This window comes from Gobius niger (genome assembly GCF_951799975.1).
Source record: "Gobius niger genome assembly, chromosome: 22".
In the NCBI taxonomy this organism is placed as follows: domain Eukaryota; kingdom Metazoa; phylum Chordata; class Actinopteri; order Gobiiformes; family Gobiidae; genus Gobius; species Gobius niger.
The window spans coordinates 12,458,867-12,517,641 of record NC_136873.1 but is presented as its reverse complement, the minus strand read 5'-3'; the positions used below and the strand labels follow the sequence as shown (position 1 = coordinate 12,517,641).

At 37.1% G+C, this 58,775-nt stretch overlaps 2 protein-coding genes across 2 annotated transcripts; both read left to right on the top strand.

The window, feature by feature from the left end:
* The first annotated feature begins 1,798 nt into the window (after positions 1-1,798).
* On the top strand, positions 1,799-12,463 carry tafazzin (tafazzin, phospholipid-lysophospholipid transacylase). Its single transcript, XM_079581051.1, has 11 exons — positions 1,799-1,889; positions 4,936-5,086; positions 5,162-5,290; positions 6,294-6,339; positions 8,412-8,497; positions 8,581-8,661; positions 8,738-8,779; positions 8,851-8,913; positions 10,914-10,966; positions 11,030-11,107; positions 12,313-12,463. The coding sequence occupies exons 2-11, from the start codon at positions 4,978-4,980 to the stop codon at positions 12,412-12,414; spliced, it is 789 nt and encodes a 262-aa protein (XP_079437177.1). The 5' UTR covers positions 1,799-1,889; positions 4,936-4,977; the 3' UTR covers positions 12,415-12,463.
* A 4,808-nt stretch (positions 12,464-17,271) lies between these two features.
* On the top strand, positions 17,272-27,321 carry atp6ap1a (ATPase H+ transporting accessory protein 1a). Its single transcript, XM_079580903.1, has 11 exons — positions 17,272-17,431; positions 18,875-19,001; positions 19,086-19,160; positions 20,458-20,651; positions 22,242-22,282; positions 23,098-23,183; positions 23,264-23,413; positions 24,739-24,896; positions 24,981-25,031; positions 25,093-25,330; positions 27,042-27,321. Exons 1-11 carry the CDS (start codon positions 17,301-17,303, stop codon positions 27,249-27,251), a joined length of 1,461 nt encoding a protein of 486 aa, XP_079437029.1. The 5' UTR covers positions 17,272-17,300; the 3' UTR covers positions 27,252-27,321.
* The last annotated feature ends 31,454 nt before the right edge of the window (positions 27,322-58,775 follow it).

Sequence of the window (58,775 nt, the reverse complement as noted above, 5' to 3'; positions counted from 1 at the left end):
ATAAAAAGTTGTATAATGCACCTTTAACCCCTTAACTCCCAACTGAACCAAGCACATTTTCTCCAGTTTGGCTTTGCCCCAGTCCAAAAGCTTCTGGAAAAAAAGCTGTGAAAATAGCAACAAAACTGAGGCGAAAACAATGATATAAATGTGACAAAAAAAGTGAGAAAACATTGACAAAAAAGTGAGGAAAATTGATGAAAAAGTGGCCAAAATGTCACAAAAATGTAACAAGAAATTGACGAAAAAATGACAAAAATATGACAAAAAAGTGATAAAAATTTGACCAAAGAAATGACCAAAATGTAACAAAAAATGACACAAATTTGATAAAATATTGACGAAAAAAATGTGACAAAAAATGACCAAAAAAATGTCAATGTGATATAAAATTTGCCAAAAAAATTGACAAGAAATGACAAAAAATATGACAAAATGTGATGAAAAATGGCAAAAAAATGACAAGAAAGTTACAAGTCACTTTTTCTCCAGCTTTACCCCAATCTAAAAGCTTCTGGAAAAAAGGTGTGAAAATAGCAACAAAACTGAGACGAAAACAAAGATGAAAATGTGAAAAAAAGTGAGAAAAAACTGACAAAAAATGGACAAAAATTTGACAAAAAAAGTGAGAAAATTTTGACGAAAAATTGAGGAAAAAATGGACAAAAAAGTGAAAAGAATTTGACGAGAAAAAGTGACCAAAAAAATGGACAAAAAAAAAAAAATGAAAAATTTCACAAAAAAGTGACAAAAAAGTCACGAAAATTTGACAAAAATGAGATGACTGCCCAACAAAAAAAGTGATGAAAAAAAATCTGATAATGTGAGGAAAAAGATCAATTTAGTTTTGTAGATCTTAGCTTTCAAATGAGTCGTTACACTGGCCTACAGGATTTGGGTAAAGCTGCACTGGAGAAAATGCTCTCGGTTCAGGCGGGAGTTAAGAGGTTAAACTCTTAGTATAAAAGTCAAAGCTATTTTTTTTTCTTGAAAAAAGAAAATTCTGACATAATAGAAAGGTACAGACAGCAGCGTACAGTGGGATGTACTGTTGGCTACACAACACATAAGCCTAATACAGGAGGGGAAAAAACAAAAACAGAAAAAGCCCACTCAATGCTAATTTTTTTGGGATCCGGGCAGGTTCACCTCTTAACTCCCACCTGAACCGAGAGGATCTTTTTCCTCACGTCATCAGATTTTTTTTTTTCCATTTTTTTGGGGGTATTCAACTCATTTTTGTAACTTTTTTGTCATTTTTTGTCAATTTTTTGTCAAATTTTTTCATCCCATTTTTGTCACATTTTGTCACATTTTTGCCATTTTTTTTGTCATTTTTTGTCACATTTTTGTCATTTTTTTGTCATTTTTTAAATCAAATTTTTGTCACATTTTTGTCACATTTTGTTATTTTTTTGTCTCAATTTTGTCATTTTTCTGTCAAATTTTTATCACATTTTTGTAATTTTTTGTCACATTTTTGTCATTTTTTTGTCACATTTTTGTCATTTTTTTGTCACATTTTTGTTATTATTTTTATTTATTTTTTATTATTATTACACTCAATGCTAAATATAAATGCTTTTTTTTTTTTTTTTTTTTACTTCCGGCACCCGGCAAATGACCGGAAGTGGGGGGGACTGATGAGCTCGGGGCCTATTCCACCAATAAATCATAAAATAATGCAGCTCAAATATCTACATGTTGTCAGTGTAACGCTAATTATACTAATATAAAAAAAAGTATCACGATAAAGACGAAGAAATGACTAAAAGTAGCAACCGAAAACCACGAAAATAATTTTGCAGCTGGAAACGACACTACCCACAATCCATTGCGCTCCCTGTTGCGGAAGTCGCCCCGGTGAAGCCTGGCGAAAAGTGAATGAGGTAAATATCACATTACTTTTCAGTTGTTTAGCGTTGAAAGTTACCCCTTTCTTTAAGATGTCGACCCTGGATTCATGTATTGTCTCTTCAGGCGGGTTTTATGTTTTGAATTCGTGGTTTTGTAGTTTGCTTTAAGAACATTACTTGATGAACTGTCAGTGCAATGTAGTTTTTGTTTGTTTGTGTCTTGTTTCACGCGGGATAAACTCTCCGCAGATGTTAAATGTTACGAGTCGGAGTGTTGTTGTTCTTTGCTTCATTTTCCGTAGTGTCACCTTTAGTTAAACACAGGCTACGAGCTAACAGCGGCTAGCATCAGCAAGCATGTTCCCTTTGACCTCAGAAACTTTGACACGTCACGTACGTACGTAAGGTCACGCCGTTTTACACGAAAGGAACTAAAGTGTGGCTGAAAAAACACAGTCCCGGGATTTTACTGGTGTATCTTTTACAGACTTGCATGGTTTAGGCGTTCAGGGTTCATAGTTTTGAATGCAAACAGATAAAAAAATAAGGCCCATAATCAATGGAGAAGTGTTAAACCCTTAACTCCCACCTGAACCGAGCACATTTTCTCCAGTTTGGCTTTACCCCAGTCCTAAAGCTTCTGGAAAAAAGCTGTGAAAATAGAAACAAAACTGAGACGAAAACAATGATGGAAATGTGACAAAAATGTGAGAAAACCTTGACAAAAAGTGACGAAAAATTGATGAAAAAGTGGCAAAAATGTCACAAAAAATGACAAAAATGTGATGAAAATTTGACAAAAACATTACAAAAAATGACAAAAATGTGGCAAAAAATGTGACAAAAAATGACCAAAAAAATGACCAAAAAAATGACAAAAATGTGACAAAATGTGATGAAAAATTTACGAAAAAAAAGGACAAAAATTTGATAAAAATTTTACCAAAAAATTGCTAAAATTTGACAAAAATTACAAAAACATGACAAAAATGTGATAAAAATTTGACACAAAAAAGACAAAAAAAAAGTCAAAAAATGACCAAAAAATGTAACAAAATGTGTCAAAAATGTGATAAAAAATTGACAAAAATTTGATAAAAAATTTACAGAAAAATTACAAAAAATTGACAAAAAAATGACAAAAACATGACAAAGATGTGATAAAAAATTGACAAAAAAGTGATAAAAAATTGACTAAAAAATTACAAAAATGTGACAAAAAATGTCACATTTTTCCATCATTTTTTTACCCAACAAAAAAATTATGGAAGAAAAAAATCTGATGACGTGAGGAAAAAGATTCTCTCGGTTCAGGCGGGAGTTAAGAGGTGCACCTGCCTGGATCCAAGTTAAGCTCTAAATGTTCTAACGCATTTCACAGGCAAGCTAAGTTTGTAGAGCACAATTCGTACAAATAATTCACAGAGAAGGATTAAAAGTGAATAAGCGACATTAATGCACTTAGAAGGCAAATGAATCCCAAAAACAAATCGAAGAGTGCAGATGTAATACTTTCAGAGTCACATCAGGGTTTCCGCAGGGCGTTTCAAGTTTGCTTTTTAGTGATAATTTGAGCAGAATTCACTTGAATTCTGCTCAAATTATCACTAAAAAGCAAACTTTTTTTTTTTCAACACTCGAGTGTTGCTTGATCGCAAGGCAATTCTTCTTTCAGTACCAATTTTATTAAAGGTTTTTTTTAGTGTTTCTGGATGGAATGTATACGTAACCATGGGGACAGTCCCATCAGCAGTTAAAGCAGTGGTTCTGGACCGTCCTGGAGGCCACCACAATGGACAGTCAGGGCGTCATGCTGACCTCCCATACGCCCGCGGTGTCACTCAAAGGTCAAATACGCATTGAAATGAACTTTTTCCCTGTAAAAAGTTGCATAATGTTTATGTCCTGGTTTGTGTGAGGCACTGGATGTACATTTTATGGCGGTACCTTTGTTCTTTGTTTTGTCGTAAAAGGATAAGATTTAGTTAATGAGTGCTGTGTTCGTGTTGCAATGGAGAAAAACCTGTTTGCTTTTTAATGATATCTAAGGCCTTAATTTGAGCAGAATTCACTTAATGACTTGAAACGCCCTACGGAAACCCTGATGTGACTCTGGAAGTATTACATCTGCACTCTTCGATTTGTTTTTAGGATTCATTTGCCTTCTAAGTGCATTAATGTCACTTTTAATCCTTCTCTGTGACTTATTTGTACGAATTGTGCTCTACAAACTTAGCTTGCCTGTGAAATGTATTAGAACATTTAGAGCTTAACTTGGATCCAGGCAGGTTCACCTCTTAACTCCCGCCTGAACCGAGAGGATCTTTTTCCTCACGTCATCAGAATTTTTTTTTTTCCATCATTTTTGTGTTGGGTTTTCAACTAATTTTTGTAACTTTTTTGTCATTTTTTGTCATTTTTTTAGTCAATTTTTATCACATTTATGTCATGTTTTTTGTCATTTTTTGGTCAAATTTTTGAATTTTTTCTGTCCAATTTTTATCACATTTTTCTCATTTTTTGGTCAATTTTTTTATCACATTTTGACACATTTTGTCAATTTTTTTTTGTCATTTTTTGGTCTTTTTTGTCACATTTTTGTCATTTTTTTTGTCATTTTTTGTCACATTTTTTGCCACATTTTTGTCACTTTTTGTCACAATTTTGTCATTTTTTGAATCACATTTTTGTCATTTTTTATCATTTTTTCGTCCATTTTTTGTCAATTTCTTGTGACATTTTTGCCACTTTTTCATCGATTTTCCGTCACTTTTTTGTCAATGTTTTCTCACTTTTTTGTCACATTTCCATCATTGTTTCCGTCTCAGTTTTGTTGCTATTTTCACAGCTTTTTTCCAGAAGCTTTTGGGGTAAAGCCAAACTGGAGAAAATATGCTCGGTTCAGGTGGGAGTTAAGGGGTTAAATGTCCAGCAGCAGCATTAACATCTGAGAATATCCCAAAGCATGACCTGTTGATTTTGATATTTGCTCATTGTGACCGTTCAAGGTCTTGTTCAGATGTTCTGTCGTCGTCTCCTGTTGTGAATCGTGTTGAATGATGTTTTTGTTTCGACGCAGGTGGTTCCAGGTCCATGTATGTAGACCTCGCGTAGAGCCGTCATGCCCCTGGAGGTGAAATGGCCGTTCCCGCAGGGCCCCCCGCTGTCCTGGAGGATCTCTGCCTCGGTGGTGATCGGGATGGTCGGGTCCTACTCCTATTTCTGGACCAGTGAGTAACGAAGGTCATTGTTTTCTCCGTCGGCGTGATTGAACTAAGGCAGCTGTTCTCCCTGTGTCTCCTCAGAGTACATGAACCAGCTGACGGTCCATAACCAGGAGACGCTGCTGGAGGCGGTGGACAGACGACCCTCAGACACTCCCCTCATCACTCTGTCCAACCACCAGTCCTGCATGGACGACCCGCACCTGTTCGGTAAAGACAGTACTTTGATTTAAGTACTCGCCGATGCCGAGTACCGATACGAGTACAAGGCATTTTCTTCATTCTTACTTTTTTCACAGCAGATTGGTTTGTAATTTTTTTTTATGTCACAGATATCAATGAAACCAATCTGTAGGTCCTATTTTCTGCAGGTGCAGGAGTCATCGTCACAATGTGAGGAAAATGGTTGTTAAAGTTACACTTTAACCTCTTACCACCCGCCAAAACCAAATGCATTCTCTCCTCTTTGCCATTGTCGTCACTTTTTATTTCCCTTATGTGTTTTTGTCACTTTTTGTCACTTTTTTGCTGGATTTTTGTCACTTTTTTGCTGGATTTTTGTCATTTTTTGGTGGATTTTTGTCACTTTTGTTGCTGGATTTTTGTCACTTTTTTGCTGGATTTTTGTCATTTTTTTTGCTGGATTTTTGTCACTTTTTTTCACTTTTTTGCTGGATTTTTGTCACTTTTTTGCTGGATTTTTGTCATTTTTTGCTGGATTTTTGTCACTTTTGTTGCTGGATTTTTGTCACTTTTTTGCTGGATTTTTGTCATTTTTTTTGCTGGATTTTTGTCACTTTTTTGCTGGATTTTTGTCACTTTTTTGCTGGATTTTTGTCACTTTTTTGCTGGATTTTTGTCATTTTTTTGCTGGTTTTTTGTCTTTTTTTTTGCTGGATTTTTGTCACTTTTTTGCTGGATTTTTGTCACTTTTTTGCAGGATTTTTGTCACTTTTTTGCTGGATTTTTGTCAATTTTCATCCTCATTTTCTTCTCGTTTTTTGTCGCTATTTTGAAGAACAGGAGAAAACATGTTCAGGTGGGAGTTAAGAGGTTAACAAATTAGTGGAGAAACAACAACCCATTACAATAGTTAAACATATTTTTGTGAAGCTTAGTGATTTGTTTCCAGGTAAAAGACATGATAATTTGCCCGTAGCATCTCCTCAAAAAGGAAACGCTGTCATCTAACATTGCTCTCTTTTCTCCTCAGGGGTTTTAAAGCTCAGACATTTGTGGAATATCAACAAGATGCGCTGGTGAGTCCCTCGTAAATGTCTCGTTACATTTCATTATTGTTACCGTATGTTCTGGACTATACGTCACGCAATAGTCAAATATTGCCTAATGAAGAAATAACAACAGGCTGAATAGGCCTTTAAACTTCGAATAGTCCCTTTAAATGAAACACAATTTTTCACTCTTTTTTTGCCATTTTCTGGTGGAACATAAACTTATTTATCACATAAATAAAGTCAAGTCTAAATCAGGTCCATATGGTTATTTTCCCACAGCAGATTGTTCAGTAGAAGTGAAAAAACGGCAGTTGTAGCTAGCCGTTAGCATTAGCGCGATGCTAGCATGAAGCTTCAAGTTAGCATTCTCCGTTATTTATGTATTTATGGGCTGTTGAACCACTTTGCTCCTCCCCATGTCTCTGTATCTTTATTTAGTAGAAAACTATACTCAGAATTGAGAATTTGTTAACCTCTTAACTCCCGCCTGAACCGAGAGGATCTTTTTCCTCACGTCATCAGATTTTTTTTCCATCATTTTTTTGTTGGGTATTCAACTCATTTTTGTAACTTTTTTGGCATTTTTTTGTCACATTTTTGTAATTTTTTTGTCAAATTTTTATCAAATTTTTGTAATTTTCATGTCACATTTTTTCACATTTTTTGTCATTTTTTTGTCAAATTTTTGTCATTTTTTGTCACATTTAGTCACATTTTTGCCATTTTTTGGTCAAATTTTTATCATATTTTTGTCATATTTTTGTCACATTTTATCACATTTTTTGTAGTTTTTTGTCATTTTTTTGTCTGTTTTTTGTCCATTTTTTGTCACATTTTTGTCACATTTTTGTCAATTTTTTATCACATTTTTGTAATTTTTTGTCACATTTTTTGTCATTTTTTGTCACATTTTTGTCATATTTTTGTCACATTTTTTGTCATTTTTTGTTATTTTTTTGTCATTTTTTGTCACATATTTGTCATTTTTTCGTCAATTTTTCATCAATTTTTTGTCATTATTTGTCACATTTAGTCACATTTTTGCAATTTCTTTTGCCATTTTTTGGTCAAATTTTTATCAAATTTTTGTCACATTTTAGTAATTTTTTGGTCACATTTTTGTCATTTTTTTGTCCATTTTTTTGTCAATGTCTTGTGATATTTTTGCCACTTTTTCATCCATTTTTCGTCCCTTTTTTGTCAACGTTTTCTCACTTTTTTGTCACATTTCCATCATTGTTTTCGTCTCAGTTCTGTCGCTATTTTCACAGCTTTTTTCCAGAAGCTTTTGGACTGGGGTAAAGCACAAACTGGAGAAAATGTGCTCGGTTCAGGTGGGAGTTAAGGGGTTGAAAGCAGTTTTTTTTTGTCACATTTTTGTAATTTTTTGTCATTTTTTTATCGAATTTTTGTCAATTTTTTGTCATTTTTTTATCAAATTTTTGACATTTTTTTGGTCATTTTTTGCCACATTTTTGTCAATTTTCTTGTCACATTTTTTCACATTTTTTGTCATTTTTTGTCACATTGTTGTAATTTTTTCGTCAATTTTTCATCAATTTTTTGTCATTTTTTTCACATTTAGTCAAATTTTTGCCATTTTTTTGTCAATTTTGTATCACATTTTTGTCAAATTTTTTGGGCATTTTTTGTCACATTTTTGTCATTTTTTCATCAATTTCTTTGTCAATTTCTTGTGACATTTTTGCCACTTTTTCATCAATTTTCCATCCCTTTTTTGTCAATGTTTTCGTCACTTTTTTGTCACATTTCCATCATTGTTTTCATCTCAGTTCTGTCGCTATTTTCACAGCTTTTTCCCAGAAGCTTTTGGACTTGGGGTAAAGCACAAACTGGAGAAAATGTGCTCGGTTCAGCTGGGAGTCAAGGGGTTGAAAGCAGTTTTTTAATAATTGGGAGAAAGTTTAGATTTTTCTCCAAATCGTTTCCCCCCTTAACTGTTTTCAAACATGACCACATATGGGAGATTCCAGAGATGCCGTCTGTATCTATATCATGAAGAACATACCAAACTCTCCGAATCAATCGCCTTGGGAACTACCAGGGTACGATGTTTTATCTCTCATTTCCCTCAGGACGCCGACGGCCGCGGACATCTGCTTCACCAAAGAGCTCTACTCCAAGTTTTTCAGTCGCGGCAAGTGCGTCCCGGTCGTCAGAGGTAAAAAACGCTCCACTTTCCGATTCACCGTTACCCGCTTTCCCCCCTGCACACGATCCCTTCATCTCGCTGTTGTTTTGTAGGCGACGGAGTTTACCAGAAAGGCATGGACTTCGTGCTGGAGGCGCTGAACAGAGGAGAATGGGTGCACATGTTTCCCGAAGGTTTGCAAACGCCGACTAGTATTTCAGTTTTGTAAAGGATTCCCTCTAAGTTGCTTCACTTTTGAACTTTTAACAGGGAAGGTTAACATGACAGACGAGTTCATACGGTTAAAATGGGGTAAGCGGCTGCTGAAATACGGATTAGTAGGATTGTATGTAGTGTTAAACGACTCCCCTGTTGTGTTTCAGGCGTCGGTCGGCTTCTCGCAGAGTGTTCGCTGAATCCGATAATCGTACCGCTCTGGCACGTGGGTGAGTGAAGCTGCAGCATTTTTAGCTTCATCTTTTATTCATTTCGTAGCAAAGAAATAAACATTCAACAGAATAGACCCTTTAACTGTGTTGTAAGATTTGTATTGTAAGATTTTATTTTTACCATAAACAAAACATAAAAACACAAACTCATTTTAAATTAGGCTGTCCGAAAAGGAGTGGGGGGGAAGTAAACTCTTATTTAGTCCCACCCCTTTTAAGTACTGTCAGTCTCTTGTTTTGTTTACTTTTTAGGCTTCTTTAACCTCTTAACTCCCGCCTGAACCGAGAGGATCTTTTTCCTCACGTCATCAAATTTTTTTTTCCATCATTTTTTTGTTGGGGATTCAACTCATTTTTGTAACTTTTTTGTCTTTTTGTCGTCAATTTTCTATCACATTTTTGTCCTTTTTTTGTCACATTTTTGTAATTTTTTGTCAATTTTTTGTCAATTTTTTGTCACGTTTTTGTCAATTTTTTGTCATTTTTTGTCAAATTTTTATATTTTTGTATTTTTTTGTAACATTTTTGTCACATTTTTGTCATTTGTTTTGTCATTTTGTATCACATTTTTGTCATATTTTTTTTGTCACATTTTTTGTCACATTTTTGTCATTTTTTCTTCAATTTTTTTGTCACATTTTTTCGTCAACTTTTTTCGTCCATTTTTTATCAATTGTCATTTGTTTGTCACATTTTTGTCATTTTTTCGTCAATTTCTTGTGACATTTTTGCCACTTTTTCATAAATTTTTCGTCACATTTTTGTCACATTTTTGTTAAATTTTTGTAATTTTTTGGTATTTTTTTGTCACATTTTTGTCATTTATTTGTCACATTTTTGTCATTTTTTTGTCATTTTTTGTTACATTTTTGTCATTTTTTTGGTCATTTTTTTGTCACATTTTTGTCATTTTTTTGTCACATTTTTGTCATTTTATTGTCATTTTCTTGTGACATTTTTGCCACTTTTTCATAAATTTTTCGTCACTTTTTTGTCACATTTCCATCATTGTTCTCAGTTTTGTTGCTTTTTTCACAGCTTTTTTTCCCAGAAGCTTTTTGGACTGGGGTAAAGCCAAACTGGAGAAAATGTGCTCGGTTCAGGTGGGAGTTACGGGGTTAAAACAATAATTTGAGCACTGTGATCTAAATCAAGTTGTCATATACAGTGTGAAAACTACCTACCAATCAACATCAGGTTTACAACACAACAGCTGAACATGAAAAGTCAGAGATTTTCTTCCGATACTTAGAGAAAATCCATCCTTTGTATTGATATTTAAACTGTGTGATATTTGGACATGGTTTGAGGTCTACGTGTAATTTATTCCATATTTTAGGACCACAAACGGACACACAGAAACTTTTTCTGGATGTCCGGGCATGGGCAATTTTAAAGTGATCCAAGCCCCTTAAATTATACTTTCCTTCTCTTTCAGAAATCAACTGCTGATTTTTTAGAGGTAGTTGCTTATTTTTAGCTTTGTACATTAACTGAGCAGTTTAAAAAGTTATCATGTCTTGAAGTTTTAGAATCTTGGCTTTAATAAACAGTGGATTGCCAGCGTTATAAATTGCTCTTATTGCTCTTTTTTGAAGGATGAATATTGGTTATAAAGTCGTTTTGTAATTATTCCCCCAAATTTCAGCACAATATGTCAAGTAAGGCGAGAGAAGAGAAAAATAAGGCGTTTGTAAAGCCACTCAAAGACAGCCACTTTTAAGAAAGTCTCTTGGCATCGGTAAATATCGGTGGATCCTCAAACCCCGGTATCGATAACGCAGTATCGGTAGCAAAACAGCTGGATCGGCACAGTATGCTCCAATAAATCAATCAGGTTTAGTGAAAAAAAAAAAAAAAAAGGCAAGGGGTACTTGAGAGACCGATATTGATGTCAAATGAATGAAATAAAGAAATAAGATTGATTACAATAATCCTGAGCAAAACTGAGCACTGATTCCACTGTTCTAATATTGTTCTACCATGTTTTATTTTAGGTCTGAGTGACGTTCTGCCAAATGAGACGCCTTACATTCCTCGGACTGGAAAGGTAACAGCTTCGATCTGAATAAACATGTTCCAAACGTCCTGTATTTAACGTTCTCTCTTCCAGAGGATCACTGTCCTTGTGGGGAAACCGTTCAGCGTGAAAGAGCTCGTCGAATCTCTACGAGCGGAAAACAAGTCGCAGGTACGTTTTTGTCTTGGAGTCACATTAATACATGTGGCTCTTATTGTTAGTGGACATGTTATTTATGGTTTTATCTAATTGGCGAAAATCCCTTGAACGTTTGGAGTCTGTAGGAGCTAAAGTGGCTATGTCGTTGCATGAGTGGAGCAAAAATCTCATTTGGTGAAAACCAGCCCTAAAGTTTTGTACCGAGTGCGCAGCACATTTCTCCGCTCTTCTGTACCGAGCGGGTGCTAGTGAATGAGCTTATAATCAGGTCAGTTCGGTAAAGCTCTAACCCACAGCCTGAAGTAAAGCTGCCTTAGGAGGAACACTGCTGTGGGAAGTACGGTCCACTGAGCGCTATCCTCTTCTTCTTACTGCAGACTTTGTCTTGTTATGATACAATATTTAATTTATCTGTAATCTGTTCATCACTATTCACATGGTGTCTCCTGTCCCACTCCCCCTCGGGAGTGCCTGACTAGATCGAACGGAGGAACCCGGGTGAACGAAAAAGTGGAAAAAATGTCACAAAAATGTCGCAAGAAACAAATGACAAAAAAATGACAAAAAATGACAATTAATGGATAAAAAAAATTGATTTTTCATCTATTTTTTTACCACAAAAATGTCGCAAGAAACAAATGACAAAAATATCACAAAAAATGTCTAAAATGTGACAAAATGTGACAAAATAATCACAAAAATGTGACAAAAAATGACAAAAATCATGACAAAAATCATGACAAAAATAATGACAAAAAATGACAATAAAATTACAAAAAATGACAAAAAATTTACGAAGAAATGACAAAAATCATGACAAAAAATGACAAAAATCATGACAAAAATCATGACAAAAATATAACAAAAAATGACAAAAATCATGACAAAAAATGACAAAAATCATGAAAAAAATGTGACAAAATAATTACAAAAATGTGACAAAATAATTACAAAAATGTGACAAAATAATTACAAAAATGTGACAAAAAATGACAAAAAAACATAACAAAAATGTGACAAAAAAATGACAAAAAATTGATGTAAACATGACCAAAAAATGACAAAAATGTGACAAAATCATTACAAAAATGTGACAAAAAATGACAAAAAAATGACAAAAAAGTTTTTAAAAAAAATTGTTGAAGCGCATTACATTTGACTTTCTGTAGAAACCCTGTGATGACACCATTGCGTTAAATTGCATAATTTCTTTGCAGCTGGAGATGAGGAAGACTTTGACCGACTTCATCCAGGTGGAGCTTCGCAGTCTGAAACCACAGGCCGAAGCTCTGCACCGACAGAACGAGCCCAAGTCCTGATCCTCGCCCACTTTATGGACCTAAACGATGGGCGGGTTTGTGCCGGACTCGACTGAAAACGCTCTTGGTTTTCAACAATCAAGGAGGAGGAACATGACCACTTGAAGAATTTTATAATCTGTTTTTATCAAATGGGTAGTGCTTATTATTTATTATATGATCTGGCGATGTAGTTGCTCACCCTTCACCCACTAACCAGAGGATTTCTAGTATGGCTGGACTTCTGCCTGGTTTATGGCTATAATCACTTTCATTTCTGGGCCTATCATGAAAAAAACAAACCATTATTCACACATTTCACTAAACGCACACAAAATCACCTAGAAGTGGTGACGTTATTCAAGCATATGGGCAAAAATTAATCAGGTTCCACGTGGGTTTTGTGTTTTGCTCCCACAGATCACGCGCACGCTGGAATACACACGACTGAAACATTTTGTAAGCCGCGATGAGAACAATGTGTACAAATGAATAGAATTGTTCAGAGGTGCCAAGGCAAATACTAGAGGAAAGAAGCAGCTAAAAGACAACTATGAAGGTAAGCAACAGGCTAGTGTTATTCTAACAGCAGCCTAAGTTGTGCTAACAGCGGCTAAATGCTATCAGCAAAATCACCTTTGTCAACAGTGATATGATGTGAAGTATAAAATCCGTATGACCTGAGTGTTCATAGTGAGGGCTTTCCTCGTGTTCACGTCACGTTGGTCTTGGTTCACGCTTTAGCCACGGCCAGAGGTCGGTCCCAAAACTTGTGCCTGGTCATAACGGTTATTGCAGTATTCAATTTGATCCGTCCGTTTGGGGAACGTATTCCCCCATCTCTCAGTTTTTCAGAGTAAAGGATCCGGGAACTATTTTAGTGGATGATAGAGATGATGTAATGGTAGCTGATATCGGAGCCGATACTGGAAAATATAATATATCAGGTATCGGGTACAAATATTGGATATTTGTAGCCGCTTTAAAGCAGTACTAAGTAACGTGTTTACCTTAATAAATCCTCCCCGTAGTCCCTGTGGGGGTGATATAAGTGTTTATGGGATGATTGGAGGGTCTTTCATCTCCCCCTGGTGTCTCTGGACAGAAAACCATGTTTGCAACTTCACTGCCACCGGGCCGGAGAAAGCAATACACACTAATGGAATCACGAAGAAGCTAACATGCTAACGGGCAAAGCTAACTGCAGGCTAACGTCACTTTAAACAGTATTTACAGCAAAGTTTGAGTGAAAAAAAATATTTCCATTGTATAATTGGATGCACAGTAACCCTCTCTCCCTTCGCCTTTCCTGTCAGCGTAGCATTTACTCTCCAAGACAATTAATACGTTAAAAAATCGTAACTTGCTACTACACCTGCAGTTGCGCTTATGGCCTCTAGGGGGGAGAGTTACTTAGTACTGCTTTAAAAACACAACTTTCACCGACTAAATCTAAGTGAATATGGACATGCCTTATTTTGCAGGGCAGAACCTGAGAATTCAGTCGCTGAGTTGTTTTAACCTCCACAAACGCATTTTTGTTCACTGTGCAAAATGCCACAGCTAGCAACAGCATAGATACAGACGGCATCTCGTCATAGAAGGGGGCGTGGCTTCGCCGAGGGGGAAAATAGAATCTTTAGAGAAACACAATTTTTCACGCTTTTTACCCATTTTCTGGTGGAATATCAACTTATTTATCACACACAAATAAAGTCAAGTGTAAATCGGGCCCATATGGATATTTAAACGGCAGTTGTAGCAAGCGCTAGCTAACCGTTAGCATTAATAAAGGATAATGCCAATAAAGGTTTATCTTATCTTATTAGCCCGATGCTAACATGTAGCATCAAGTTAGCATTCTCCGTTATTCATGTATTTATGGGCTGTTGAACCACTTTGCTCCTCCTCATGTCTTTGTATCTTTATTTAGTAGAAACTATATTCATATTTCAGCATTTGTTACAGTAGTTTTTGAATAATTAGAGAAAATTTACATTTTTATCAAAATTGTTTCCCCCTTAACTGTTTTCAAAAATGACCATATATGGGCGATTCCAGAGACGCCGTCTGTATCTATGCTAATGCTAACAGGAACCTGCTGTTGCCATCGGTAACTAATCAAAGCTGGGACAGAAACTAGGTTAGTGCTAGATCGTCTGCTCCGGAGGGACGGTCTGCTGTGAGTTTGTATAGATCTATGAGTTGGTTTGTCTAAAAATACAAATAATCCTAACCCTAGTCCTTAAAGTTAACCCCTTAACTCCCACCTGAACCGAGCACATTTTCTCCAGTTTGGCTTTACCCCAATCCAAAAGCTTCTGGAAAAAAGCTGTGAAAATAGCAATAAAACAATGATGGAAATGTGACAAAAAAGTGAGAAAACATTGACAAAAAAGTGGCGAAAAATTTATGAAAAAGTTGCAAAAATGTCACAAAAATGTCACAAGAAATTGACACATAAATGACGAAAAAATGACAAAAATGTGACAAAAAAATTACAAATAAATGATAAAAAATTGACAAAAAAATGTGACAAAAAATTGATTAAACATTGACAAAAAATTTAGGAAAAAATGATATCTCACGTTTTCACAGCAGACTGTCCCTCCGGAGCAGACGATCTAGCACTAACCCAGAAACTATGATTGGATCACCTTATTACCGTCATTTCCGGACTATTGCGCGCACCTGAATATAAGCCGCACCAGCTAAAATCAGAAAGAAAAAAGAAAAAGTACAAATAACGGCCGCAGGTGTCTGTCCATGTTGTAGCATGAGCACAGACACTGTCCCAGGGCTGAGAGGTGCAGGTGCGGGACAGGTTACCCACATGTTAAAGACTGAATGCTTTCTTCAAAGATGAATCTAACGGCTGTTTTTTAACTGATGGTTTTTCAATGCTCTTGTACACAAAGCATGTTTGTACTGTCTTAGGGAATACAAAGTACCTTTTGTATAAAGACACAATCAGGGGTGTTCTGGATTATTTGCATTATATGATTTGTAGATTATATTTCTACGGTGATTTATCGCTCTACAATGTATAAGAGCAAACCTATAGACTGTACATGATTATATTAGGCTATAGAGGGGAAAATTATACTGTTTTTATGAACATGGTTTACGTTACTGCCAAATGTTCTCATGTGAATGCCAATAAATGCTGTACTATTTTTTAACTCTGATCATTTGTTGACATTTGTTTAAAGTCAAAAGAGTAGCAGCCATTTACTGAACTTATTATTGTGACTATCCCACTTCATCATTTCTTTTCTTTGGATTTCGAATCAAAATGGAGGGTTCCAGGAGATACTAAGGGATCAAGGGTAAACGTTCTTACTGTATTCATACATACTGGATTATTTTTTCGTTATTTTAGTAGGTGTACTTGAAATACGATCATATTAGTCCAGTGCTCCGGTCTCTGCACTGGCTTCCTGTCGCTCAGAGAATAGGATTTTTCATGGTTTTGGAAAGTCCACCTCTGACATGTTACAGCCGTATGAACCATCTCGGGCCCTGAGAACTTCAGGGAGGGGTCTCCTGGTGGTTCCCAGAGTCAGGACTAAACATGCTGACAAAACACTCTTGCTTTTTACTGTAGCTAATTCATCTTAACCTCTTACCACCCGCCTAAACCAAATGCATTCTGTCCTCTTTGGCCATTATATAGGCCTGTGTCACACCTCATTTGAAAGCTAAGACCCACAGAACGGATCTTTTTCCTCGCATTGTTGCTGTGTTGTGTCACCTTTTGTATGTTTTTTTTTTCTTTTCTTTTTTTTTCATTTTTGTGACATTTTTGTCATGTTATTGTCATGTTTTTGTCATGTTTTTGTTGAATTTTTGTCATTTTTGTGTTTAATTTTTGTCACATTTTTGTCTCGTTTACATCCTTGTTTTCTTCTAATTTTTTTGTGGCTGTTTTGGTGCTTTTTTCCCAACAAAGATGTAAACGCAACATAAATGTGACAAAATTCCATAAAAATGTGACAAAAACTCAACCAAAAAGTGACAAAAATTCAACAAAAATGTGACAGAAACTCAACAAAAATGTGACAAACGCAACAAAAAAAATGACAAAAATTCAACAAAAATGTGACAAAAGCTCAACCAAAAAGTGACAAAATTCAACAAAAATGTGACAAAAATTCAACCAAAAAGTGACAAAAATTCTACAATAATTCAACAAAAATTTAACAAAAATTCAACAAAAACGCACTAAAAAAATGACCAAAACTCAACAAAAATGTGACAAAAATTCAACAAAAAAGTGACAAAAATTCAACCAAAAAGTGACAAAAGCTCAACCAAAAATGTGACAAAAACTCAACCAAAAAGTGACAAAAATTCAACAAAAATGTCACAAAAACTCAACCAAAAAGTGACAAAATTCAACAAAAATGTGACAAAAATTCAACAAAAATGTGACAAAAATTCAACCAAAAAGTGACAAAAATTCTACAATAATTCAACAAAAATTTAACAAAAATTCAACAAAAACGCACTAAAAAAATGACCAAAACTCAACAAAAATGTGACAAAAATTCAACAAAAAAGTGACAAAAATTCAACAAAAATGTGACAAAAATGGAAAAAAAGAAAAGTGGTCTTGTGGGTCTTAGCTTTCAAATGAGGCGTTACACAGGCCTATATAATAGCCAACGAGGACAGAATGCATTTGGTTTAGACGGGTGGTAAGAGGTTAATGGATGAGTCCACACCTTTTCCCATAAAATATTCCCTACAAATTGGGTCTAATATGATGCAACATGAGGATAAAGTTAAGGCCATCAAACCGAGAGAATAAATTCATTTTTCCGCTCACGCTCTGGCGAACTGCCCTTGGTCACGTGACGCAGGGACCCACGCTCGCGCTCGTCTCCTTCATCCTTCTGTCAAAGATGGCGCCCGCACGGACTCCGCATCTCCGCCGCATCCCTCCGCGTTTCTCCCTTTTCCTGGCTTTATTCCACGTTTTCCACCTCTGTCATGGCGAGGAGCAGGTGCCGCTCATCCTCTGGACCAGCGAAGGGTGAGAAACGCCATTTTTTTATCGTTTATCCCTCCCGCTTTTATCACGTATCTAACGTTACTGTAAAAAATGGTGTCGTGAGGTAACGGTTCTGGATGGCTGTATTAACGTTACGAGGAGAGCAAGGTTAAAACGTCGTCACGAATGAAAATGGCGTTACACTAATTATTCTCTGCAATATCTTCAGTTAAATGTCGACGTGAAAAGTAATTTGTTCTTATCGCATTTTTGTGTTTTTTTGCTGAGCGCATATCGAATGACAGGTGCTGCGTCTTATGTCGAGTACTACTACTGGCCACTAGGGGGCAGCTCCCCTCAAGACATTTGTAAGGCTTAGATGCCGTTCCATAGCCCTTTTTATTTTATATACATGATTACATGATTAGCAGGATAATATTAACCTCTTAACTCCCACCTGAACGGATCCCATTTTCTCCAGTTTGACTTTAGCCAAAAAAAAAGCACAAAAACAGCTACAAAAAATGAGATAACAAGGATGTAAACGCAACAAAGATGTGACAAAAATTCAACAAAAATGTGACAAAAATTCAACAAAAATGTGACAAAAATTCAACCAAAAATGTGACAAAAATTCAACAAAAATGTGACAAAAATTCAACAAAAATGTGACAAAGACTCAACCAAAAAGTGACAAAAATTCAACAAAAAAGTGACAAAAATTCAACATAAATGTGACAAAAATTCAACCAAAAAGTGACAAAAATGTGACAAAAATTCAACAAAAATTCAACAAAAATTCAACAAAAAAGTGACAAAAATTCAACAAAAATTCAACAAAAATTCAACAAAAATGTGACAAAATTCAACCAAAAAGTGACAAAATTCAACAAAAAAGTGACAAAAATTTAGCATTTTCTCCAGTTCAGCTTTACCCAAATCCGGTAGGCCAGCCTCATTTGAAAGCTAAGATCTACGAAACTCATCTTGAATGGATCTTTTTCCTCACGTCATCAGATTTTTTTCGAACTCATTTTTGTAACTTTTTTGTACATTTTTTGTCAAATTGTTTGTAGTTTTTTGTCATTTTTGCCACATTTTTCATCATTTTTTCATCCTTTTTTTTGCCACATTTTTGTAACATTTTTTGTCATTTTTTGGGGTACATTTTTGTGACATTTTTGCCACTTTTTCATTATTTTTTGGTCAATTTTTTGTCAATTTTTACTGATCAAATATAATGCAATAATGGCATCGCACTGATAAAAAGTTGATCCAAAAAAAAAAACAGTTTGCACCCAATTATATGAATTACAGTAAGGCCCATTATCCTGCTCTCCAACCACACCAGGAAATCTGCAGAGAATTGACATTTTTCCAAAACCTTCTGCTTTACACAACAGGACAAAGGTTCATGCGCTCTCTGTTGTTTCAATTCCCTCAAAATCTCTACATTTCTCGCATGTTTTGGACTGTTTTCCTCAGGACGCCGATGCCCAGCCAGTCGGCTCCGCCCGCGGGGCACATCGTGGAGCAGCAGCAGCTGTCCGCGTACCTGGAGAAGGTTCTGAACGTCGGGCCCAAGAACGTGGTGCTTTTTCTGCAGGACAAGGTTCGGACAGTGACGATTAAAGTTCCAGCGTTTGTCTTTCGGACTGAGCGATAAATGACTCTTTTTCTCCGCATGTTCCTGCAGATGAGCATTGAAGACTTCACCATGTACGGAGGCGCCTTTGGAAACAAGCAGGACAGTGTTTATCCAAATCTAGAGGTAAGAAGCCTTTAGTTTTACATTTTTACACGTATATTTTAAGGATTTTTGTAAGTTTAATGGAAAGTCATCTGTGGGAATGGTTTAGTCGTAGCATCATCATGGCAACATAGAACCCAGGCGCTTTTGCCGTTGTGCAGGGTCCCCACTACTTTTTGGTGAAAATCACTTTGATTATTTTGTTTTCTTTTTTTATTGGTAACTAAAATGGCAGTGCAAACGTGTCAGAACCACAGGAAAATGGACTCACTCACATTTTTTCACCTTTTTATTGGGGAAACAACTCCACCTGGTGGCCGTGTGTCATGCCCTTTGTGACTCATCTAAACGGATCTTTTTCCTCACGTCATCATATTTTTTTCCCCATCATTTTTGGGGGGAGGGGGTTTCAACTAATTTTTGTAATTTTTTTGTCAAATAGTAAACAATGTTTACTTTTTGTCACATGTTCATCATTTTTTGTCATTTTTTGTGGTTATTTTTTGTCATTTTTTTGTCATTTTTTTATCCATTTTTTGTCACATTTTTGCCACTTTTTCACAATTTTTTCGTCCATTTTTTGTAAATTTTTTGTCACATTTTTGTGACATTTTTTTTTTCTTTTTTTTCATTTTTTTTTTCATTTTTTCATCAATTTTTGTGACATTTTTGCCTCTTTTTGTAATTTTTTGGTCAATTTTTGTTTTTGTTTTTTTCAGTTTTTTGTCCATTTTTTGTCCATTTTTTGTCGAAGTTTTCTCCGTTTTTGTCACATATTCATCATTGTTTTCGTCTCAGTTCTGTCTTATTTTCTCACCTTTTTCCCAGAAGCTTTTGGACTGGGGTAAAGCCAAACTAGAGAAAATGTGCTCGGTTCAGGTGGGAGTTAAGGGGTTAATGATTCACCGAGTCATAAAATGCATTAACATTAGCAATAGCAGCAGACAGATTAACTTGTGTTGGATGAGCCGCAGAAACAAATGTAGGCTAATGATAAATATAAAAGGGACTGAAATACAGTAGCCATAATTACATTACAAATCCACAAACAACACATCTCTTTCTTTGTCTTTTTTATTTGACAAATAGATAAAACAAATAGATTAATGAATTGAAAGTTCTTCCCATTCATTTTAACAGGTAAATGGCATTGTCCACTTTAAGCTGCTCGAATCTTTTCCAATGTGGATTAATACTGCAAATGGCAAATAATCTGAATCCGAAGGCATTGGTTTCATCCAAAGGGGGCGTTAACCTTCCCTGTTTCGTCTCTGTTCCGCCCCGTGACCCTCTCCGTGACCCTCTCCGTGTCTCGCAGAGCGCCCTGAGGTCCTCGTCGTCGGCGCTGGTGCTGCCCTCGGTCTCGTGGCCCTCGTCGAACGCGGTCCTGGCTCAGATCCAGGACCACCTGGAGACCTCTCCTCTGTACATGGACCCGGAGACTCTGAGCCAGCTGAGACTCAACGCCTCGTCGCCCGCGCTGCTCGTCTTCAGGCTTTCATACGGCAACGGGTCTGTTTTTCTAAAGATACATTCACATGAGTTTAGGACAGGGTTAGGCAACGTCAGGCAAAATCCGGCCCTCCAGCATTGAACCTTTAGCCCTCAAGATGATTTTGAGAAATATTATTATACAAATTAGAGTTTAATTTTAACCTCTTACCACCCACCTAAACCAAATGCATTCTGTCCTCTTTGGCTATTATATAGGCCTGTGTAAAACCTCATTTGAAAGCGAAGACCCACAAAACTGATCTTTTTCCTCGCTTTGTTGCTGTGTTGTGTCACCTTTTGTATGTTTTTTTTTTCTTTCTTTTTTTTTTATTTTTGTGACATTTTTGTTGAATTTTTGTCACTTTTTGGTTGAGTTTTTGTCACATTTTTGTTGAATTTTTGTCACATTTTTGTTGAATTTTTGTCACATTTTTGTTGAATTTTTGTCACATTTTTGTTGAATTTTTGTCACATTTTTGTCACATTTTTGTTGAATTTTTGTCACATTTTTGTTGAATTTTTGTCACCTTTTTGTTGAATTTTTGTTGAATGTTTGTCACATTTTTGTTGAATTTTTGTCACATTTTTGTTGAATTTTTGTCACATTTTTGTCACATTTTTGTTGAATTTTTGTCACATTTTTGTTGAATTTTTGTCACATTTTTGTTGAATTTTTGTCACCTTTTTGTTGAATTTTTGTTGAATGTTTGTCACATTTTTGTTGAATTTTTGTCACATTTTTGTTGAATTTTTGTCACATTTTTGTCACATTTTTGTTGAATTTTTGTCACATTTTTGTTGAATTTTTGTCACATTTTTGTTGAATTTTTGTCACATTTTTGTTAAATTTTTGTCACATTTTTGTCACATTTTTGTTGAATTTTTGTCACTTTTTTGTTGAATTTTTGTCACATTTTTATTGAATTTTTGTCACATTTTTGTTGAATTTTTGTCACATTTTTGTTGAATTTTTGTCACATTTTTGTCACATTTTTGTTGAATTTTTGTTGAATTTTTGTCACATTTTTGTAAAATTTTTGTCACATTTTTGTTGAATTTTTGTCACATTTTTATTGAATTTTTGTCACATTTGTTGCGTTTACATCCTTGTTTTCTTCTCATTTTTTGTGGCTGTTTTGGTGCTTTTTTCCCCAAGAATCTTTTTGATCAGGGTAAAGCCAAACTGGAGAAAATGGGATCCGTTCAGGTGGGAGTTAAGAGGTTAAATGAGGCGTTACACCTATAGGCTGTAAGCTCCAGTTGAGAAACTTTTAGATTTAGGTAAAGCTGAACTGGAAAAGATGTGCTTGTTTAAGGCAGGGGGGTTAAGTACTGTAAAAATGTGAGAAACTCTGTCAATTACTTCAAACTTTCCAAACAGGAAACACCAAATTAGGTCATAAATGATGCACAGCACTGGCAAATGTAGAAAATGGTGCTTTACTTTAGGATTAAGCAGTAAACCTCTCTGATCAAAGCACTTCAATCAACAACCTTGAGTTCATCTTACTCTTTGTGTGGTCCAAGTGCTGCCCTCTACTGTCCAGACTGTGTTCTTCACCATTCTCGATGCTAACTTTGTTTTACTGATGTTTGTGTTTCTTTCAGAGCCGACCTGCTGTCTGCCAAAGACATCCTCAGTGAGAACGGTGAGCCGTGAGACGCAGGAGGATTCTACTCCCACGCATATTCCTGTGTTTAACCTCTTAACTCCCACCTGAACATGTTTTCTCCAAATTCTTCAAATCTAAAAGCTTCTTCAAGACAGAGGTGAAAAACGAGAAGAAAATGAGGATGTAAAGGCAACCCAAAAAAAAGCTAAAAAGTGACCCAAAAAAGCGACAAAAATGACAAAAACTCAACAAAAAAGTGACAAAAGAGCAACAAAAAAGTGACAAAAATCCAGCAAAAAGGACAAAAAAACAACAACAAAAAAGTGACAAAAATCCAGCACAAAAAGACAAAAAAAACAGCAGAAAATGACAAAAATCCAGCAGAAAAATGACAAAAATCCAGGAAAAAAAGACAAAAACCCAGCAAAAAAGACTAAAATCCGGCAGAAAAAAAGACAAAAATCCAGCAAAAAAAAGACAAAAATCCAGCAAAAAAAGACAAAAATCCAGCAAAAAAAAGACAAAAATCCAGCAAAAAAAAAGACAAAAATTGAGCAAAAAAAGACAAAAATCCAGCAGAAAAAAGACAAAAATCCAGCAGAAAAAAGACAAAAATCCAGCAAAAAAAGTGTCCAAAATCCAGAAAAAAGTGACAAAAATCCAGCAGAAAAAAGACAAAAATCCAGCAGAAAAAAGTGACAAAAGAGCAGCAAAAAAGTAATAAAAATGTGACAAAAACACATAAGGGAAAATAAAAGTGACGACAATGGCAAAGCGGAGAGAATAGATTTGGTTTTGGCGGGTGGTAAGAGGTTAATAACAAATGCTCTAAACGGTGATGTTTTGTTCAGACGAGGTGATCGGCCAAGTGATGAGCATCATGAAGACTCAGGCCGTCCCCTTCACGGCCGTCTACACAGCCCTGCGCCCCTCCAGGGTGAGCGCCACTGCCCTGTTCGTACCGGGACTGTTGAGGCTCATTGTATGTTTAATTATTATGTTTTCTGATTTCTGCAGGGAGCGGCGTCGGCGGCGTGGGAGGCGGGAGTGGGCGGGGGCCGCTCACTGCTCCAGGCCAGAGACAGATACAGAGAGAAGGAGAGGGAGAGGGAGAGGCAGCGCAAGGTGAAGAACCGAGCCGGGATCTACGCCCCTGTGGAGTTTAAGGTACGCTTTTGCTGCTCTTGTGGCTGTTTCAGTACCAGCACCTTTGACGCACTTTCAGGGGCAGGGCTTTTCCACCAAGGTGCTGGTTCAGAGCTGGTGCTGGTGCCGGGTTGGTTCCGTATTGTCTTGGTTTTCATTGTCATTGTTCACATTTTTGTTGAATTTTTGTCACATTTTTGTTGAATTTTAGTCAGATTTTTGTTGAATTTTTGTTGAGTTTTTGTCACATTTTTGTTGAATTTTTGTTGAATTTTTGTTGAATTTTTGTTGAGTTTTTGTCACATTTTTGTCAAATTTTTGTCAAATTTTTGTTGAATTTTTGTTGAATTTTTGTTGATTTTTTGTCACATTTTTGTTGAATTTTTGTCAAATTTTTGTTGAATTTAAGTCACATTTTTGTAGATTTTTTGTTACATTTTTGTCGAATTTTTGTCATTTTTTTGTTGATTTTTTTGTCACATTTTTGTTGATTTTTTTGTCACATTTTTGTTGATTTTTTGTCACATTTGTTGAATTTTTGTTGAATTTTTGTTGAATTTTTGTTGAATTTTTGTCATTTTTTGTCACATTTTTGTTGAATTTTTGTCATATTTTTGTTGATTTTTTGTCACATTTTTGTTGCGTTTCCATCCTTGCTTTCTTCTGGAAAAAAGCTGTGAAAATAGCAACAAAACTGAGACGAAAACAATGATGGAAATGTGACAAAAAAGTGAACTTGACAAAAAATTTACAAAAAAATGACAAAAAATTGACAAAATGTGACAAAAAATTGATGAAAAAATGACAAAAAATACAAGAAATTGACAAAAAATTGATGAAATTTGACCCAAAAAATACGTGACAAAAAATGATAAAAATTTGATAAAAAATTGACCAAAAAAAAGACAAAAATGTGTCAAAAAATAACAAAAAATTTGACAAAATTGACCAAAAAAAATTACAAAAATGTGATAAAAAAATGACCAAAAAGTTACAAAAATGAGTTGAATACCCAACAAAAAAATGATGGAAAAAAAATCTGATGACGTGAGGAAAAAGATCCTCTCGGTTCAGGCGGGAGTTAAGAGGTTAAAGTTTATTATTATTTGTCTGATTTCAAGTGGGTTTTATTCTTGCTCCATTGGCGCTATAGCATTTGTATCTTGGATCAGTTCAAACCGACTTAGATTTTAAGTCATTTATCTCATTTAAGATGGTCATTTTTCCAGTGTTGTGCTTTACTTTGGGTTAATAATCAGCGGCTTTGGCCTTCGGAAAATCGTCCCTCTGCCAATAAAACTCTCCTACCCCTGTAATATTGTACCATCTGTGTGGTTCTTCTCCAGGAGGGAGAGGAGACGTGCATCCTGCTGTGGGCCAAGGGTCTGTCGGTGAGTATCCTGCGCAGCGGTCGCTGGGAGAAGCACGACCTGACAAACACCACGTTCGGAGAGGGAGTCAGCCCCAAACTGCACGGCTCCAGCTGCGACAGGACCAGGGCCCGGTACGTACAGGACACCACGGCCCCGCGTTCTGCCTCTACGCTTATCATTGTCAAAGAACCACAACTCAAACCTGTCTTTTTCAGGCTGGTTCTGAACTACGAGAACGTCCTGGACCATCGCAGCTTCAAACTCATGTAAGTTCCCGCACTCCGTTGATGCCGTACGAGCGGGGCTAACATCGTCTCGTTTCGACAGCTTCGTGATGAGCCAGCGTTTCTACAAAGTGTCGGCGCGGCGCTGGTTCACTCTGGACGTGGTGGAGCTGGAGTACGACGGCACCAAGGCCACGTTTAACGGCAGCCGCCACATCTACGCCCCGGCCGAATACTCGTACCGCTGCGAGTCCGTCACCAACTTCCGCTGGCCGCAGCTCGTGCCGCGCTCCAGCAAAGACCCGGCCAATCAGTGGAGAGTCTCCTTCCAGGACATCCAGGTCAGAGTCACAGAGATCAGTAACTCCAGAACCGCCACGCCATCGTTGAGGGCCATTTGTATCGCTGCCAAAACATCCAAGGGCCGAACCTCAACATTGTAGCCTAAAGTAAAGAATTATTTTACATCAGAGGTTCCCAAGTGGCAGGGCTTTGGGACCCACCATTACCCTCGGATGACAAGCCGAGGACCCAAATAAAACTGTAATTGGTCATATATCGTGTACAATATCGTATTTTCAACACGTTTTGTTAAACAAGAAGTAGATTTCCCTTTAAGACTGAAATTATGATCAAAACAACCCAATAACATTCATTTTAACAGACACATTTAGTGTTTCCGTGCAGTTTCAGATGGAAATTATTGAATAAAAGTTTGCTTCAGACTCACGACCCACTGAAAATGGTTCTGTGACCCACTTTTGGGCCCCGACCCACCAGTAGAGAATCACTGTTTAACATTGTATATGACCGAGCGGGATGTCCTGACTCATTTTTAAAATACTGACACTATTTCCTGCATTTTCACCTTTCACCTCAAGAAATATAAAAACGTTAAAACAAAAAAATTCACACCACAAATCATCTTGGGGGAACGTGATAATTATCTTGAAGTAAAAGAAAAATGTTCAAAATTATATACAGTGGGGAAAATAAGTATTCATTTTCACATAGACATTGTATTGGATTTTGGCCAAATACTTTTTTTCCCCACTGTATATATATATATATTTTTTGTTTTTCCCAAAAAATTGTATTTGTACGATTTTATATTTCTTCAAAAAAAAACACTTTTGCCCTTCAAATTTTTTTTGTGTAATGTCACTTCCAGGGCTCCGTATTATTCCAACACAAAGAGAGTATTAAAATATGTTATACCACGGTTTGAGTGAATGCTCGATTCTGATTGGCTGGAGGGTGTCAGTTATATAAAAGTTATAATGTACAGTACACGTATGCCTGGTGTCACGGTTATTTTTTAAGTTTTTTAAGTTTTAACTTAACTCTTTAGCTGAGGCGAGCGGCACAGGCTCGCGGTGTTTATTTTCACAGCAAAGGTGAAAGAAAGTAAATGCGGAGTCGCTCATAGATACAGACGCATCTCGTCATAGAAGGGGGCGTGGCTTCGCCGAGGGGGAAAATAGAATCTTTAGAGAAACACAATTTTTCCCTCTTTTTAGCCATTTTCTGGTGGAATATGAACTTATTTATCACATAAATAAAGTCAAGTGTAAATCGGGCCAATATGGATATTTTCTCACAGCAGATTGTTCAGTAGAAGTGAAAAAACGGCAGTTGTAGCAAGCGCTAGCTAGCCCGTTAGCATTAGCCCGATGATGACATGTAGCATCAAGTTAGCATTCTCCGTTATTCATGTATTTATGGGCTGTGGAACCACTTTGCCCGGCCGGTGCTGCCCTGACCCTGCGGCGTGTGAGCTGATGTGTTGACGGGACAAACAAAGACCCTCTCTGCAGCGAGAGGAGGCTCACTCTGCGACGAGCCAATCAGGACGCAGAACACAATGTCGTATGGCGTTCATACACTGTAAAACAGCATGGAAAACTGTGCTAAAAATAAAGCGAAAGAGCGAGACCGCGAAAGGTGGGGCCACTGTATTCCATCCATAACAATTAGCTGGTGACTATGAATTGATGCAGAAACTGTTTGGCCGCTGCAGTCTCTGACCTCTGACCTCTCTCTCCCTCGCAGATCCAGGGCTTTAACGTGTCGGGGCGGGACTTCTCCTACGCCAGCGACTGCGCGGGCTTCTTCTCTCCCGGGATCTGGATGGGGCTGATGACCAGCCTCCTCATGGTGCTGGTGCTCACCTACGGCCTGCACATGATCATGCAGCTGCGCACCATGGACCGCTTCGACGACCCCAAAGGCCCGGCCATCTCCGTGCCCCAAACCGAGTGAAAACCCCCCCCTCAGACCCTCAGACCAGGCCTTTTAGAACACATCTGGACACTTTCATTTAAACTGCACCATTATAACAGTGCAGGCATTAAAACACATTAACTGCTTCTTTTATAAACCCTACAGCAGGGGTAGGCAACGTCAGGCCCTCCATCATCAGACTCTGGCCCTCGAGATGATTTTGAGAAATATTATGACCCAAATCAGAGATCGAATGCCTGTTAACCCCTTAACTCCCACCTGAACCGAGCACTTTTTCTCCAGCTTTACCCCAACCTAAAAGCTTCTGGAAAAAATGTGTGAAAATAGCGACAAAACTGAGACGAAAACAAGGATGAAAATGTGAAAAAAGTGACACAAATTTGACAAAAAAGTGAGAAAAATAAATTCGAAAAAGTGACACAAATTTTACAAAAATTTGACGAAAAAGTGGGAAAAATTTGACGAAAAATTAAGGAAAAATCGACAAAAAAGTGATATGAATTTGACGAAAAAGTGATAAGAATTTGACGAAAATATGCGAATAATTTGACGAAAAAGTGACAAAAAATAGATAAAAAATTGACGAAAAAGTGACAAAAAATGGACAAAAAATGGACAAAAAAGTGGGAAAAATTTGACGAAAAATTAAGGAAAAATGGACAAAAAAGTGATACGAATTTGACGAGAAAAAAATCGAAAAATTTGACGAAAATGTGACAAAAAAATTGATAAAAAATTGATGAAAAAGTGACAAAAAATTGACAAAAATGGACAAAAAAGTGGGAAAAATTTGATGAAAAATTGAGGAAAAATGGACAAAAAAGTGATAAGAATTTGACGAAAAAAATGCGAATAATTGGACCAAAAAAATCGAAAAATTTGACGAAAATGTGACAAAAAAGTCACAAAAATTTGACCAAAAAAGATGAAAAAAAAGATCTGATGTGAGGAAAAAGATCAATTTAGTTTTGTAGGTCTTTCAAATGAGGCGTTTCACTGGCCTACAGGATTTGGGTAAAGCTGAACTGGAGAAAACGCTCTCGGTTCAGGCGGGAGTTAAGAGGTTAAACCACTTTATAATCTAGAGCTAAAGTCCAGTACAAAAACCAATTATTTAAGTCCAAATGTTTTCTAAAAAGCCTGAGGAACATATTGTTTCTGTTTCCTGCACATTCCGTCACACAGGGACCGATCATTCACAAAATACGAGAATTCTATTTATTGTTGAACCTATGCGTGTGTTGTTTACGGTCGTGTCGGTGTCTGTGAATAGAAAAATATACAGTGTGTGAATGAAAGCGGTGCGTCTCTCCCTCTAAATGTCAAAGGAACGAACAAAACGGCAACAAGTAATAACTGCGGACAGGAAGATAAACGAGCGGATCCTTAAATGAGTAAAACTTTGACTTTGGTCTTCATTTTAGTCCAAAAATCTCCCCCCTTACAATCGACAGCAAAATGGAGAATCGTTAGAGACATGGAGAGGAGCAAAGTTGTTCAGAATTCCATAAATACTTTAAACAGGGTATCCGCGGGGTCTTAAAAAGTCTAAAATTCGCCCTATTTGGTCTTAAATCCACGGTAAACTGGTCTTTAAAATGAACGTTCAACGACCCAATTATTTGCGCACAATTTAGTTTAAAAAGTCGACAAATAAAGTCACAGAAGCGCCGATGAGGAGCCGCCCGGTGCCGCTCATGGTCCGAGAGGGCGAAGCGACGCTGACGCACAAACAACGTAAACTTAGCGATAGTCGAGCGAGGCAGGACTCTCCTTCAGAGCTTTATCCGCCCAAAAAAACCCACTGAAGTCAGCAGAGTTGAGGAATCCAGAACATGACCACGGTGTCGCTGATGGATCCGAAAGTATTTAACTAGATCAGTATAAACATCTCAATTTGAGCACAATAATCCACATTTTAGTTGTTTTGACTAGTTAAGAAGTTCTCGGGCATTTGTCCCAGATTATTTCACTTGTTCTGAGACGTTTCTGACTCGTTTCGATACATTTCGTCCTTATTTCAGGTCATTTTCTTTGCCAACGGGGTAAGAAAATTCGTCTCATCTCATTGGCAATTTTACTTTCTTATTTCAAGCGAGATTTACCCTAGAACTGGTCTGAAATGTCCTCAAACAAGCAAAGCAAACTTGGTCCGATCAGGAAAAGTGTCTAAATGAGTGAAAACCGCTCAAAACAAGAAACATTTCCTCAATTCAAGTCATTTAAGCCAATGCTTGATATTCCCCTGTCGAGGGAAAGATACGTCCAATATGAAACAACGTGGAGATAATCCTTCACTGTAAATATCCAACTCAAGGTCATGAACGGCGTCATTCACAATAAAGTTTGTCCAAATGTTGGGAAACACAAAGCGAACGCTCCTCTGCTCAGGGACAGAAGGAAAGAGAACGTCCTGTTACTTTAGAAACACGTTTCTCACTCTGTTCATCAAAACATCTGTCAAACAAGTCCTAATAATAATATCATTAAAATAACTATGATGATTAATTAGTTGTAAAGTTGACAGTGTTTTGTGTTGTTCTAGGCAAACGAGTCGAAAAGCTGCTTTTATTTTTAGAAACAGTGAATGTTCAAGTATTACAAAGCATTTTAAATACAAAAACGTAATATCTGTTGTTTTCTTTCATTCAGTCGATAATTGTGAGTAATTGTTCAATCTCAATATTCTTATTATGGGATGAGGTTGTTAAAACTTGAATGGTTAAAATGCCTAATGTGAAAAATGAACTTCTTACATTTCAACATCCCACTGTGAAATCAAAAACAGCAGTTTGACACTTGGATTTTTGTGACAGTGATTTTCCTCACAGTCCATTTATATGTGACGCGTTCAAAAACAGGTCTTATTTTTGAGATTTTGTGCTCTTAAAGAGGTCTTAAAAAGTCTTAAATTTGACTTGTCCAGCTCTGCAGATCCCCTGTTTAAAAAAACGGACAATGCTAACCAGGAAGCTATGTTAGCTTCATGCTGTATGCTAACGTTAGCTAAAAGTGCTGTGTAGAAACATTCTTGTGGGTGCGAGTGATAAAAAAAAATCACATATAGAATATAAAATGACTAAAATGTGACGACAACGGTGTATGGGCTAAAACCAGGAAGTGAACTCAAAGGGACTTAATTAAAACTGCTCCGTTTAAGAAAAAGCTTGTGTCGTTTTCAGTTTTGCTGTTTTTAAACGTCATTCACAACATAATTAATGCTTGCATCGTGAGGATAACGACGTGAAAGAGACTTTTTTGTGTTTATTTTCTAACTTATTTGTCGTGTGTGGAGTCCCGATCGTGTGTTTCCGCTGCTGTGAACCCGACGAAACAATAAAAGTGACGCCCGCGGATCGAGTTCAGTCTTGATTTGAAAACACAACACGACAAACCAAAAGTGCTTCTGAAGATGTTTATTCACATCAGAAGAACCGACCAAAGGAAAAATTGAAAATAAACCGAATCGTTCCGTGAGGGCGTCTTTGGCCGGTTTCTGCGCTCTGAAAGCTGCTCCGGATCTGCAAAACAAGAGGCATGTGGTGAAACTCAAGCACGTTTTCATTCACCGAGTCGAGCCGCATGTTCAAAGCTATCGAAATAAGAAAAGGCCAGTCCCGTCGAATATTGTTAAAGGGATATTTCAGGATTTTTGACATAGGGCCTCATTTCCTAGTTGTCCAGAGTGTTGCTGATTTCTGGAGATATTTTTTTATTTTTGTAATTCATGCAGTTCTTATGTTTGAAGAGTTACGTGGCGCTAGGCTAGTGCAAGGCTAGCGCATGTCTATGGTATCAGCTAGCCTGCATTAACCCCTTAACTCCCACCTGAACCGAGCACATTTTCTCCAGTTTGGCTTTAGCCCAGTCCAAAAGCTTCTGGAAAAAAGGTGTGAAAATAGCAACAAAAGTGAGACGAAAACAATGATGGAAATGTGACAAAAAAGTGAGAAAACATTGACAAAAAGTGACGAAAAAGTGGCAAAAATGTCACAAGAAATTGACAAAAAATGGACGAAAAAATGACAAAACTGTGACAAAATATGACCCAAAAAATACACAAAAATTTGATAAAAACATGACTACAAATTGCTAAAAAATTGACGAAAAAATGACAAAAATGTGATTGAAATTTGACCCAAAAAAATGACAAAAATTTGACAAAAATATAACAAACAAAAATGACAAAAAAGTTACAAAAATGAGTTGAATACCCGACAAAAAAATGATGATATAAATGATAACTTGAGGAAAAAGAGTTAAGAGGTTAAAAACAGTCGCTCCACAGAGCACCTGAGGCAAATCACTTATAACACCAGACTAACCATATAAATGTCTGTGTCCATAGAGTAATGTTTGGAATATAACTGACCTGCATCACATGAACGATCGCATTTTGAGGGACTATTTTCTAGCAGATCACTCCGCCGCCGCGTAGCTTATACAACCACGAAGCTGATGCTGCTCAAATATGAATTATTTTAATGCAAAATGGTTAAAATTACACTATGGACACAGACATTTATATGGTTAGTCTGGTGTTATAAGTGATTTGCCTCAGGTGCTCAGACTTTTTAACCTCTTAACTCCCGCCCGAACCGAGAGGATCTTTTTCCTCAAGTTATCAGATTTTTTTCCATCATTTTTTTGTTGGGTATTCAATTTTTTAGCAATTTTTTGTCACATTATTGTCATTTTTTGGTCGAATTTATATCAAATTTTTGTCAAATTTTTGTCATTTTTTCGTCCGTTTTTCGTCACTTTTTTGTAATTATTTGGTAAATTTTTTGTTATTTTTTTGTCATTTTTTCGTCCATTTTTTTTATCAGATTTTTGTCACATTTTTCTTTTTTTTTGGTCAATATTTTATCACATTTTTGCCTTTTTCTGTCACGTTTTTGCCATTTTTTTGGTCAAACTTTTGTCAATTTTTTGTCATTTTTTATGTCATTTTTTTGTGTCCAATTTTTGTCTTTTTTTCGTCAATTTCTTGTGACATTTTTGCCACTTTTTTGTCAATGTTTTCTCACTTTTTTGTCACATTTCCATCATTGTTTTCGTCTCAGTTTTGTTGCTTTTTCACAGCTTTTTTCAAGAGGCTTTTGGACTGGGGTAAAGCCGAAGTGAAGAAAATGTGCTCGGTTCAGGTGGGAGTTAAGGGGTTAATGCAGGCTAGCTGATACCATAGAAATGCGCTAGCCTAGCCCTAGCCAAGGTAACTCTTCAAACATAAGAACTGCATGAATTACAAAAAAAAAAAAATCTCCAGAAACCAGCAACACTCACCAGGAAATGAGGCCCTATGTCAAAAATCCTGACACATCCCTTTAATGTAGACCCAGTGTGATGTTTGAGTCCCTCTGTGGAGCTCATGTTGTCACATACTATGGCAGATACCGTATCTGTTTGTTTTGCTCATGTTCGTGTGGCTGCAGACGCCGCTCAAGGCCCGGAGACAAGGCGAGTCTCCATGAAAGCACAGTGACCCCGCGGGATTTCCGACCCGGACAGTGACATCTCCCCTATCTTCACATTCACGATTAGCAGGATCCGCACACATGAAGAGACGGCTCAGGATTTGCTAAAGGACAGCGAGTAAAGGTGGATGTTTTTGCCTTGAGGCCTTCGGCGAACGCAAAATAAAAACAAAAACTAGCGCAAAGTTTTGAACCGGCCTTTACATTTTACATTGTCATTACTTAAAGGAACAGGCCGCCGTTTTTCCATAGATACAGACGGCATCTCTGGAATCGGCCATATATGGTTATTTTGGAAAACAGTTAAGGGGGAAAACAATTTGGAGAAAAATCTAAATTTTCTCTAATTATTCAAAAACTACTTTAACAAATGCTGAATTGTGAATATAGTTTCTACTAAATAACGATACAAAGACATGGAGAGGAGAAAAGTGGTTCAACAGCCCATAAATACATGAATAACGGAGAATGCTAACTTGATGCTACATGTTAGCATCGGGCAATTTTTTTTTTTTTTTTTTTTTTCTATTTTAATTTTTTTAATTATTATACATATATATATACATTTTTTTTTTGCATCGAGCTAATGCTAACGTTAGCTAGCGCTAGCTACAACTGCCGTTTTTTTTTTCACTTCTACTGAACAAAATGTCCATATGGGCCCGATTTACACTTGACTTTATTTATGTGATGAATGAGTTCATATTCCACCAGAAAATGGCTAAAAAGAGGGAAAAATTAAAGATACAAAGGCATGGAGAGGAGCAAAGTGGTTCAACAGCCCATAAATACATGAATAACGGAGAATGCTAACTTGATGCTACATGTTAGCATCGGGATATTTTTATTTTATTTTTTTATTTTTCTATTTTAATTTTTTTATGATTATTTTTTATTATTATTTGTTTTATTATTTATTATTATTATTATTATTTATTTATTTTTTGTTTATTATTATCATTTATTTATTTATTTTTATTTTTTGCATCGAGCTAATGCTAACGGTTAGCTAGCGCTAGCTACAACTGCCGTTTTCTTTTTTTTTTTCACTTCTACTGAACAAAATATCCACATGGGCCCGATTTACACTTGACTTTTTGATGTGCACCTGTCTGGTCTCCGTGCGCGCCCTCAGTCTCGCAAAACGACCAAATTCGTTGTTAGCATTTAGCCTCCCTCAGTATATTCCTATGGCTCCAGACTGGGGTGAAGTTAGAAGCGACCACGCCCTTCCACGTTTCCCCTATTTAAATACAGCTACCTGAAAAGTTACACGATCCAAGTCTAGTCGCACAAAATGAAACATGTCGATTTTCTAAGCGGATCAAAAGGGGGACTATATTGTGAGGCGTAATAATACCAGAGGAGCACTTAAAGTGGAAGTGCCTCTAAAACAGGGAGACGTGGAACAGCCTGGTCGCTTCTAACTTCACCCTGGTTTGGAGCTATGAATATGCTGGGAGAGGCTAAATGCTAACGACATCTTAACGGACGAATATGGAACTCACTGGTCACGGCGCTTTGCAGTAGTACAGGAGGCTCAGGTACTTGTACGTGACAGGACACTCGTCGGGGAAAAAACCCGCATTCGCTGTGAAGCTGCAGTTTTGGTGGCCCTGGCAGCTGCGGGGGAAACAGAACACGCATGTTAACATGATGAACGGTCGGAAACACGTCGTATGTGTTTCTATGACACAAAGGCTGTTCTTAGTTAACTTCTTCACTCACGTCATCAGATTTTTTTTTTCCAGAATTTTTTGGTTGGGTGTTCAACTCATTTTTGCAACTTTTTTGTCATTTTTTGACGCATTTTTGTAATTTTTTCGTCAATTTTTTATCACATTTTTTGTCATTTTTTTGTCGAATTTTTATCACATTTTTGTCATTTTTTTGTCACTTTTTGGTCATTTTTTGTCACATTTTTTCCCATTTTTTTTTGTCACATTTTGTCACATTTTTGGTCATTTTTTGTCACATTTATTTCATTTTTTTCGTAAATTTTTTATCAATTTTTCGACATTTTTTGCTACATTTTGGTCATTTTTTTGTCACATTTTTGTAATTTTTTTGTCCAATTTTTATCAAATTTTGGTCATTTTTTTGTCATTTTTTGTCACATTTTTGACACTTTTTTGTCAAATTTTATCACATTTTTGTCATTTTTTTGTCACATTTTGTCACATTTTTGTCATTTTTTTCCATCAATTTTTGATCACATTTTTTGTCATTTTTTTGTCTAATTTTTATCACATTTTGTCATTTTTTTGTCACATTTTTGGCGAATTTTTATCACATTTTTGTCATTTTTTTGGTCACTTTTTGGTCATTTTTTGTCACATTTTTTTCCATTTATTTTGTCATATTTTTTGGTCATTTTTTTGTCACATTTGTGTCATTTTTTTGTCATTTTTTGTCACATTTATTTCATTTTTTTCGTCAATTTTTTATCAATTTTTCGTCATTTTTTGCTACATTTTGGTCATTTTTTTGTCTCATTTTTGTAATTTTTTCGTAAATTTTTTGTCAATTTCTTGTGACATTTTTGCCTCTTTTTCATACATTTTTGCCTCTTTTTCACACATTTTTCGTCACTTTTTTGTCAATGTTTTCTCACTTTTTTGTCACATTTCCATCATTGTTTCTTTCTCACTTTTGTCGCTATTTTCACAGCTTTTTTCCAGAAGCTTTTGGACTGGGGTAAGCCAAACTGGAGAAAATGTGCTCGGTTCAGGTGGGAGTTAAGGGGTTAATCTGATTACTATTTTGGAAACAGTAATGCGTTAGATTACTCATTACTGAGAACAGTCGTCAGATTAGAGTAACTCGTTACTGATAAACTAGTGATGAATAAAAGGTGCAGAAATAATATATTTTTGCAAAACAAGTGGAAAAATTGTTGCTTTAACCCCAACCTGAACCGAGCACATTTTCTCCAGTTTGGCTTTACCCCAGTCCAAAAGCTTCTGGAAAAAAGCTGTGAAAATAGCAACAAAACTGAGACGAAAACAATGACGGAAATGTGACAAAAAAGTGAAAAAACATTGACAAAAAGTGATGAAAAATCGATGAAAAAGTAGCAAAAAGGTCACAAAGAATTGACAAAAAAATGACAAAAATGTGACAAAATGTGACATAAAAATGACAAAATGTGGAAAAATAATTGACAAAAAAAAAGGCAAAAATGTGGCAAAAAAATGATGAAAAAATGGCAAAAATGTCACAAAAATGTCACAAAAAATTACAAAAATTAGTTGAATACCCCCCCAAAAAAAGATGGGGGAAAAAAATCTGATGACGTGAGGAAAAAGATCCATTTAGATGTGTTGTAGAACTTAGCTTTAGAAAGTTTGTATGGTACTAAAAGGCGAGCTGCTTGAAGCAACTCGATAAAAAATACCTTTGTTTGGTTCTAGTCTAATGAGTGAAAAGTTCCGCAGTGCGGCTTTAACATGAGCTGTTCCTCACTGGTTGTTGACGCGGTTGAGCACATCCGTTACGTTGCAGTTGGTGTTCTCCACTTCAGCGGCGTTTCGTCCGTCAGAGCACGTGATGTTGTCATTGCGCCCGTAAAACGCCTCCACGATTTCAATCGATTTCCCCTCTGAGAGAGGAGAGACAGAGACTTTATATGAACCGTGAAGTCTCCCTGACCTTGTAGGGGAGAGACTGATGTTAGCTTGTGTGTTAGCTTGTGTGTTAGCGTGTGTGTTAGCTTGTGTGTTAGCGTGTGTGTTAGCATGTGTGTTAGCGTGTGTGTTAGCGTGTGTGTTAGCGTGTGTGTAAACGTGTGTTAGCTTGTGTGTTAGCGTGTGTGTGTTAGCGTGTGTGTTAGCGTGTGTGTAAACGTGTGTGTTAGCTTGTGTGTTAGCGTGTGTGTTTGTGTGTGTGTTGGCTTGTGTGTTAGCTTGTGTGTTAGCGTGTGTGTTAGCGTGTGTGTTAGCGTGTGTGTTAGCGTGTGTGTAAACGTGTGTGTTAGCTTGTGTGTTAGCGTGTGTGTTTGTGTGTGTGTTGGCTTGTGTGTTAGCTTGTGTGTTAGCGTGTGTGTTAGCGTGTGTGTTAGCGTGTGTGCTAGCTTGTGTGTTAGCGTGTGTGTTAACGTGTGTGTTAGCTTGTGTGTTAGCGTGTGTGTTAGCTTGTGTGTTAGCGTGTGTGTTAGCGTGTGTGTTAGTGTGTGTGTTAGCTTGTGTGTTAGCGTGTGTGTTAGCGTGTGTGTTAGCTTGTGTGTTAGCGTGTGTGTTAGCTTGTGTGTTAGCGTGTGTGTTTGTGTGTGTGTGTTAGCGTGTGTGTTAGCTTGTGTGTTAGCGTGTTTGTTAGCTTGTGTGTTAGCGTGTGTGTTAGCTTGTGTGTTAGCGTGTGTGTTAGCTTGTGTGTTAGCGTGTGTGTTTGTGTGTGTGTTAGCGTGTGTGTTAGCTTGTGTGTTAGCGTGTATGTTAGCTTGTGTGTTAGCGTGTGTGTTAGCGTGCGTGTTAGCGTGTGTGTTCGTGTGTGTGTTAGCATGTGGGTTAGCTTGTGTGTAGCGCGTGTGTTAGCGTGGGTTAGTGTGTGTTAGCATGTGTGCTAGCGTGTGTGTTAGCGTGTGTGTTAGCATGTGTGTTCGTGTGTGTGTTAGCATGTGGGTTAGCTTGTGTGTTAGCGTGTGTGTTTGTGTGTGTGTTAGCGTGTGTTAGTGTGTGTTAGCATGTGTGTTCGTGTGTGTGTTAGCATGTGGGTTAGCTTGTGTGTTAGTGTGTGTGTTAGCATGTGGGTTAGCTTGTGTTAGCGTTTGTGTAAACGTGTGTGTTAGCATGTGTGTTAGCGTGTGTGTTAGCATGTGTGTTCGTGTGTTAGCGTGTGTGTTAGCGTGTGTGTTAGCGTGTGTGTTAGCATGTGGGTTAGCTTGTGTGCTAGCGTGTGTGTTAGCGTGTGTGCTAGCGTGTGTGCTAGCTTGTGTGTTCGCGTGTGTGTTAGCTTGTGTGTTAGCGTGTGTGTGTTAGCTTGTGTGTTAGTGTGTGTGTTGGCTTGTGTGTTAGCGTGTGTGTCTGTTAGCATGTGTGCTAGCGTGTGTGTTAGCGTGTGTTAGTGTGTGTGTTAGCTTGTGTGTTAGCATGTGTGTTAGCATGTGGGTTAGCTTGTGTGTTAGCATGTGTGCTAGCGTGTGTTAGCGTGTGTGCTAGAGTGTGTGTTAGCGTGTGTGTTAGCGTGTGTGCTAGCGTGTGTGTTAGCTTGTGTGTTAGCGTGTGTGTTAGCTTGTGTGTTAGCTTGTGTGTTAGCATGTGTGTGTTAGCTTGTGTGTTAGTGTGTGTGTTAGCTTGTGTGTTAGCGTGTGTGTGTTAGCTTGTGTGTTAGCGTGTGTGTTAGCTTGTGTGTTAGCGTTTGTGTGTGTGTTAGCGTGTGTGTTAGCTTGTGTGTTAGCGTGTATGTTAGCGTGTGTGTTAGCGTGTGTGTTAGCTTGTGTGTTAGCGTGTGTGTTAGCTTGTGTGTTAGCGTGTGTGTTCGTGTGTGTGTTAGCATGTGGGTTTGCTTGTGTGTAGCGTGTGTGTTAGCGTGTGTTAGTGTGTGTTAGCATGTGTGCTAGCGTGTGTGTTAGCGTGTGTGTTAGCATGTGTGTTCGTGTGTGTGTTAGCATGTGGGTTAGCTTGTGTGTTAGTGTGTGTGTTAGCATGTGTGTTCGTGTGTTAGCGTGTGTGTTAGCGTGTGTTAGCTTGTGTGTTAGCGTGTGTGTTAGCTTGTGTGTTAGTGTGTGTGTTGGCTTGTGTGTTAGCGTGTGTGTCTGTTAGCATGTGTGCTAGCGTGTGTTAGTGTGTGTGTTAGCTTATGTGTTAGCATGTGTGTTAGCATGTGGGTTAGCTTGTGTGTTAGCATGTGTGCTAGCGTGTGTTAGCGTGTGTGCTAGCATGTGTGTTAGCGTGTGTGTTAGCGTGTGTGCTAGCGTGTGTGTTAGCTTGTGTGTTAGCGTGTGTGTTAGCTTGTGTGTTAGCTTGTGTGTTAGCGTGTGTGTGTTAGTGTGTGTGTTAGCTTGTGTGTTAGCGTGTGTGTGTTAGCTTGTGTGTTAGTGTGTGTGTTAGCGTGTGTGTTTGTGTGTGTGTTAGCTTGTGTGTTAGCGTGTGTGTGTTAGCTTGTGTGTTAGCGTGTGTGTGTTAGCTTGTGTGTTAGCTTGTGTGTTAGCTCAGACCTGTTCTGAACTGTGAAAAAATCCTGCACGGTCACTCACAAAGGTGCCGTCATGCTTAATATAGAAGGTGCAGTTACATGTATGACCTGAGGTGGCAGTGGTGAGTATAAAATGGCTAACTTGCATCTAGCCCCTTTAACCTCTTAACTCCCACCTGAACCGAGCACATTTTCTCCAGCTTTACCCCAATCCAAAGGCTTCTGGAAAAAAGGTGTGAAAATAGCAACAAAACTGAGACGAAAACAAGGATGAAAATGTGAAAAAAGTGACAAAAAATGGACGAAAAAGTGACAAACAAAATTCAAAAAAATGTACAAAAAAATGACAAAATTTGACAAAAATAGAGAAAAATGGATGAAAAAGTGACAAAAAAATGACAAAAAAGTGATAAGAATTTGACAAAAAAATGCGAATAATTTGACAAATAAGTGACGAAAAAGTGACAAAATTTGACAATAAAGTGAGAAAAAATGGACGAAAAATTGAGAAAAAATGGACGAAAAAGTTATAAGAATTTGACCAAAAAAAATGCGAATAATTTGACAAATAAGTGACGAAAAAGTGACAAAATTTGACAATAAAGTGAGAAAAAATTGACGAAAAATTGAGAAAAAATGGACGAAAAAGTTATAAGAATTTGACCAAAAAAAATGCGAATAATTTGACAAATAAGTGACGAAAAAGTGACAAAATTTGACAATAAAGTGAGAAAAAATGGACGAAAAATTGAGAAAAAATGGACGAAAAAGTTATAAGAATTTGACCAAAAAAAATGTGAATAATTTGACAAATAAGTGACGAAAAAGTGACAAAATTTGACAATAAAGTGAGAAAAAATGGACGAAAAATTGAGAAAAAATGGACGAAAAAGTTATAAGAATTTGACCCAAAAAAATGCGAATAATTTGACAAATAAGTGACAAAAAAATGGACACAAAAAAAAAATCGAAAAATTTGACGAAAAAGTGACAAAAAAGTCACGAAAATTTGACAAAAATGAGATGACTGCCCAGCAAAAAAAAAAAGTGATGTGAGGAAAAAGACACTGGCCAACAGGATTTGGGTAAAGCTGAACTGGAGAAAATGCTCTAGGTTCAGGCGGGGGTTAAGAGGTTAAGTCTGTAGGAGCGACTAAAGAGTGCAGGGTGTATTTCTCCCGACTCACCGCAGTCAATGCCGACGTCGCCCTGTTCGCAAACTGTAAGATTCATAACTGTAAACAAATCATTCAGTCAATTCAGGCGTTTCACAGTACACTGCCATGTTTACTGTTATTATTGTAATAACGGCACTGACCTATAGGGGAGCAGTTGTACCAGGTCTGTAAATAGTCCACGTAACACGGCCCGTCGCACGGCCCGGTGTGGACTTCACAGACCCGCTTCCCGTCACACCTGTGGGTCAGAGGCAGAGGCAAAGGCAAGTTTATTTGTAGAGCACAATTCATACACAAGGCAATTCAAAGTGCTTCACATAGGGCTGTGCAATTAATCGAAATTCGATTACGATTTCGATTACAACAGTAAACGATTGCAAAATTAGCATAATCGCCAAAAATCGATTATATATTTTTTTTTTCAATTTTTCAAAACATTTTTTTTCCATTTTTTTTTTAATGTTTTTTTTCCAATTTTTTAATTTGGGGATTTTTGTTACTTTTTTGATGGATTTTTGTCTTTTTTTTAATGGATTTTTGTCACTTTTTTGATGGATTTTTGTCTTTTTTTTATGGATTTTTGTCACTTTTTTGATGGATTTTTGTCACTTTTTTGATGGATTTTTGTCTTTTTTTTATGGATTTTTGTCACTATTTTGATGGATTTTTGTCACTTTTTTTGCTGGATTTTTGTCTTTTCTTTTTTGATTTTTGTCACTTTTTTGCTGGATTTTTGTCTTTTTTTTATGGATTTTTGTCACTTTTTTGATGGATTTTTGTCTTTTTTCTGCTGGATTTTTGTCTTTTTTTGCCGGATTTTTGTCTTTTCTTTTTTATTTTTGTCACTTTTTTGCTGGATTTTTGTCACTTTTTTGCTGGATTTTTGTCTTTTTTTTAATGAATTTTTGTCACTTTTTTGATGAATTTTTGTCTTTTTTCTGCTGGATTTTTGTCATTTTTTTATGGATTTTTGTCACTTTCGATGGATTTTTGTCTTTTTTTGCTGGATTTTTGTCACTTTTTTGTTGGATTTTTGTCTTTTTTTATGGATTTTTGTCACTTTTTTGCTGGATTTTTTTTTTTTTTTTTGCTGGATTTTTGTCACTGTTTTTTTTTTTTTTTAAAGGCAACAAATAATCGTTTGAATAATCGTGATTTCAATTATGACAAAATAATCGTGATTATTATTTTTTCAATAATCGAGCAGCCCTAGCTTCACAGTTAATAAACCACCATGGGATAGCGCCGACATAAGAGCGTCTCGTAGAATATCCTCAATTCAATACGGAAGCCCCTTAACCTCTGTTTTAAGGAAGCCTAAAAAGTGAACAGAACAAGAGACTGACAGTACTTAAAAGGGGTGGGACTTAATAAGTGTTTACTTCCCCCCCACTCCTTTTCGGACAGACTCATTTAAAATGTGCAAAGAATTCCACACATGTCCAGCAGAGGGCACTGACACAAGGGATCAGGATATAAACAGCACATTATAGCCGCCACGTGGTAAATGGTCAGTCTGCCCCAGGGCGGCTGTGACTACTATAGTAGCTTACTGCCATGGAATGTGGAGTGAATGAATAATTACTTTATGCAGCGCAAACATGTGACACAGGCTGATGAAGCACCTCGACAACCCTGATGTATCAGCACCATGGACAATCTCTACAAAGCCCTGACCTCTCAAGACAGAGCGAAATAGTGCTCAAGACAGAGCGAAATAGTGCTCAAGACAGAGCGAAATAGTGCTCAAGACAGAGTCAAAACAAGACTTAAAAATAGTGTCAAGACAGAGTGAAATAGTGCTCAAGACAGAGTCAAAACAAGACTTAAAAATAGTGTCAAGACAGAGTGAAATAGTGCTCAAGACAGAGTCAAAACAAGACTGAAAAATAGTGTCAAGACAGAGTGAAATAGTGCTCAAGACAGAGTCAAAACAAGACTTAAAAATAGTGTCAAGACAGAGTGAAATAGTGCTCAAGACAGAGCGAAATAGTGCTCAAGACAGAGTCAAAACAAGACTTAAAAATAGTGTCAAGACAGAGCGAAATAGTGCTCAAGACAGAGTCAAAACAAGACTTAAAAATAGTGCTCAAGACAGAGCGAAATAGTGCTCAAGACAGAGTAAAATAGTGCTCAAGACAGAGTCAAAACAAGACTTAAAAATAGTGTCAAGACAGAGTGAAATAGTGTCAAGACAGAGTCAAAACAAGACTTAAAGAACAACTAACCCCAAAATCAACTTTTTTTTCTAGCTAAGTTGTATAAATGGGTATCTTATAGTGTTGTCTACGTGTATCTGTCACTATTTTAACAATTTAGTGCAAATTTGTTGAAATCCTGTCTTTGTGTCCCAAACCGTCTGTGTGGCGCCATCTGCAGCGAACTGTCGGTACTGCATTTGATTTTTTGAATTCGGCACCCAATTAGCGGAGGGGAGAGAGATGATGTCAGGAGGCGAGAGATGATGTCACGGGCCCTGCCGCTCTGGGGTATAAAAAGGCTCAGTCTCGCTCACGCCCCCGTAGCGAGTTGGAGTTGGAATAGCGAGAATATTTTCATCGATTGTCAGGTTTGCGATTAGTTGTCATAGCATTTAGGTAGATTTTATTAGGATAGCTTTTTTATTATAAATAAGTGTATAGTTTTAGTAGTGTTAGTTGTTGAATATTGTAGTTGTAGTCACTAGTTGCTTTTATTGTTAGATTAGTTCGCTCAATTTAGCTTAGGGCGTTTGTTAGTATTGTTTTTAGTGGTCTATCGTGTATAATTTAATTGTTAGTTGTTAATTGTACTGTGTTAGGATGGGGAGGAAGTGTAGCGTAGTGGGGCTGGAGTTTGCAAAGACCATTTTACGTGCTGATTCCTTCGCCAACTTCACCGAGGTTGAACTGGGCTATGCTAGTCTTCTCCGTTTGAAGAGCGAGGCCGTCCCCGTCGACACTGCTGCCCCGCCAACAATGTGAGGTGAGTGAGAAAAATAATGATTTACCCATTTTGGGTTTGGTAGTAATTGCATTGATTGTAGCTGCTGTAAAAAGAGGCACTTGGTTCACTCTGTCCCGGTCATTTCTGTCAGTAGAAGCGACTTTGCTCACAGATTGAGTCATGTACAGTATATAGAATTTTGATGTGCACGTCAGAATAGATCGTTATTGTAGTGTCTCAAACAAATTCTCCGTTTTGGCCTCTGATAATACCAATCACATGAGTCGTGTAGATCTGTTGAAAAAATACGGCGTGTAAATAGACTCTGCAGCCTCAGCTCCAGGCGACGTGTCCCGCACTCGCTCACTGTGGCTGAGGAACAGCAGCCACCGGTTATAAGCGCGTCTACTCGCTGTCCGGGGCAGCCTGCTAATGCATCAGTCTGCAAAGTTACGCCAACACTGTGCGCAAATGTGCACGAGTCTGAGCACCAAACTAATCTAAGTTTGACATGACTGTAGCTTTTGACAGTAGCTACAAGCTAGCCTGTAAAGCTAACGTATAGCTAGCCTGTAAAGCTAACGTATAGCTAGAATGCACTGTGTTTCGGAGGCTAAACTGACCGGCTCCGTGCGCGCTCTGCTCCCGTTTGATGCTCGATTGCGGTCAGTGAGGAGAGGGCTGACCACTCCAGGTGGACCGTGTGGTCAGTGAGGAGAGGGCTGACCTCTCCAGGTGGACCGTGTGGTCATTGGGCGCTCACAGATGTGAGCTGTTCTTACGTGCTTTCAGAATCAGTATAGTTGTTATTGCCATTGTTGTTGAACAGGTTCACAAAGTAGGATAAATTCTGATAATTATGTTCATGTTGACAAGTTTTCTGAAGTGAACCAAAGTTTACACCTATTTGGACGCAGCTTTTCAAAATGCCAAACCATTTGGAAGTTTTTAGTAGCCGACTGTAGCCAGAATTAACCTGATACAAATATTTGGTTGATCTGCTACAGGGGGCATATTCTGAAGTATATCGTAGGTTGTATTCCTATAAATCATCAATACAAACAATGTGTTTGCATGTCACTTGTGTGTGCACTTTATAAATATTATTTATTGTTATGTTTTCAGCCAAAAGTGAGCAGAGAGAAATGTCCAAACTGATCCAGTCCTTATAAGGCATGCAGGTGTCCAGGCCAATGTGAAGCCGAGCAGGCGACGCAAAGGTGAAATCTATTTATCCTTTATACAGTACTGTCATTTTATGTATAAAACAGTCTACACTTTTGTTTTTTTATATACTGTAGTTAGACACAAGTTGTGTAATTACTGCCATTTTAAACGTGTTTATTTTGTTTGTGTTTTGTACAGCTACTCAAGCCCGGACCGCTTACACAAGCGTCGGTTGTGGGACAGGGGACCTGATGGAAATCCCTCTTCCTGACAGTCCCAGAGCAGCCTCTACATCTTTAAAAAGGAGAAGGTGTGAGGTGTCTGCGTCTGACCCCAGCTTCCACATCGATGACAGTGCCAGCACTGTGAACTGTTCAAGGTACAAAGGAAATCTAGAGTTTTAATTGAAAAAATATATACAGCGTCCTGGTTTTTTGAGGGATGAAATATCCTTTATTTTATATAGCATTCCTGCTGAAGTCCCTCCACACAAGGACAAAGAACATATTGTTCTTGAGGACCAACTGCTGGAGCTGTTTAGGCGATGTCCTGTCTGCACTGGTCGCTGTGCTGTGGACACCATCACAGTCGGCACACTGCTGCGGGTCACTCAACAGTGTCCTCGCTGTGAGTTCTCCAGTCAGTGGTCCAGTCAGCCCATGGTGAACAACATCCCAGCTGGAAACCTACAGCTCTGTGCTGCTGTGCTGTTCACCGGCTCATCGTTTAGTCAGATTTCAAAGGTACTGCAAAAACATTTTATTTTTCCATATATTATCCGATGATAACAGATGTTTTAATTTTATAGTTCTTGGGGGCCTTCAATATTCAGGGACTGTCAGAGCAGTGCTTCTATAGGCATCAGGCAAAGCTCCTCATCCCTACGGTCAACTGGCAGTGGAAGTTGGAGCAGGATGACCTCATCAGGGAGGCTCTTGAAAGCGGCTCTGTTACACTGGGCGGGGACATGCGGGCAGATTCACCTGGTAAATACATTTCATAAACATTTATCTGAAGTATTAATAAAAGTCAGCTAATGTATAACTTGCATTCATGTAGGACATTCAGCCAAGTATGGCAGCTACACCATGATGAATCTAACGAGTAACAAAGTCATTGACATCCAGCTAGTCCAGGTAAAACATTACAATACAAACATAAATATGTAACTTGGGATAACTGTGCATTATGATAGAACTCATATTCTTATTTTTTTGTCTTATTAGAGCAATGAGGTTGGAAACAGTGTGCGCATGGAGGAGGAGGGGTTTGTGTTTTGTGTCCCAGAGATTGGAAAAAAATGATGCGCTGGGCCAGAAAAGGTGAACGGAGGAAATGACGAGGTGGAAGAAAAGCATTGTGAACTATCTATATGAATCATCTCTACTGGTCACCATCAAAGGCTGTGGCTGAGTGGACATCTGGGCAACTACATTCAGAATGTCCACGGAAAACCCCCTGTTCCCTCGCTGTCTTCACAGGCCTTTGGTTGGGGATGATGCAAGAGTGTGGCCAAAATCAAGTATGTGTAATTACAACTACTCCTCCCAATATCTAATTTATATTGATGTATTTACACTTCACATATCAATTTATTATTCTTTGTAATTCTTTATAATTCTTTGTAGGCACAGCAGCATGCGAGAGACTCTTACTCTTTTGTTAACACCACATATTTTGAAAGATTAAGCTAAAATAAGCCCACAATACCACACTTCAAATATTGAGGCATCCATAGTCTGATTCTCTCACAATAGTCTGGGCCTCTTATCCAAAGGAATGCTGGCCAGGTAATGAATCCTAAAGGTTCAACAAATATTCACTAGTTATTTTATCACTTTGAAATGTTTAGAAAATAGATACTGCATATTAATGTTTATTTGTGAAATTTTAGGATGCAGGTTGGTGCCTTGAATTATGATTAAAAAAGGCAAATCGTTTTGCTGCTGTATGTCATAGTGTATCCAAAATTCAAGCGTGGAGACTACACAGTGAGAGCCATGAAGACCAGAGCTACCTCAGGTATGTCACATTAAAAACAACACGACCAATGCTTTTACAAGGACAAATGTTTTGTGCTTTGTTTACAGTCTACTTTGACCAACTAATGGCCCTGCTGTTTGAAAGTGTGGTCGAGGATCCTCTCCCATATCAGGAGCACACAGACAAAGGACCTGTGCCTGAACCACTCTGTGCCCATTGGACAACGTAATAGATTAAAATCAATGTTTCATGCAAGATTTAATTGTGGGCAGTAAAAAAAAAATGAAGCCTGTATATGTTCTGTCAGATATGTCACAGGAAGGTATATGCAGCACCACTTTCTGTTTCTAGAAGCTGAAAACTTACTGCATGTATATTTATTACAGTTGGTATTGTATAACATAACCAGTCAACTTTGTCTGTTCAATTTGTTTATTGCACACATCTATGTAGGCCAAGTGAGTGGCACATGCAGCTCAACCTCAAGTGAAATGTGAGCTGTAAGTTTGTAGTAAGTTTTACCAAAGAAATTGTGCTATAATTTGGAAATTGCACTGTTGTAAGAGCCAGAAGTGCAGAATCAAGTACTGGTACAAAACAAGATCTATAATTTTCATTAATATTTCAATATTCAACTAAAGCATACATATAAATACTTCATTATAGCCGTTACTCTACAGTGTCATCATTCAGTGGTAGTTTCGTGTATGTGTTACGTTGGTTAAACCTTTTAGTTCACTAAATTTAGTAATAGAAATTAGTTCAGGCTATTTACTTAGGGCTAACTGGCTCTTTGGGTTCACAATGTTACAGTCAAGCCTTTAGAGAAACATAACCTGAATGATTCTGTCTTACATCTTCAATGGCAAACCAAAAACAATTTCAAAAAGACAGTGTTCCTGCTCTATAATACAGGCCTACATATTTATTTGATATGTTTTGTGCACTTTGCTGTAAGAAAAATAATAAAAATCTGTGTAACACAAATAGCCACGTCTCTATATCACACACTCTGCTGAGGACACAGAGATACATCTCCCATGTTCACGTAGACCACAGCAAAAGTCTACATCTAAAATAGATCGGTAAATTCTGAAGCAGCCAGGACAGTTACGTCCTTTAGCTGCGATGCTAACGTCGATCGAGCTCAATGCTAAGCCGCTAGCTTTGTAAATGACAGAGGAATAAATGACCCAGCGCCTCAGGTACAAGGCCGCTGTCTGCCACGATGCCCCCCCTGTGTAGAGAGAGCTGTAGAGCTGTCCCAGTGGAACAAGTTACTAAATAAGTTAGCTCGCTGGAACTCCATGCTCCCATGGTCGGACTTTGTTTACGAGGAGCGCTGCAGGTGCAGCGTCAAGTCAGAAGCCTCAAGCCCCTCCCACCCCTCACCCCTCCCGCGTGCCCCTTAGTCCTCCAGGCAACGCCCCCTTTCTGTTGAGATTTTCAAATCTGAGGCTCTGAGATTGAGGCTCTGGAAGGAGGGGTTAGTAGCTCTTTAAAAATAGTGTCAAGACAGAGTGAAATAGTGCTCAAGACAGAGGGTTTGGTCATTTTTTTAAATCAATTTTTTGTCACATTTTTGTAATTTTTTTGTCTTTTTTTAATCAATTTTTTTGTCATTTTTTGTCACATTTTTTGTCATTTTTTTTGTCTTTTTTTGTCATTTTTTCGTCACTTTTTTGTCACATCATCATTGTTTTCATCTCAGTTCTGTCGCTATTTTCACACCTTTTTTCCAGAAGCTTTTGGATTGGGGCAAAGCCAAACTGGAGAAAATGTGCTAAATGTTAACCCCTTAACTCCCACCTGAACCGAGCACATTTTCTCCAGCTTTACCCCAATCCAAAATGGACAACAATTTGACAAAAAATTGAGAAAAATTTGACGAAAAATTGAGAAAAAATGGACAAAAAAGTTAAAAGAATTTGACCAAAAAATGCGAATAATTTGACGAAAAAGTGACAAAAAAGTCAGGAAAATTTGACAAAAATGAGACGACTGCCCAACAAAAAAAAAGCGATGAAAAAAAAAATCTGATGACGTGAGGAAAAAGATCAATTTAGTTTTGTAGGTCTTTCAAATGAGGCGTTACACTGGCCTACAGGATTTGGGTAAAGCTGAACTGGAGAAAATGCTCTCGGTTCAGGCGGGAGTTAAGAGGTTAAGGTGGACTCCGATTTGGAAGAGGCGAACTATAGCCAGCTGTCAGCAGGATATTAAAAGGTTGCTGGATATTCTTACTGAGGATGTTTCTTCAGTAAAACAACAGCGGATTATTACTATTATCAGAGACTAACTTTTTTTTTTTACATGCTCTAGGAATTCATGCTCAATTCATTCATTGTTCGTTTGAATAAATAAATAAAAAATACAAAACGTACCGTTCCTGGAGGCCTTCCGTGGAGCTCATCCGAGTACAGAGCGGGTTGGGGGAATCTTGCGTGCACCCGACGGAGCAGCAGGTCCCCTCTTTCGGCCCATAACGAGAGGCAACCACATCGATCAGGCCGGACTCTGCAGCAGAACAAGAAAGAAGAGAAGACTTTCCTCGTTACTCTTCACGTTACTTCATCGTGAGAGTAAACGCGGTAGAGACAACACGTGCGTATGTAATTTAGTTGGTTTAATGACGCTAGTTTGGACAAGAAATTGACAGAAATGTGACGAAAAAATGACAAAAATGTGATAAAAAATGCACCAAAAAATGACAAAAATGTGACAAAAATGTGATAAAAAATGTGATTAAAAATGGACAAAAAATGGACCAAAAAATGACAAAAATGTGACAAAAATGTGATAAAAATTTGACAAGAAAATTACAAAACATTTACGAAAAAAATGACAAAAATGTGATTAAAAATTGACAAAAAATGGACCAAAAAATGACAAAAATGTGACAAAAAATGACAAAAATGGACCAAAAAATGACAAAAATGTGACAAAAAATTGACCAAAAAATGACGAAAATGTGACAAAAATGTGACAAAAAATGGACCAAAAAATGACAAAAATGTGACAAAAATGTGATAAAAATTTGACAAGAAAATAACAAAAATGTGACGAAAAAATGACAAAAAAAAATGACAAAAATGTGATAAAAAAATGGACAAAAAATTGACAAAAAAATGACAAAAATGTGATGAAAAATTGACAAGAAAATTACAAAAATTTGACGAAAAAATGACAAAAAAGTTAAAAAAAATTGATAAAAAATGGACAAAAAATGGAGCAAAAAAAGTTACAAAAATGGGTTGAATACCTAACAAAAAATTTTTGGAAAAAAATCGGATGACGTGACGAAAAAGCTCTCTTGGTTCAGGCGGGAGTTAAGAGGTTAAAGGAACAGGCCACCGTTTTTCCACACTGAGATACGTTCTTACCTTAGACGAGTTCATGTGGACCCGTCTGCGCTGTGTTTACGTGACTGAAGGCACGGGGGAAGATCAGACAGGTCCTAAAGAACTCGTCAAAGCTAAGGTAAGAACATATCTCAGTATGTAAAAACGCCGGCCTATTCCTTTAACTAAAATATGCTGCTTTAAATTAAAGAAATTAAAGAAATTGAAAAAATATTGTCTCAAAATCATCTGAACACTGAAGTGATGGATTCTGTGAGTGATGAAGTGATGGCCTGTTAGACAAACACTCACTGCAGGCGAGGATGTGAGCGCCTCCACGGCCGCAGGTGACCACACTGAACTGCGATGGAAACATTTGCCCTGAAAAACAAAGAAAACACCGGAGCGAATTCATCGACTGAAATATTTCACCGTGATTTTAGTCAAAGTCACGTTTTTGTCAAATGAAATTAGACTAAAACTAAATTAAATGATGTTTATGAGACTAAAACTGAGACTAATATGCACTTCTTTACCCATTCACTCTCTCATTCACACTAGTGACACTGGAGGCGCGGCGGGGGAAGTGTCTTGCCCAATGACAGTGGCTCCTTCAGGAGACTAAAACTAAAACTAAATGATACTATGGTGTCAAAATGAACACTGGCCCACGTAGATTATGGAGGAATCTAAGACTTAAAATCCCCCTCTAAACCGCGCTTTGCTAGCTCTTTGTTAGCACCGTGTTAGCTCTTTGTTAGCGCTTTGTTAGCACCGTGTTAGCTCTTTGTTAGCGCTTTGTTAGCACCGTGTTAGCTCTTTGTTAGCTCTTTGTTAGCACCGTGTTAGCTCTTTGTTAGCTCTTTGTTAGCACCGTGTTAGCTCTTTGTTAGCACCGCGTTAGCTCTTTGTTAGCTCTTTGTTAGCTCTTTGTTAGCACCGTGTTAGCTCTTTGTTAGCTCTTTGTTAGCTCTTTGTTAGCACCGTGTTAGCACCGTGTTAGCTCTTTGTTAGCACCGTGTTAGCTCTTTGTTAGTTCTTTGTTAGCACCGTGTTAGCTCTTTGTTAGCGCTTTGTTAGCACCGTGTTAGCTCTTTGTTAGCTCTTTGTTAGCACCGTGTTAGCTCTTTGTTAGCGCTTTGTTAGCACCGTGTTAGCTCTTTGTTAGCTCTTTGTTAGCACCGTGTTAGCTCTTTGTTAGCTCTTTGTTAGCACCGTGTTAGCTCTTTGTTAGCTCTTTGCTAGCACCGTGTTAGCTCTTTGTTAGCACCGCGTTAGCTCTTTGTTAGCACCGTGTTAGCTCTTTGTTAGCTCTTTGTTAGCACCGTGTTAGCTCTTTGCTAGCACCGTGTTAGCTCTTTGTTAGCACCGTGTTAGCTCTTTGTTAGTTCTTTGTTAGCACCGTGTTAGCTCTTTGTTAGCGCTTTGTTAGCACCGTGTTAGTTCTTTGTTAGTTCTTTGTTAGCACCGTGTTAGCTCTTTGTTAGCGCTTTGTTAGCACCGTGTTAGCTCTTTGTTAGCGCTTTGTTAGCACCGTGTTAGCTCTTTGTTAGTTCTTTGTTAGCACCGTGTTAGCTCTTTGTTAGCGCTTTGTTAGCACCGTGTTAGCTCTTTGTTAGCACCGTGTTAGCTCTTTGTTAGCGCTTTGTTAGCACCGTGTTAGCTCTTTGTTAGTTCTTTGTTAGCACCGTGTTAGCTCTTTGTTAGCGCTTTGTTAGCACCGTGTTAGCTCGTTGTTAGCGCTTTGTTAGCACCGTGTTAGCTCTTTGTTAGTTCTTTGTTAGCACCGTGTTAGCTCTTTGTTAGCGCTTTGTTAGTACCGTGTTAGCGCTTTGTTAGCACCGTGTTAGCTCTTTGTTAGTTCTTTGTTAGCACCGTGTTAGCTCTTTGTTAGCGCTTTGTTAGCACCGTGTTAGCTCTTTGTTAGCGCTTTGTTAGCACCGTGTTAGCTCTTTGTTAGCGCTTTGTTAGCACTGTGTTAGCACTGTGTTAGCTCTTTGTTAGCTCTTTGTTAGCACCGTGTTAGCGCTGTGACCGGCAGAGCAGCTCAACATGGCTCTGTCTCAAACAGAGAGGCTAAACTAAGAAGGAGGCGTCGTTGGACAGAATGACAGATGTCACAAAACAGAAGCACAAGCACAGACTTCAAGGTAAGCGATCGCATTTCCCCCAAACTCCGTTTGAAAGGAAGCTCAGAGGAGCCGTTTGTGCGATGGTAGAAGTCACTGAGGAAGTTGAAGTTGGTTGACGTGTGGTTACGTGTGGCTACAGGTGGTTACTTTAATTGTCATATTGCTCTGTTTTATTGCCTTAATGTTTGGTGCAGCCCTGTGAGGCGACTTCTGTTGTGATATTGGGCTTTACAAAACCATTAAACCTGAAACTTGAAACTTACGTGTGGCTACAGGTTAGTTAGTTAGTTCGTAAATTTATTTTCTTCGGTCATTATGAACATTTAAATCACATGTCACATGTTTTCCAAATATCTTAGACATTTTACAATAAGAAAACACATACATTAAGAATTTAATCTAAATGATGCCTGACTGAAAGGGGTTTAGGCTGAAGCCAAGACTTATTCTGCCTAAACCCTTTTACAACTGTGACTCTCTGTCCAAAGAGACACATTATACACTTTCTCTAATACCAACGATGGAAACACTTAAGCACAAAACTTAAACTTCAACAATCAAAAATGATGCTTTGTTTCCTCATATATGGTACAGTTTTTGCAATAGATCAAAATAAAACGTTCAGAGGAGGATGTAAAACATGAAAAGCGTGTCTTACCATAAGTCACCACCAGGGCGGTTGCGAACAGACCTGGAAGAGTCAAGATCGCGTTAAAAAACCAGAGAGGAATACAGAACACGGAATACAGTAAAGTCAATTCCACCTCTGAATCAAGAACATCTGCTTTGGACCATAATTTTTCTGTTTTTAATGGAGTAAAAAGTACGCGTGAAGACCCGACAGGTACACATGAACTCGTCTAAGCTCAGGTAAGAACATATCTCAGTATGGGAAAAACGGTGGCCTGTTCCTTTAACTAAAATATGCCGCTTTAAATCAATCTAATGCAACTAAAAACATCAAATTCAATGTCATCCCGCGACCCCCAACTTTGGGAACCACTGAAACGAGAGCATTTTTCTCCAGTTCAGCTTTACCCAAATCCTGTAGGCCAGTGTAACGCCTCATTTGAAAGGTAAGACCTACAAAACTAAATTGATCTTTTTCCTCACATTATCACTTTTTTTTTCCATCACTTTTTTGTCACTTTTTCGACAAATTTTTCAAATTTTTTTGTCATTTTTTCGTCAAATTATTCACTTTTTTTTTTGTTAATTCTTGTCACTTTTTTGTAAATTTTTTCTAAATTTTTTGTCATTTTTTCCTCAATTTTTTGTCAAATTTTCCTCTGTTTTTTCTCAATTTTTCACATTTTCATCCTTGTTTTCATCTTAGTTTTGTTACTAAAATGACAAAAAAAATGACAAAAAAATGACAAAAAATGACAAAATTGTGATAAAAAATGGACCAAAAAATGACATAAAATGGACAAAAATGTCACATTTTTGTCAATTTACAAAACTAAATTGATCTTTTTCCTCACATTATCAGATTTTTTTTTTGTCACTTTTTCGACCAATTTTTCTATTTTTTTTGGTCCATTTTTTTGTCACTTTTTGTCATTTTTTCGTCAAATTATTAACATTTTTTTTGTCAATTCTTGTCCATTTTTTGTCCATTTTTTGTCCATTTTTTGTCCATTTTTCGTCCGTTTTTTGTCAATTTAAAATGACAAAAAATGACCAAAAAATGACCAAAAAATGACAAAAACTACATTTAAAGCTGTGTACTGATATTTAAGGCCTGTGTAAGCTACGGTCCTGTTGTCCTGTTGTAAAGATGAAGTCGAGGTTGTCATACTCACACAAAGCGCTTCTGAAGGAGATCATTCTGACGGTGCCGACCACACTTCCACCAGCGGTTTTAAAGCCTGGAGACCGATAACACTCAGGAAGGAGCCGCTATCAGCCTTCCCTTGACATTGAACTTATCTCCTTTTGTTATTAGATTTGAACAAAACATACGATTCTTATAACCCTGTGTCAGACAAAGCAGGGGCCGATAATATGTCACATTAAGGGGACATCACGTAAAGCAGATTTCAGATTACCCCCGCCGCAGAATGTTAATTGCTGATAATAGCTACAACTCTCTTAACTTTTCATCTGGTAAGGTTAGCTTTAGTTGGTAAACTCCACTATCCTTAAGTTTAGGGCTAAGGTAAGGTTAGCTTTAGTTCGTAAACTCCACTATCCTTAAGTTTAGGGCTAAGGTAAGGTTAGCTTTAGTTCGTAAACTCCACTATCCTTAAGGTTAGGGCTAAGGTAAGGTTAGCTTTAGTTCATAAACTCCACTATCCTTAAGGTTAGTGCTAAGGTAAGGTTAGCTTTAGTTCGTAAACTCCACTATCCTTAAGGTTAGGGCTAAGGTAAGGTTAGCTTTAGTTCGTAAACTCCACTATCCTTAAGGTTAGGGCTAAGGTAAGGTTAGCTTTACATTGTAAACTCCACTATCCTTAAGGCTAGGGCTAAGGTAAGGTTAGCTTTACATTGTAAACTCCACTATCCTTAAGGTTAGAGCTAAGGTAAGGTTAGCTTTAGTTCGTAAACTCCATTATCCTTAAGGTTAGGGCTAAGGTAAGGTTAGCTTTAGTTCGTAAACTCCACTATCCTTAAGGTTAGGGCTAAGGTAAGGTTAGCTTTAGTTCATAAACTCCACTATCCTTAAGTTTAGGGCTAAGGTAAGGTTAGCTTTAGTTCGTAAACTCCACTATCCTTAAGGTTAGGGCTAAGGTAAGGTTAGCTTTAGTTGGTAAACTCCACTATCCTTAAGGTTAGGTCTAAGGTAAGGTTAGCTTTAGTTCGTAAACTCCATTATCCTTAAGGCTAGGGCTAAGGTAAGGTTAGCTTTAGTTCATAAACTCCACTATCCTTAAGGCTAGGGCTAAGGTAAGGTTAGCTTTAGTTCGTAAACTCCACTATCCTTAAGGTTAGCTTTAGTTCGTAAACTCCATTATCCTTAAGGCTAGGGCTAAGGTAAGGTTAGCTTTAGTTCATAAACTCCACTATCCTTAAGGCTAGGGCTAAGGTAAGGTTAGCTTTAGTTCGTAAACTCCACTATCCTTAAGGTTAGGGCTAAGGTAAGGTTAGCTTTAGTTCGTAAACTCCACTATCCTTAAGTGTAGGGCTAAGGTAAGGTTAGCTTTAGTTCGTAAACTCCACTATCCTTAAGTTTAGGGCTAAGGTAAGGCTAGCTTTAGTTCGTAAACTCCACTATCCTTAAGGATACATACATACATGGCAAGTTTTCTGTCATTTTATCTTTTCATATAAGAACAAGGTGTTTTATGCCTAAAAATGCCCAAAATTTCCCATCTTTTTGATGACGAAATCTGAATAATGGATAGAGCTACATTCAAATGTATGGTTTCATTTTATTGATGAATGAGTCACCAAGACGTTTTCAGAGGGGATTTAGGATTTCTTGTTTAGTTTTAAAATAAGCTGTTTTTTAGTGGAAAATTTGGTAAAAATTAAATTTTCGCCTTATTTTTTGACATTCAAAACTCAATAAATGGGGCTTAAGGGATTAAATAATAAAAAATCCCTCTGAAAAAATCTTCGAAATATTGTTCAGTCCAAGGCTGGAAAATGTGAAGTCTTTAGGTCCGACTGACGTGGACATAGTGTCGCCACAATGACGGAAAAATGTGTTTTGAGAAAAAGGCCCTTGAAATTGCATTCTCCCATATAAGTCTATGGGGGAACATTGAATCAGTGCAATATTTAAACATGTTATTGTGAAGATTCGGTATATTTTCTGTTTCCGGGTGAAAGCTTGTATGTTCAGAGACCAATTTGGCCCAAAACCTGAAAACTTGAAAAAATGAGTTTTGCCTGTAGTGTCTCCCCTTTATATATACTGTATCTATGTCCCGATCCCGGCAGACCCTGCAGGAAGGGCCTGGTCAGGACTTGGATGGGAGGGCGTTTGCCTGGGTGAATGTAGTGAGTGGTTGGTGGTGGTCAGAGGGGCCGATGGCACAGACTGGTTGCCTCGTTTCCATCATCAGTCTACCCCAAGGCAGCTGTGGCTACAACAGTAGGTTACCACCACCGAGCATGGAGTGAATGATTATGACGACAGCTTTGAGAAACTTGGTAATACAAGCTTGTAAAGCGCAATACAAGTGTAAGCATTACTATTATTACTGCAGTGAGTAATCAAAGAGTGGATCTGGATGAGAACGTGACCTGTTTAAATCTCAAATTCTGCTGCCTTTAGTCACATCTCCATGGAGACGAGCATCTCTGCTGAGGCTGCTGCCCCCACGACCCGGCCCCGGATAAAGAGGAAGAAAATGGATGGATGGGTAAAATTCTACACAGTGTGGCTTTAAAAAAGACCATAAAAAACAAACTCCACAACAGTCTTTCACCGTCTGCTGTTTGTTTACTTTTAAAAAGCTGCTTCCCTCAGGACCATTATGGACTTTTGTGTCTTTTTTTTAATCCCTTTTTTTAATCCCTTTTTAGCATTTTTAGCATTTTTTTGTCATTTTTTTGTCAATTTTTTGTCAATTTTTTGTCAATTTTTTGTAATTTTTTGTCAATTTTTTTGTCGTTTTTTTGTCATTTTTTGTCAATTTTTTGTCAATTTTTTATCATATTTTTGCATTTTTTTTTTTACATTTGTCACATTTTTGCCACTTTTTCATCAATTTTTTGTCACTTTTTTGTCACATTTTTTGTCATTTTTTGTCAATTTTTTGTCATTTTTTTGTCAATTTTTTTTGTCATTTTTTGTGAAATTTTTATCATATTTTTGCTTTTTTTTTTAACATCTTGTCACATTTTTGCCACTTTTTCATCAATTTTTTGTCACTTTTTTGTCACATTTTTTGTCATTTTTTGTCATATTTTTTGTCATTTTTTCGTCAATTTTTCCTCAATTTTTTGTCACATTTTTGTAATTTTTTTGTCAATTTTTTGTCATTTTTTTGTCAATTTTTTGGTCATTTTTGGTCAAATTTTTATCATATTTTTGCTTTTTTTTTTTTTTACATCTTGTCACATTTTTCCCACTTTTTCATCAATTTTTTGTCACTTTTTTGTCACATTTTTGTAATTTTTTGTCAAATTTTTTGTCATTTTTTTGTCCATTTTTTTGTCATTGTTTGTCAAATTTTTATCATATTTTTGCTTTATTTTTTTTTACATCTTGTCACATTTTTGCCACTTTTTCATCAATTTTTTGTCACTTTTTTGTCATTTTTTTGTCATTTTTTGTCAAATTTTTATCATATTTTTGCTTTTTTTTTTTTACATCTTGTCACATTTTTGCCACTTTTTCATCCATTTTTTGTCACTTTTTTGTCACATTTTTGTAATTTTTTTGTCAATTTTTTGGTCATTTTTTGTCAAATTTTTATCATATTTTTGCTTTTTTTTTTCTACATCTTGTCACATTTTTGCCACTTTTTCATCAATTTTTTGTCACTTTTTGGTTGAGTTTTTGTCACTGTTTTTTTTTAGTTTTTGTCACTTTTTTGTTGAATTTTTGTCACATTTTTGCCACTTTTTCATCAATTTTTTGTCACTTTTTTGTCACATTTCCATCATTGTTTTGTCTCAGTTTCGTTGCGATTTTCTTTTTTGTTGTTATTGTTGGTTTTCTGGCATGTTTTAGTCGCCTTTACCCCTCACACTTTTTGGTTGCATTTCCATCCTCGCTTTTTTCCAGAAGCTTTTTCGATTTCGGGTCACGCCAAAATCGAAAAGCCAGAGGAAATGCGCTCAGTTCAGTTTATGCCAATGACCAAAACGTCGTGACCGACTCTCAAAGGACAAATAATCTGCGACACTTCTATCACTTCTATCAGAGTGTGACGTTCGACGCTCGGGACAAGATAATCCCATCTATGTGGAGCGAGGTTCACGGTCGACACAGAGGCTCCGGACAGAGATTTGAACAGCAAAGTTTATTACAGTTTGAATGAAGAGGACGCACAAGGATAAAGCAAATGAAACAAATCAGTTTAAAGTCTTTAACCAACACCTGAACCGAGCACATTTTCTCCATTTTGATAGAAAAATGTCTATAATGTTAAACAGTGATTCTCTACTGGGGGTCGGGACCTTAAAGTGGGTCATGGAACCATTTTCAGTGGGTCGCGAGTCTATAAGGAACTTTAATTTAATATTTTCCATCTGAAACTGAAGAAACACTAACTGTGTCTGTTATAATGAATGTTATTGGGTTGTTTTGATCATAATTTCAGTCTTAACCTCTTACCACCCGCCTAAAACAAATGCATTCTGCCCTCTTTGGCTGTTATATAGGCCTGTGTAGCACCTCATTTGAAATGTTTTTTTCAATTTTGGTCACATTTTTGTTGAGTTTTTGTAATTTTTTTGTTGAGTTTTTGTCACATTTTTGTTGAATTTTCGTCACTTTTTCGTTGAATTTTTGGTTGAGTTTTGTCACATTTTTGGTTGAGTTTTGTCACATTTTTGGTTGAGTTTTGTCACATTTTTGTCACTTTTTGGTTGAATTTTTGTCACTTTTTTGTTGAGTTTTTGTCACATTTTTGTCACTTTTTTGTTGAGTTTTTGTCACTTTTTTGTTGAGTTTTTGTCACATTTTTGTTGAATTTTTGTCACTTTTTGGTTGAGTTTTTGTCACTTTTTTGTTGAGCTTTTGTCACATTTTTGTTGAATTTTTGTCATATTTTTGTTGAAGTTTTGTCACTTTTTGGTTTAATTTTTGTCACTTTTTGGTTTAATTTTTGTCACTTTTTGGTTTAATTTTTGTCACATTTTTGTTGAATTTTTGTCACTTTTTGGTTGAATTTTTGTCATTTTTTGGTTGAATTTTTGTCACTTTTTTGTTGAATTTTTGTCACATTTTTGTCAATTTTTCATCAATTTTTTGTCACATTTCCATCATTGTTTTCGTCTCAGTTACATTTTTTTGTTGGGTATTCAACTCATTTTTGTAACTTTTTTGTCATTTTGTTTGTCAAATTTTTATCACATTTTTGTCATTTTTTGTCACATTTTTGTGACATTTTTTCCACTTTTTCATCAATTTTTTGTCACATTTCCATCATTGTTTTCGTCTCAGTTTTGTTGCTATTTTTTCACCTTTTTTCCAGAAGCTTTTGGATTGGGGTAAAGCCAAACTGGGGAAAATGTGCTCGGTTCAGGTGGGAGTTAAGGGGTTAATGGGAAATCTACAACAAAAACAAAAACTTGTGTGGAAAATACA

Coding starts and splice junctions, on each gene's coding strand:
- tafazzin (XM_079581051.1), top strand. CDS start 4,978: ATGCCCCTGGAGGTGAAATGGCCGTTCCCGCAGGGCCCCCCGCTGTCC. Junction 6,340..8,411: donor AATATCAACAAGATGCGCTG/GTGAGTCCCTCG, acceptor CATTTCCCTCAG/GACGCCGACGGCCGCGGACA. Junction 8,662..8,737: donor GGTGCACATGTTTCCCGAAG/GTTTGCAAACGC, acceptor AACTTTTAACAG/GGAAGGTTAACATGACAGAC.
- atp6ap1a (XM_079580903.1), top strand. CDS start 17,301: ATGGCGCCCGCACGGACTCCGCATCTCCGCCGCATCCCTCCGCGTTTC. Junction 22,283..23,097: donor AGACATCCTCAGTGAGAACG/GTGAGCCGTGAG, acceptor TGTTTTGTTCAG/ACGAGGTGATCGGCCAAGTG. Junction 23,184..23,263: donor CAGCCCTGCGCCCCTCCAGG/GTGAGCGCCACT, acceptor TGATTTCTGCAG/GGAGCGGCGTCGGCGGCGTG.